The sequence below is a fragment of the Camellia sinensis genome, chromosome 2 (genome assembly GCF_055761805.1).
Source record: "Camellia sinensis isolate YWXY chromosome 2, ASM5576180v1, whole genome shotgun sequence".
NCBI lineage: Eukaryota > Viridiplantae > Streptophyta > Magnoliopsida > Ericales > Theaceae > Camellia > Camellia sinensis.
The window spans coordinates 102,893,768-102,965,856 of record NC_138962.1 but is presented as its reverse complement, the minus strand read 5'-3'; the positions used below and the strand labels follow the sequence as shown (position 1 = coordinate 102,965,856).

Sequence of the window (72,089 nt, the reverse complement as noted above, 5' to 3'; positions counted from 1 at the left end):
CATATAAAAGTGAGAACACAAATAAAGTGTGTTGAGTGAATTGTCTAGTAGTGGTGTAGGTCTGTGTATTCAACATAGACTCTAAGATACTAGTGTGGTGTGAATGTTGGTAAAGTTGGTGTTTGCTTGTGTATGACATGAGTGCTTAGTAGTGTGGGAACACAAATTGTGTATCAGGATTTATGTGTGCTATTGTGTGCAAGTCTCTTGTGTATTGGTGGATTTGTTAATTAAAAAAAGTTATTTGTTGATTCAAATTCAACAACAAACCACCAGTAAAGAATAAGCTAAACTCGCTCTCAAAAATGAATTAAAGATGAACAAGGTTTTTAAATTGAAATAAGAAGGCTTACTAGCAAGGGCTTGAATTTATTACAGTTGCAGCTAGCTTCTAATTAAAATGCATGCATGTGTGTGGAAACCATCATGTTCATTATTATTGCCTACTTAATAAGCAAATGAGGATTTCTTTCTCTCTCTCTGTTATTTTATTTTTTATTTTATTTTATTTTTTCAATAGGTAGGAGATTAACAAATATGAGAAATATTATATCACGCTGGACAATTAAAGTCCAACAATGCCCAAAATTCACCCTAAGCAATAGCCCAACAACCACTCGAAGAAATATTCAACAACTACAATTCCCTTTAATGGAGGAGAAATAGACACTCTCAAATGATATCAAACTCCTTTCCTTAAGAGTTGAATCCATAATTTCATACCACAAAGTGGTACTAGACAACTGTTGGGACAAAAGGCATGTGCAACTGAAAGATTAGAAATTGAACAACATAAGTGGTGCGAATATGAAAATGAAATTGTTGATTACCCCAACCAGCCGTTTAAAAAATTACTTGCACACCCATGGGTGTGCCCAAAAACTAGTGTTGTTTAAGAATCTATTGCTCTAACATTCATTTTGCCCTTAATATTGAGAAAATAAAAAGTAGATTTTAATAGCAACATTCATGTAATAACTATTTTTTGGAGAAAATTTCAATGAATAAAAAGCTTTTGTGGTCTTGATTTGAGTTTTAACTCCACAGCAGCGGCTGCCACAAGAAATGTTGATGACCAGGTAATGACTTAACACCATTACATGTTCAAAAATAAATAGTATGGATAGAACCAAAAATGTTTGTGACGACCCAACATTTTCAGCTTTGATGCTTTTTTTGAGAGCTGTTATTTTATTTTATTTTTGAAAATTCACATGAGTTGAGATTTAATGTTTATTATTGATTATTATATTTTGGATGTTTTTAAAAATCAAATGAGTTATATTTTTTTTGACATTGATATTTATTAGAGTGTAACTACTGATATTTTATTCTTCACAAATAAATATAATTCATCTGCAATATATTTAGTGTCTTTAAGATATCAATTCTAAATATACCCACATTGATGTGGCAAGTAGTTGTACCTTCTTATTTTTTAATAATCAAGTGTCCGAACATGAGAGCATAAACTTAACTACCAAGCATTTTCATAGGGTGACTCAAACTAATTTGTTGATTTATCAACAAATCAATAAATGATGTGTAATGACACACATCATTGCACGTAAATTTAATAGTGACATTTAGGTCTTGTTTGGGGATTACATATTTTAGTTGAAAAGTTAAAAAGTTATTATAAGTTATCACCTCACTCTCAATTTTTCTGTATATATTTTCTTAAAAAGCTAAAAAGTTATTAAAATAACCTGTTTAGTTTTTATTTTTTGTTGGCCTAAATGAGTAAAATATTGATGCTTTATTATTATTATTATTATTTTTAATTTTTCTTAAAACAATGTAGTTTTGGTCTTTGAACTTGAACAATATTTTCCTACGTAGTTTTGGAGAGTCTATAAAAAATAAAAAAAAAATTAGTGAAACATTCTTCTCTAATTTTTGATAGTAGGAGAGGTCCAATATATTTTTTCTTGTTAGTTAAGATCACTCAATAATATTATTAGAGAAATTTCAAGTCGTCATAAAAAAATTTCAACTTGTCACAAAGAAATTTAACTGAAATTTCTCTGTAAAATTTTTTTGTGAAGAACTGAAATTTCTCTATTTCAAAATTTTTTTGTAAAAATGTTAAGGGACCCCATCTACTATGAAAATGTTGCATGTCCTTTATTTTATAAAATCTTAATATGAAAAATCTTAAACTAAAATTCCAAAAAACAATTCCAAAGTATATCGCAAATGACTTAGGAATTTTACGTATTTATTTATGGATAATAAAATATAGATAGCTATACTCTAACAAATATCAATGTCAAAAACAATATAATTAGTTTCATTTGATTTTTTAAAAACACCAAAAATATAGCTGCACATTAAATCTCGATTCATGTGAATTTATAAAATAAAATAAAAGAGAAGATAAAAAAAAAGGGCATCAAAGTTGTATCGTTTTACCCGCATACCACAACTTGCTATACAACAGGTACCCCTTATACGAAGGGGACATAAAAAGGAGAAATGAAAGTGATAAACCAGATATAAATACCAGAGATGAAGACTAGGAGAGAGCAGAAAGCACCAGGCAAAGAGTTTTCCCATGTTTTTGGATAATCAAACAATTGGTTTTCTTGCTCTTTTTTATAGTCTCAAGGAGTCATTTTTAATCCATTTAAAAAAAAAAAAAAACTAGTAATTAAGGTAAATTACACTTTATACCCCTATACTTTGCACCAAATCACATTTTGGCCCCTATGTATGAAATTATGATAGTCAACCCCCTATATTTCTGGTCAAATCTCACTTTGGTCCCTATACATGAAATCGTGACAGTCAACCTCCTGCACTTTTACTCAAATCTCACTTTGATCTCTACACAAGTGTCAATGACTCTTTTCTATTACTTCATTTTTAAATTTTTAACAAAATTAGTCATGTGACAAAAAAGTGGCTACAAAATAAGGGTAAGAGAGGAGAATCATCTGTGTTTTTCACCAATACACTGTCTTACATGATAAACACATAAGAGTTATATAATACTATATATATATATAATTATATGGTAAAAATTAGGACGAAAATGCAAGAAAGTAGAGTTTTTGAAATAAATAAATAAAAAATACGACAAAGAAATCAAAGAGAAAGAAAAATGAATAGACAGAAGACTGTGTCACCATAAAAAATAGAGTTTTGTGATTCTAATTTATGCTAGTTCATTTTTTTAATTGTTCACAATCTGTGTTTTGTTTTAACTTAATACAGTCATATTTTGATGTAAATTTTGAAATAAAGTGTGTATTGGTAGAAAATGTAGATGATTTTCCTTTTTTATCCTCATGTCGTAGTCACATTCTTATCATATGACTAGATTCTATTAAAAATTTAAACAATTGAGTAACAAAAAGTGGACATTAGCATGTATGTAGAGACCAAAGCTAGATTTGACCAAAAGTACATGGGTTGATTATTACAATTTCATGTGTAGGAACCAAAGTATAATTTGACCAGAAGTGTAAGAGGTTGACTGTTATGATTTCATGTGTAGGGGCTAAAGTGAAATTTAGTGCAAAGTGTAATTTACCCTAAGTAATTATAATTGCTCTTAATTGCACTTTGGGTGCAAAGGTGGTCAACATATGTAAACCGTTTTAAAGCAAGTATTAATCGGTAGCAAATTTATCTTCAAAAAAATCTCAGTCATTCATTAATATGGGATTTACGTGGGCTTCACACTAATGAACTATTGAGATTAATTTGTGATAGGGCCACGTCAATGTTGGTGAGGTACAAAATAATTGCTCTCAAGGAAAAATTATTTCATACCTTATGTGACAATGTCACAAATCAATCTCAATCATTTATTGGTGTAGGATTCACGTGGACCCCACATCAATGCCTTTAGTGCATTGAATAATTGCCCTCAAAGAAAAATTATGAGTGATGCTAGACACCTCAAATAATCTATCAAACGTTTTACCAAACCTCTTACATGGGTGTGGGATCTACACACATGTGGGTTTGTGGGTCCCACATTTAGGGGTTGTTTGGGATGACCTAAATAAGTATACTTTTTGTCTTTTTACGAAAAGATGTGCAAAAAAATAGAGAGGTGATGTGATGGAAAAAAGATAAAAAGATAAAAAGATAAATTATATTGGAGTTGCCAAACTTGACCTTATGTGAGAGGTTTGATAAAACGTTAGATAAATTATTTGGGATACCTAGCATTTTCAAAAAATTATTCCATACCCCATAAAAAACAAAAATGCTAGAGACTCCCAAATATCTCACATGAATGTGGAACTCACATGGGACCCACATCGTATGTGAGACATTTGATACAAATTTTGATAGAATTTTTAGAATCCATAACATTACTCCATAAACAATTTCATAAATCAATCTCAACCATTTATTAATGTGGGGTCCACATGAATTCTAGAACAAATCAAGGCAGTCAAGATTTCAAAAATCTTAGGCACATAATCCAACATAGTCAAAACTTCAAAAATCTTTGGGGGGTTTGGGTAAGTAAACTTTATTATTGATTGAGATATAAAAAAAACTTTATTATTTGATTAAGTTGTTATTATATTTTTATGAATTTTGTAATTTAACCTACTAATCACTATCCTATCGTATAACCCAAAAAAAACCAAGTTACATTTTTATAAATTTTGTCAACCATTGCTTTTGGCACTTGTTATCAAATTTAAATTAGTTATACATTTTGCATAGAAATGTGTGTTTTTAAAATTTTACAATTATTTTAAATTATAGGGATAAATTCATTTTATTCTTTCATGGTTTGGAGTTGGAGCACTTTATCCTCTCATGGTTCAAATATACTTAGAAAATTTTCATATGATTTTGAACTGAAATGTCATCGTCAGTTTTTTATCCAAACCAACAGAAGATATATCATATACACAATTTGTTAGAGTGAGTTTGATTTTTTTTTTTAAATAAAGTAAAATTAATACAATAAAAGAATAATTTTATTCTCATTTTATACAAACCTTAAATTAGATTAATACGATAAATTAAAATAAAATAAATTAAAATTGATATAAAATATAAAATATAATTAAATAAAAACAAATAACAATTAAGAATTAAGAATTGATCTAAAATGTAATTAAATTAAAATTAGATTAAAAAGATAAAAATTACAATAAATGATTAAATATTTAGGATTAATTGTGATATAAAATATAATTTAATTAAAATTAAAATTAAAAGTTAAGAATTACAATAAATAATTAAGAATTTATAATTAATTTTTATTTAATTGAATTAATGTTAGATATTAAAAATTATGTGTATAAGAGAAAAAAAGAAAGGAAATAACAAAAAAAGTATACAATTTGAGAGGGTAATTCTATTTACACACCACTAATTCTCTCATTACACACTATTACTTAGTACAGACGTATAATAATTTTTAGGGTTTGAAAATATCTTAGTTCACATCTCAACTTTTCATTAATAACGCTAAGGTAACACACCACCTGTCTGTTTGAATACACACCACAACCCATACCTAAATATCTATATATTCAAAACACCAAAGACTTTCATCTTCAAAACACCATTGATCTCCCTCGTTAGAGTTGAAGATCTCCATCATTGGTAGAGGGTTTCGTCTCGTCGTTTTAGATATCCATCGTCACCATTGTTTTGTTGTTGGCTTGCCAATGCATTGTTGTCGTTTTAGATCTCCATCTTCGCCGGTGCTTCGCAGGTGCATTGTCAATATTGAACATTTATCGTTCTCACCCTTGATTCACACATTTAATTCTCACATTGGTATTTTTTTATATCTTCGTTTAACTGATTCAACTTTCATAGCAATTTCTATTTCGAGTTTGGCTCAACTTTGGTTGTCTGAACATAATATCATCGTAGAAAAAAAAATAAAATTGAACATATTGAATATGTTCAAAATATTTATGTTGAATAAAATAAATATGGTCATACTTTATACGCTGCACAATTTCAATTTGTTTAGACTTATTATGTTGAACATATATTAAATTTTATATGTTATTAATATTATTGTTTTTTTTTTTGTAAATATTGAATACATCTACTTTTTGTAAAAAAGAAAAGAAAATATACCAAAAATAAATTAAATTTAAGAAATGAAATTCTTAAGGAATTAAAATTTCAATTTTTTATGTATGAACATTTTTAATTTGGTCAACTTCAATAATTTGAACAAAATTGTTTGGTTGGAATAAAAATAATCAAACATTATGTAAAAGCTTAACTCTAATTATCCGAACACATGACAAACAAAGTCATATTCCCGACGATTATATGAATGAGATAAACAAAAAATCGAAAACCCAAGTATTAAGTTGACATTTTCATTGTTGTATTGTTCGAAATCAACAATCTCAGTGTCATCCATGGTGTGCAAATTGTCAAAACTAATTGATTTCAATATTTTTAAACCCTAAATCTTCAAAACCAATTGATTTCAATGTTCTTAAACCCTAAAACCAATTGATTTCAATATTCTTAAATTTTAATGTTCTCAAACCTTAAACCAATTGATTTCAATATGGATAAGGATAATGTTCTTAGGGAATCTATCCTTATCTCTTGAGGAGTTCAAAGTAAGCACTGAATAGGAGTCCATAGAAGTCAGGTTTCTATCGGGACAAGGATTGAGTTAACTATAAAAGAGAGCCCCTCCTGTGGGTCTAAGGTAGGCAATTTATATTTTGAACAGTGAAATTTGCACTATTAATTATCTTTGAGAGATATACTGACTTGATCGTCAGAGTGCCCCCGGGTGGACGAACCGCCGCCAGAATCTTCTCCTTCTATTGCAGGTCAGCCAAGTGTCCTCTATTCTGCCAGTGTTCTCCAGCTGAATACTAAGGTGGGCAGTGTGATCGAAAAATCACTCACACAGATTTCAAGATTTTTAAACCCTAAATCTTCAAAACCAATTGATTTCAATGTTCTTAAACCCTAAAACCAATTGATTTCAATATTCTTAAACACTAAATCGTCAAAACCAATTTATTTTGGATGTTTATATGTCTATATGTGATGATGTTGTGTGGAGAGTATTTTGTGTTTTTATATATGAAATCTTTAAATGGGTAGAACACACCCCTATGTTGTTTTCAATAGTGTGTAAATAGAAATTTTCCAATTTGAGAATATTACAATCATTTCAAATAACACACAAAAAGAAAGAAAGAAAAAGTACTCTTCTGGCCTTCATTACCTTCACTAAAAGGAATTAGTGTTCAAGAATAAAGAGAATAGCACTTAAATCCAATCTCAATTCAAAACCAGCATTTTTAAATCTTCTGGTCTATGTTGCAAGTCCATCTAACAACCTCTACACAGGAAAATTGTGAAAAATATGTTTCATGGTGCCATTGACACTTTTAATAAACACATCTCCATTGCATTTGTAATCAGTATCACTGCCTAAAGATCCAAGTCGAAAGTCCTTTTTTCAAGAATATGTTAGTAAAAATTATGCTCACTCCCAATCGATAGAAATTGAACAACAATTTAAACAAACAATTAAACAAAGAAACCAGATGACTGTGCTTTTGATTTAAATGCCTCAAAAGAACGAGGACTTATTTGGAACAAAATTACAGTCGACAAAGTAAACAAAATAAACAATAGGTAATTCCAGAATGAAACCACCAAAGTTCATAAAGGTTACAAGTTACAGAGAAAACTACTCCTAAATTAAAAGAACTACTTCTAGATATAAGCTAAGTTGTTGTGTTGTTGATGATCACCTTTCTGCCAAATCCTTGACTCTTATATCTTCTTCCTCTTTTCTTGGCCCATGATTGCAGGACTCCTTCTTACCTGCAACTGCAATTGCCAACTACCATGGTAACTGCCTCCTCACTTCTAAGTCTTCAAACTCCACCAAGCCTTCAAATCTTCCTGTCAAACCATCTCTTTTCCATGTTGCCACATGTCCCTTTACACTTTGAGCACCACATCGACAGGGTAAATCCTTCCATCTCGTACATATTCCTTTCTGAAAACAAGCCACTAAGTTCATGACTTAGCCTGATAACTGCTCTATCACTTGAATCATTCTATGCACGTGCTCAACCTTTACATGCCACATGTTCCTCTGATTGATGAAGGACTTTCACTTTGACTCTGCCATGTGTCATCATCTGATTGATACACCTGTCGACAAGAATTTCACAAAAATGGGTTCAAACAATGCCCCATTATTTAAGAAAAATAAATAATAATGATTTTTAACTTAAACAAATCCATTCCTTGGGCCAGATAAATAATATACTTATTTCGAACAAATCCAAACACTGGGCCCAACATAAGCTATAAAAGCTTAAACCTTCCAACTTCACCTCACTTCAATCTTCTCTCTCTCTTTCGAAACTCCCATATCAGAACACCAAACAATTTAGAACTCTAAACAATGGCTTTTGAAATCCACGAAAGAAGATGAAACCAATGATGAACGTCTTAGATTCCCCAAAACCATTAAGGAACTCTCCAGCTCTCTAATGCTGGAGTTAACTTTGATTCCAAGTACCACCACCGTAGCCAAAGCAACCCTGGGACCTACGTTTACAGCCTATTTCCCAGATGAACTAACTCCATACTACCCACTTGCTAATGGCGAAACTCTACTTCTAAACCAACCAAAATTCAATTGGGTAAATTGGGACAACAAGAAAAACCCTCTTAGATCATGGAGACAACTAGATTCTATCTGGCAAAGCTGAATCAAATGAATTAAAGCTCATGACTCAGATGTATGGAAACATCTAGGCATTAGTGAGGTAATTCATTCATTGACCCTCAAATTTGATATGAATAAGTGGTTAGTTGCTGTTGATGCCTGTTTCTGGTCATAATCTTGCAACTCAATGCTCCTAGGGTTTGGCATGATATCTCTAACCATCCTAGACGTAGCCTATTTAATTGGACTTCCCATTCTAGGATTAGAAATCAGTGCTTTACTAGAACCCTTACCAGTCACTTTCACCCTTAACACTGACATGAGTTACACTGAGTTTATTAAAAAATACAAAGGCAAAAGAAACACCCCTATCGATGACCAAAAAAGAGCTGCCTTTCACTTAGTTTGGCCTTGCTAATTCATTTTTTGTGTTCCTGGCTTCAAAATTACCAAGGAATACCTTTCATTGGCCTTATGCCTTCAAGATGGCCAAGCCATGGCTTTTGCTCCTTACTTACTTGCCACCCTTTATAAAAGCATGTTTTCTTTTGTTGATAAAAATATATCCTCCATCTGCGGTGGACCAAATTTTCTTTGTAGAAGTATAACTGGTGTCATAATAATTGTAAAATTGACCAGCAAGACAATTCAAGAGCAAAAGCTATAATAAACAGTCTCAAATTGTAATTTAGAATATAAATATTCATTTATTATTATTAAATTTGAAAAATAACAAAATTGCCATCATATTTGAAACTTACAAACACTATGAAATTTCCTAGCATGTTTTGCAAATTCTAAAAAATATGTCCAATTTATATTTCATTAATAAAAAAATTCAATAACCAAATTTAAATACCAAAATAATTATATTTTGAAAAGTTGGGGGTATTACAAAGGCAATTATGGTATAGGTAGTTATGCCTGTTGACATGAGTAGGATAAATGAGTGAAAAAGAGATAAAGAAAAGAATGGCCGAGCTAAGTGAAGCTGGGGCCTACCGAACTATTCCATGCATGAAGAAATGACTCCAAAATGCCATTTACCAAAGACACATTCCTTCTTCCAAGCTGTGGGATCGAGCAAAAGTTGTCTAGATCCAAGCAATACAAACACCTAGCAAAAGAATATGCATGCTATGATCATGCAAAGGAAACAAGGCATGGCCCACCAAGCACTTCTTTCAAGAGTGAGTAGAACTTACATAATTGATTAAGTTTTGGAAGATCAAAGTTTCTGGGCCCCACACCTATTCCACCAAATGTAACCCTGGATCAAATGCGTCAATTGAGTGCCATGCCGAGATGGAGGGCTGAGCTACGATATGTGACTGGGCCAAGTTAAAAAAAAAAAAAAAGGGCACTTAAATGCCTTAACTGAGCTGTCCCAATGTTGAACACCAAACCGAGCTAAAGCTAAGTTGTGCAAGACCGAAGTAATCGCAATCATGTTGCAACAAAAGGGATTAAGGGTCAATTGAAAGGGGAATTTCCACCAAGCAGTTTGGTGAACCGGGTAAAGTATCTAGCTCAGCCAGTTATAGTAATCCAAGTCATACTGAAGCAGACCGAATTAAGGGGCAATTGAAATGGGAGTTTTGTGCCGTGCTGCGATGGGTCAAGCTTGACCAAGTTATGATGGGCCAAGCTCGACCCACTCCTTTGTGTTCAATTGGGCCACTGAAGATGGACTGCCTTCTAGCCAAGCTCTCCGAGGTGTATTGCTGGATCTAGTTGAACTTGTTGAGATGTTCGGAACAAACAGTATTAGGCCTTGATGGAAGGCAAGGGCGGAGAGTACTCGCTTGGTTCAAACCGAGCTGATAGCTTGATTGTGTTTTGGGTTAGTGAGGGACAAATAGTGACCTGCCCAAGTTAATGCTGATTGTCCAGCTGTCTACCTATGACAAGTGCATGTGTGTAAGGAAATAAGAGAATAGAATCTCTATGTCCCAAGAACCTAGGGAGTGGTGCGACCTATGTGGAGAAGAGGGATATTGGCTTGTATAAAAGGCCAACACTTCAGTTTGGAAGGTAAGCAATCTTGACTCAGAAAACTCTCTCACTCTCTTATATTCTCCAAGGGTGCTAACTTGACCGTCGGAGGGGTTTTCCAATGAGACACCTGCTAGCTAACTCACTTATGTTGTGATTGTAGGAGAAACGACGCAATTGAAGTAAACAGTACATCAGAGGCAAGGAAGTGCGGAAGCATAGATTATTTACTCCCCGTACAGTGGGTATGGCAATTCAAGATTATCTAATTGGGTGGAGATGCTTTGTTCTCTGAAATAGTGCCTATGCAATTAGAATTTTCTAAATATTGCACATCTTTGCCGTTGCTTGGACAACTATCGTCACTTATAGACCATTACATTGAAGGAATGAGTGTAATAAAGTGCCTCGGTTGTGAGTTCTATGGGCAGCAATGTGGTGCCAAACCTTTCCCTTCTATAAAGAGACTGAGTTTGTGTATATGCTAAAATGGAAGGATTGGTCTGCTTTCAAAATCGAGGGAGTTCAGCCGTTTGGTCAACTTAGTGAGCTTTCCATCCTATCGTGTACGAGACTCAAAGGAAGATTACCCAATGGTCTTCCTTGTTTAAAATCTCTTAAAATTGATGATTGTCCCGAACTTGTTAGAAGATTACCTAATGATCTTTCTTGTAGTAAATCTCTTGAGATTAGTCGTTGTTCACAATTGTTGATTGATGCTTCGAGACTCGTTTTTCCATCACTTACGTCCTTGTTTATTAGTCATGTTATGCTCCCAAGCCTTCTAGCACTCTTAGAGATGAAGAACAGATTTGACTTTGGTTCCTTCACCTTGGATATTAGATTTGGTACAGTTCCCGATTCCTTTTACTATCCAAGTGTTGTTGATGAAGTGTTACCACATAATGCAACGTCTAAGAATTTGACTTCAATAACCGCTTTATACGTTTCTTAGGTTGAAAATTTGGTGTTCCTACTAACATGGTTTACTCAAGGTTTAATGGGACTCGAGAAATTGGACATTTGTAAAGAATTCGTGATGTCGTGGGAGAATAATGTGAGACTATAACAATGTCTCCCATACCTCTGGTAGGGGTGTAAATTTGGCCATGGGCCTCTGTCAAATTAGGGTTGAGTCGGGTCGACCCACAGGCCAAAAAAAATTAGGTCTAGGCCCAGAGAGTATACGGTCTAAGGGCGAGCCTGGATATATATATATATTTTCTATTTTTTTCGCCAAAATTTGATTATTTTCTTCAAAAATTGACATTAGGCCTCGGATGGCCTAGGTGGGCTAGGCTTAGCGAGTCGATTTGTTAAGACACTTGCTGGGCTTCAAAATAACGCCCTAGACCCAAGCTGGGCTCGATCCCGGGCCTAACTGGGTTGGACCGGGCCTACCCTGAGAGGCGGGCAGGGTTCGGACCGCCTACGAGCCATGGGCCATTTTTACACCCCTAACCTCCAACATTTGAAGATTTATGGATGTGACAAATTCATTTGCTTTTTTGAAGAAGAGCAAGAAAAAGAATAAGGAGAAGGTTGAAAAAAAGAGCAACATTGCATGACGAGACTCGAGTATTTACATAGGCGTTTGGTTTTGTTTTAGAATTGTGATTTCAATTAAAAAAATTTAAAACTCTTTTCAAAACTCATAACCAAACACACAATTTAATAACATATCAAACTCAATTAAAAACTATTTTCAAAACTCATAGCCAAATACACAACTCAAAATTCAAAACTAAACTATTTTAAAAACTATATTTAAAAAAAAATTCAAAAAAATTATTATTTTATTTTATTTTCTAAAATTATTTTTAGAATCAAGATTTGAATATAGAGTTGTATTTTGAGTTATAAGTTTTGAGTTGAGTTTTGAAAAGAGAAAATTTGTTTGGTTATGAGTTTTGAAAAAAGTTTTGAGTTGTATTTTGAGTTTTAAGTTGTATTTTGAATTTTTTTGGATTTATTTTTTAAAATATTTAAAATATTTCTTAATTTTATTTTTTTAGGATAAATATTTATTTATTTATTTCAATGTGCATCGTATTTCATACATTTGTGAGTTGTATTTTTTAAAACATTTTAAATAATTTTTTTAAATATTAAAAAAATTAAAAAAAATATTTTTTTATTTTAACTAATTTTTATTTTATTTTATTTTATGAATATATTTTTAAATATTTTAATTTTTTAGTTATGTGTTTAGCTACGATTTCAGTGTGAAGTTTTGAAAGTAGTGTGTAGTTATGAGTTATGTGTTTGGTTATGAGTTTTGAAAATAATTTTTAAATTGAGTTATGAGTTATATGTTTAGTTATGATTTGAGTGTGAAATTGTATGTTGAGTTTAAAATATTTAAAAAATTAAAATATTTACAAAATAAAATAAAATAAAATATTTAAAAAAAATTATATATTTAAAATAAAAAATAAAATTTTATTAAACATTTTTAAATATTTTTAAAAAATAAATTCAAAATTTTTTAAAATACAACTCAAAATTCAAAAACTCAAAATTTAAAATACAATTCAAAACTTTTTTCAAAATTGAAAATTGAAAATTGAAGAACTCTTTTCAAAATTTATAATTGAAAAACTTTCAAAATATTTTTCAAAACACTTTTTAAAATTTATAATCAAATAAATTTTTATTTTTCAAAATTCAACTCATAATTTTATATTTAAATTATAATTTCATTCTGTTTTTTATTTTACCTTTACCCTGCCGCTACTGCAAACATGCAGTCGTGGCTTTGAATACTACATTCTTTTTGTTGTTTAGCTTGTAAAAGTGTATTTTTCTATATTTTCTCAGTGTTGTGCGTAAAAATTTAGAAAAAGATTTGTGGACAATTTAAATAGCAAAACCCACTAACTATTGTTATTGCCTCTTTGTTATCCAGGGCTTTGTTGTTGTGGAAACATACTTTAGGATGTATTTATGCGCTCCAAATCCCGCACTAGATGAAAGTAGATCAGTGCTTCACAGCTGAAATGGACAATCCAGGAACTGGGATATACAAAACAGGCATCGTCGGAGCTCCCTGGCCAGGGTTGGCCGGAAAACCCTTCCGGCGTGGGAATGAGTGATCGGAGAAGATGAAGAACTCTCTCTAAGTATAGAGAGACAAGGAGAGAAAAAGTAATTAAGTTACAATGATCTCAGATGGAGTAAGTTCATGTGTCTTCCCTTCAATGTGAAGAGAGTATTGTTCGTGGTTGGCTGAGCGATGACATTTCCTGGGTGAGAGACCCACATATACAAAAAGGTGAATTTTTTGTTTCGGTTTTTCTTGCATTTTCTTTCTTGTTTATGTATATATCAATTTGTTGATCTCTTTGATTTTGCTTTGAAAAATCTGCATTGCGTGAAGAGTTGTGTTTGGTACTTGATAAGTTGTTTTGCACTCTGTTTGGCTGCTGAGAAAACAAAAAAAAAAAAGGATATAAATGGGATAAATTGATTTTCAATTATAGTCCAGACTTCGAATCTGAGAAAACAGAACAGGTTGTGTGACTTAGTTGAGTTGCGTCGTGCATTGGAATTTGCTATGATTTATATCGTATTTTTCTGGGATCATTCAGTTTTGTGGGTTTTGGTTCATCCCTTTTAGATCTGTTAGAACTATTAATCTGCACAATTATTCTATATTATCTATATAATCATGTAAACCACACACAGAAGCTTTGTTATGATTTTTGTGTACTTAAATACTTCTAATGGCTATGATCCTCAGATCTTAACTACTTAAAATATTTGTCATAATTAATTTAAATTTTAGTGCTTATTCGCTTAAAACAATCATGACAGTTACTTAAATTTGAAACATTAAGGATTTACAATGTTTTAAAAGAAAAGAAAGGAATATTTATTTGATCAAAGATATTTTAGTTATACAAAAAATTGTGACAAAGCTTCAAAAAGGGAGTTTCTAGTTGCACACAATTCTTTGTGTGAGCTCACATCATTTTTGTTGTTGGGATTTTAAACAAAAATCAATTGTTCGGATACCAACTACTGAACAGAGTTTTTGTTTGGAAGTTGAAATCTGAAAGACAAAATGGTCTGAACTAAGAATTTTTGTGGCCTGCTAATAGAAGCTCCCCCTTGAAAAGCTGTGTGCTTTATATAATTGTATAGATAATAGAATAGATAAGGATTAAATTATTTGAAACATATAGTCTATCATTCTAAACATGTCAATGTTTGCACTTTAGTTTTGAGACCAACTCGATATTCTTGAAATAAAGTCCAATTTTTTTTTTATATTTGGTCATGCGTTCTGTTGTAATTATTTCCTTATCTGTGTAGTCTCGGTTTTTGTCTATTAATGCAATATTTTTTTCTGATGAATTATCTACTCTATATTTTTAGTCTTAGATTTGTTTACTATATAGTTTTGTCTCTTAGCTAGTCATTGAAAGTTCCTAGCCTATGTTGGTTACTAAGGAGATTCAAAAGAAAATAACATAATTTTTTGTTTATGTTTTGGTACCTGACAATTAAATACACACATTTGAACTAGATCAAGTATTTGGCTCGGTGTCTATAGCTAAGAAGCAGAGATACAGTGATTTAAAAAAAATAGAGACAAAAACACGGCAAGGACACTACAATAAAATATATTTTTCATATATTTTTATTTGTTATGTAGGTTAATATTATATTCACGAACAATCAAAATTAATAAAAACTAACACTAATTCGATATTTTAAAAAACATATTACTTTTAAATTAACACTTATCATTATATATATATTTATTTTATTTTTATGGATGATCTATTAAGTATTTAAATATAAGCAAAAAACAATAAGCATTCAACATCTAACATCCATCAAAAGCACTAAAGAAAAAAGGGAAGAAAACTAGTTGGAGTGTCCCCATAGTGTCCCTCGCGTGTCCCCTAAACACAAATTAATTAAATAAAGGGATATACCATGTGGTGTGTCCCATACATGTCCTCGATGTGTTCTTGTGTCTGACACCTCTACAACACTTGTTGTGAAGTGTTGTGTCGGTGCTTCGTAGGTCTATAGGCCAGAGGCTTTTCTTTTCTTGGTTTGCAAAGAAGGAAACATACTAAGTGTTGGTGTAATTACCACCAAAACAAAATATAGGGAGAAAAAAAAATAGAGCCAGAAAACTATCACCATGAGAAGACACTAAATTGAACTTGATTTGGTTAACTCAGCCTACATCCACGGATCTTCGTCTTTGCCCACTATATTAAACCATGTGTTTATACATCATTCACTATTACACAAAGTATATCCAAATAAATTGATTTATTCAAAGTGAATTGAGGCATGGTAATCTCGCTTCCTTTCAATCCCTCTATGGTTGGTAAAACCTTCATAGCCACCCGGTGTAGCAGACCTTGCCATATGGCTTGTCTAGATTTGGATCCTTTATGGAGATTTCTATCTCCAGATTGTGTGGTGGTTTTCACCAAAGGGCACCACCTCACAAATGAGGTGATCTTTGTGGCTAGAGAGAGGAGCTACGTCCTCACAAGGAAGACATTTAGTGGAATGATGCCGTTTTCATTTAGAAGCTCTCAAATGGAAGACCTCTATAATAGCAGTGAGGTGGTCCTAGACCATTAGTGCAAAGAATTAATGCTTGGTAAAAGTAATGCCATTAATGGGATGACGGAAGTTAAAGCTACAAATGCAAGGATTTAAAAGCAATGGATGTCCAATATTGGATATGGTGATTGAAAGTCCCATGGATGTGAGACTTTGAGAAATTCTTTGACATGCTGAAACTCTTGGGGCTCAGCATATTTGTGTCATCCCATTAGCATCCTCTCTTCAGCAAGATGCAAAAATTATCTTGACTAGGCTTCAATCAAAAGAATCCTTAAAGGATTGGCTTGAATATTTCAAGTTTCAAACATCAAGAGATTCACCAAGTGATGCATGTAATGTGCTATTAGTAGTGGCCTCATTTATTGCCACGGTCACGTTCTAAGCAGGTGTGAACCCGCCAACTAGTATCTTAGAAAGAAACAAATACCCAACCAAGTACTTCAAGTGATAGAACTTTGATTGGACTGCCAACGAGCTTTGGTCTTGCTGTTGCCTCTGCAATTTTAGGATCTCATGACATTTGCGATCACATGTTTTGAGTTGATTCCCATGCACACACATTCCCATGCATAACCATAAAACATTGATCAGAGAAAATGGAAATGTGAGAGGAATGGTAAATCTGTGAAGAGCTTCTAGTGCATGAATCAAGTTAATATAGATTTAGATTTGAATATAGAGAGTGATATATATAGAGAGATGGAGAGATAAGAAGAAGAAGAAGAAAAAGAAGAAGAAGAGGGGGATTCTTTGGAGGGAGGGAGTGTGTGATTTGGGTGCACATTTGATTTCATTTGATAATTGAAAAAAAAAAAACACACACACACACAGAAGTTTGCTATTTTGAGCTCCTGACCGAAAACACTTGTGGAATGTGGCTTCTATCCGCTGCAAGATCACCTCATTCATGAGGTGGCGCCCTTTGTTGAAAACTTCTATACGATCTGGAGAGAGAAATCTTTATAGAGGCTCTAAATCCAGCTTGTCAAACCTAGGATATAACATCTCGACTAGTAGTCGTGTTGGCTCAGACTATCTCTACACATTAGGTTGAGCCCAAAGCACCACCGTGGAAACACCCTTACATGTCACATGAAATCTTTCTGTAAAAACGCAATACAGAATCTAGAAATAAAAATAGAGCCATATGAGAGACTCCTGTTTTGATCACACACACGGCCTTTTCCTTTGGCTTTGCAAAACAATGGGAAACTCCATTGATGACATTTATCTCAAAACACTACTTTACACCATGTATCCATTACACATCAGTCAACATTCATTTTCTTTTTCACTTGCTTCAGCACTTATTGAATTAAACACTATTATAACATTTCATATTTACTATTCATCTTTGACTATATAACACTGTTTCATTTATTGTTTTGTCAGTTACTTTTTGACTTAATTCCACAATGCTATTACTCATTCTAGTTGGCACTTACATATATTGAAGATACACAATTCAGATTACACAATTCATGGGTGAATACTTATCAAAGTGATGAATGTAGAAAATAATTTTAATAGTGAAATGTATAGTGCATATATTATGCACCAACACTAAGATTTCAAAATATTAGTTCTTCTCTGTAGTTCGTTGAACATTATTCTGATTTTTATTTTTGATCTCTTTTACTCTTTTAAGTGGTCTTAGTGATCTGACCAAAATGGCAGAGAAGTGTGCCACTGCAAAAGATATTACTGAAGTAAGCTGCGTTCATCCGGAATTTATTTATTTATTTTTTTTGGAGCCTAAGATTAAGGGATGCTGTTTATCATACTCATCTTGTTGTTTTGACATGTACAGTTGATAGGTAAAACACCATTGGTGTATCTCAACAATATCGTCGATGGTTGTGTTGCTCGTATTGCTGCCAAACTAGAGATGATGGAACCCTGCTCTAGCGTCAAAGACAGGTAGCTAGATATTTTTGTTCTTTTTTTTTAGTAATCTCAATCTCCATCGTAATTTTAGAATTATATGTATTATAGGACTTTGCTTATAGATTTTGATATGCTAAATCATGCCTGGCATGCAGGATTGGGTACAATATGATACAAGATGCAGAGGAGAAAGGCGTCATTAGGCCTGGTGAGGTTAGTCCAAATGTATCATCTTCTATCATATAGATATGTATTTGAATGTGATTTTATATTTTTGACCTCAAATGTTTTCTATGAAAATACAGGATTACTCTTCCTCTATTATGTATGTTCACTTCTTTCCATCTTAGTACCAATGTGGCTATCATTGCTATTTCACAAAACCATGGTTTCGAAAATGGGAAGTTCATTTGATTAATCGCATATAGGAATGTGCCTTTATATGAACTGTATTAAGTTGCTACAGATGAAGGGAATTATTAATTTATTGCAAACATGCCTGTACACTATGCTTGTTCCTTCTATAATGTTTATGGGAGCTTGACAAACTTTCCTTTGTTATTGTCTGCCCAAATGATGATTGCTGAAGAGTGTCTTCATTGAGCCTACCAGTGGTAATACTAGTATTGGCTTGGCTTTTATGGCGGTAGCTATGGGTTATAAACTAATCATTACCATGCCTGCTTCTATGAGTCTGGAAAGCAGAATTATTCTCTGAGCTTTTGGAGCTGAGTTGGCTCTTACAGATCCTGCTAGGGGCATGAAGGGGTGTGAGAACCCGAATATAAAAATTAAGTAAATAATTAAATAATAATAATATTACAATCCCAAATATTTTGGTGGTGAATTCTAAGGTGCAAATTAAATATTATTGGAGGATCTTTTAATTAATTTTAAACTTAAAATAAATTTATGGTGAAAGTATTTAATTTAGAGGCAAGATTTATTATAAAAAAATATATATAGCGAGAGAGGAGGGTGTGACTTGAACTCTAGACCACAAGGTTAATATATAAGACTCTTATCATTTGAGTTGCATATAACTTATATATATGTTTTGTATATTTATCTATTTATTTGACCTATGTGTGCCCACCACTAGTATAAAATAAAATAAACACAAACCCTACTCTATTATTTGTTCACCACATAGGAATCAAAGAACTTTTGGGTGTGTTGTGTTGTGTGTGATCATCAAAGGTTAGCCCTCCTAAGTTTTCTTCTCTTCTTTCTTTGTTCTTCATCCTTATTCTATAATTATTTTATTCATTCATGGAGAGGTTGTAGGTTTATGTATTTTGTATATATATATATGTATACACTGTTAAGAAATCTGAGGAGCTAAATTTATGTGTAAAGAATGGGTGTAATTCTTAGTTCAAAAATTCTGTACAGAATCGCAAACTTTAAAAATCAAGAAACCATATCAAACGGATGAATTTCGAACTGAAATTTCATATAAATTGAGGTATTCAAATCTGTCCAGGAAACCAGTCCGAAACAGTAAATTCGGGAGTGTTGTTCTCTTTGGGTATAAATCCAAAAATTATCAAATTAGTGTCATTAGAACCGGTTACGAGTCTAGTTTCGTATGTTTTTGGCCTTGCATTGATTGCTCGTGTATATTAAGAGAACCGTCAATTTCTTTAAAGTGCTGCAGAAAACAACCTGTTTGGATATAATAAATTGTAGATAATTATTTTGATAAGAAAATCAAGTGAAACCAATTGGGTTTGAAACTTAGGATATATTAGATCATATCTGCAGGTTATTGGAATTTTTCGAATAGCGTGGAGTGGGTTTTGTAATTTTCAAAGTTAGCGAATAGGTTGGGAAGGCTTGTTTGAAATTCTGTTTTATCTTAAAGTCACAATTAATTAAGTTATGACGGGAACCCATGTCTTGGGTGATTTTAAACCCTGAAGAACATGAACTTAGGTAATATTTAAGAGTAACGGTGAGTTGGGTTGGGCCGTGTTAGTGCGCTTTAGTTGAGGTTACTTAGTTCCTATTTTTTAGTATTTTTAAATTAATTGTGACGTGTAGTTCTTATACTTGGTTCAGGACACTAGTTGGACTTCTATACTCTATTCGAGGATTATATTATTTCGGTTTCAGGTGAGTAGTTTCATGCTACGTATTTTTATAAATGTTCCCCTACCCTGAACTGTTGGAAAATTAAATTGTTGTTTCAAGATTAAACTGTTTTGATAAATTATTATATTATCAATTGAATCAAATTATTTCTGAAACATGTGTGAACTTGGCATACTGTAGACTATTTGTTTTGGTCTCATGTTTATAATGATGAACCACCATGTTTTGCGAAACTGATGTGTATTGATTATTGGGACCATGTGTGTATTTAGTCCAGGGAAATTATTCCACTGTGTGTGGTGACTCTGGCCACTAGGGAACAGATCCAGGTGGGGCCGTGATGGCTCTAGTGCTCAACGATTGTAAGGAAAAGACCTTTAAAAACAACTAGGTGACCTTCAATCGGATCGTCTTTGAGAAAAGGCCCAGGTGCCACCCTGAGGATGACTCTTAGTTCGGTATTGGATCCAACGGGGCTTATAGCCTGAGAAATGTGTGGCAGATTATTTGTTTTTATTGGTACCCAGAAAATTATTGGTGTTCATGTTATAATCTGTTTTAAGTGGAAAATGTTGTTTATCATGTTCTTGCGAGACATGAGTATTTTAAGTGTTGAACTGTGGAACCTTCTTTTTGAAACAGATTGTATTTACCAAACTGTATGCCAATCTAGTTTCTGTGATATATATCTTATTTTGGAATTGAACCCTGTTTTCAAAACTGTATTTACTATCCATGTTGCTACTCACTGAGCTATCAGCTGACTTAGTTGTTTACCATTTCCAGGTGTTAGAAGGACTTAGAGTGGATTCATGGCGTAGCGGGGACTCAATTGCATGGACCTCTAGGGCATTCCTTTAGTTTAGAGTGTTATGTCAAGTTTGTGCATATTTATATTTATTCTTATCGAAGTTCATTTAGGATTATTTTTGATATGTGGGTTGTTTATATCCCATAAGTTTGGATGGTTTTTTATTACGGTTGATTTTGCCGTTTATAATTGTGACATGTCTGGATTGAGTTTTGGTTATTTATTATTGGACTATTGCTCAGTTGTTCAATGTGATTGGATTCGTGTTTAGGCTTACGTGTGCCTTGGGCTAAGTCCCTGTGGGCCACGGCCGGTCATGCCCGGATTTGGGGTGTGACAATTGTGGTATCAGAGCAATAGGTTTATCAAGTTACATACCTTGCATTTCATCATTTAGACGAGGTCCGAGTCCCTATAGTCCTTAGTAGTGTTTGGTTAAGTTAATTTTGTTTAAGCTTATGTTGAATCTTTCTTGATTTCATTTTGAAAGTTAAGAGTTGGTACCTAGATATTTAAACGGATTTTTGATTCTTTGTGAGCCTTTGATGTTTGTATTACCGTGTGTAATCCATTAGGAGAAACAGTAGTGTTGAGAGATGTCTGTAGATCTTGTCAGATAAAGATGGATGGTAGGATTTTTCTAGTGGATTTGATTTCTTTAGAGATGGAGGATTTTGATGTGATTTTGGAGGTGGATTTGTTGACGAAGCATCATGCTTCTATTGATTGTTTTAGAATGGGAGTAGTTTTTGCTATGCTGGGACAACTTGAGTTTTTCTTTCAGGGAGATAGGAAAGGGTCTTCTATTTGGTTTATTTTTTTACCTTCAGGCTAACTGAATGTTGAGAAAAGGGTGTCATGGTTACTTAGCTTGTGTGGTGAGTATCGAACTTCTACAATCAAAGTTAGAGGAGCTGCCTATAGTGAGTGAATGTGTTGATGTTTTTCTAGAGGATCTAGCTGGTCTTTCTTCAAACCGTGAGATTGAATTTTCCATTGACTTGGTCCCCAATACAACACCTATCTATAAAGCACCCCTATATAATGGCACAATTGGAGTTGAGGGAGTTACAAACTCAGTTACAAGAGTTGTTAGTGAAAGGTTTTATTAAGCCTAGTGTTTCACCTTAGGGAGCACCTGTGTTGTTTATGAAGAAGAATGATGGGTCTATGAGGTTGGGTATTGATTATAGAGAACCGAACAAAGTCACAGTGAAGAATATGTATCCTTTGCCATGTATTGATGACCTATTTGACCAATTGCAGGGAGCTTAGATATTCTCTAAGATGGACTTGAGGTCAGGCTATCACCAGTTGAAAGTAAGGGATGAGGATGCTCCTAAGACCGCTTTTAGAACCCGTTATAAGCATTTTGAGTTCTTGGTGATGCCTTTTGGTCTCACAAATGCAACAGCCGCATTCATGGATTTGATGAACAGAGTATTCAAACCCCAACTAAATAAATTTGTGGTAATGTTTATTGATGACATCCTAATTTATTCGAGTAAAGAGAAGCATGAGCAGTATTTTAGGGTAGTATTTTAGATCCTTAGGGAGAAGAGATTGTGTGCAAAATTTAAGAAGTGTGAATTCTGGTTGAGCAGTGTATCCTTTTTGGGTCATGTGGTGAGTAAAGATAGGGTATCTGTGGATAGCACAAAGGTGGTAGAAAATCGTTGCTTGGCCACGACTTACTTCTGTGACGGAGGTACGTAGCTTTTTAGGGCTTGCTGGTTATTACAGGCAGTTTGTGGAAGGATTCTCCCGTATTGCTTTGCCATTTACCAATCTCACTAGGAAAGGGGTAAAGTTTGAGTGGAATGATGATTGTGAGCGTAGCTTCCAAGAGTTTAAACAGAGATTGATATCAACGCCAATCCTTGCCTTACCTACAGATGGTGGTGATTTTGTGATTTATAGTGATGCTTCACGACAAGGTTTAGGATGTGTGCCCATGCAGCATAGGAAGGAGATTACTTATACGTCACAACAGTTGAAAGTACATGAGAGAAATTATCCTACGCACGACTTGGAGTTAGCAACAATGATTTTCGCTCTTAAGATCTGGTGACATTATTTGTATGGAGAGTCATGTGAGATTTGCACTGATCATAAGAGTTTGAAGTATATTTTCACACAGAAGGAACTAAATTTGAGGCAAAGAAGATGGCTTAAGTTACTAAAAGATTTCGATGTGAATGTTTTGTTTCATCCAGGGAAGGAAATGTGGTGGCGGATGCCTTGAGTAAGAAGGTCGCAATTGGAGATACAACTGCTTTGTGTATTAAGAGTTGTTTTGTGGAAGACATGAGCCGTTTGAGGTTTGAGGTTGTTATGCCTAGTGATAGGGCTTATTGTAGTCAATTGACAGTTCAGCCAACCTTGAGAGAACGGATTCGTTTAGCACAGGAGATTGACCCCCAGTGTGAGCGTATTAAGGGAGAGATGGCAGAGGGTAAGAATGTAGACTTTGTGGTTAGTGATGACGGGTTGCTTAGATTCCGTAGCCGAATTTGTGTTTCTGTTGGTGGTGATTTGAGGAAGGAAATTATGGTAGAGGCACATAGTTCTAGTTATAGTTATAGCATTCATCTTGGAAGTACTAAGATGTATCAGGATCTTTATGAATGTAACGCCCTCAAAAATATACCCATTATATATATCATTGACATGCATTATTTAAAGAAAACACTTTAATAATTCATTATAATATCCATCAGAGTCTTACTAAACAAAAGCATTACACGTAACATCAAAGTAATTGCCCTACCGGCTTACATCTTTCCAAGCCCACACTTGGACACAAAGTATGAGTTCTAACCCAAATATAAATAAAGCCCTAGGCTTGAGTGTTTACATGTACTAACAATGAAAAACAAATAACTAAAAATAGTCTTCAAAATCCAAGTCCTTCCAAGCTAAGTCCTTGGAGGTAGCTTATCACCTGAACCTGAAAATGATGTTCCCATAAAGAGTGAGCCACAGCCCAGTAGAAATATACTAAACCACATATAAGCAATGAATAAAGCAATAGCATTCAACAGATGGTCAACCAAGATAATCAATTACTTCATTTTACAGTCTCATGACACTATTGTCTAAGACACGTTTTACTTTCCAATTTTATCAACATGGCTCAAAACCTGGCCAAACTTACAACAGTGAATTACATATATCATATTCACATCCTTCCAATATCAACAAACAAATGAGACTCAAGCTCAAATCAAAACACTTCATACTTCCAGATTGATACACATTTTAGTGATGTATCAATAAAACACTTCTATATAAATAAGCACACATTAAAGTGATGCTAATGGAGTCCATCCCCTATCTCCTCCCAAACAAAATCCGGTTTAGAGGTCCATCCCCCATCTTCCCCTAAACCGTGGAGTACATCCCCTATCTCCTCCCACACAAAACAATATATGCAAGTGCAATGCTCAATCAATACGCGTATTTTCTGTATCAATGCAATAGTCAGAATTAATGACTTAACCAATGTGATTAGTTTCAGTTATTCCTAATCCACATGCAATGTCTACAACAATCACGACTATCCTCCACCGATAGCCCAAAACAGTTATTTCTAAACTGAAAATAACTATGTCAACAATTCAATAGACAAATGATTCAAATTATCCAACTACGCCATTTAATCAATGAATTCCCCAATTCCATGAATTTAACCATCTTTTCCCAATTCCATGAATTAATTATACAACTTAATTTAATAATACAACTAGGGTCTTTCCCAAAATTTACCAAAGTATCCCAACATATCTAAATACCAAAACTTAGAACAAAACCTATAAAATGGAGTAGGAAATCCCTACCTCGAAGAAAAAAACCCAAATGGTGAAGACAGAGATGAGTGCCCAAATACTAATGTGCTCCAAATCGCCAAATGTTCAGATTAAATGAAAGCCCTCGACTCCCTCTATATTTTTAATAAAGCAACTAGGGTAGAAACACCCTCTAAATAGATCAAATCTAAGAAAGAAGGTGAGTAGGGAGAGAGAGAAGTCGGACTTAGGGTTTGGAATCAAAAGAAGATGAAAAAGACTGATCAAAACCCGCTGCTGTGTATATAAACTGGACAGGCTCGCTCGAGCGAAGACTTGGTCGCTCGAGCGACCAAACACAGAGAAGCTACGCTCGAGCCAAGGAAGCCTTGCTCGAGCCAACAACCCAAAAGCTCGCTCGAGCGAAATAAAACTCGATCGAGCGAAGAACTCAAACCCTCAGGTCTGTAACCAGACACACGCTCGAGCGAAGAAACTATCGCTCGAGCGAAGAACGAACTAACTCGCTCGTGTGAAGAAAATCTCACTCGAGCCAAGAATGCACAGCTACAGGTCCAAAATCAGACACAACCTCTCGCTCGAGCTACCAAACCCCGGCTCGAGCGAAGAACCAAAAATAACAGCTCGCTCGAGCGACAAACTCCTCGCTCGAGCGAAAATCCAAAATTCTGGACAACAACACTTGGTTTCTAAACCCAACCAACCTGAAACAAACCTGCCCAACACATTCTATAAGTCCAAATGAGAAAATAAGGGACAACAACAACAATTATACAATGACAGAATCTACGGAACCTAATTCCGGATACAATAATCAAATGGGAGAAGACCGGGGTCGCTATAATGAACATTTTTGGTGGAATGGTATAAAGGGAAATATTGCAGAATTTGTGGCTCAGTGTTTGGTGTGTCAACAAGTTAAAGCAGAATATTAGAAACCTGTGGGGAAACTACAAACCTTACCTATACCAGAGTGGAAGTGGGATCATGATACCATGGACTTTGTGTGTGGTTACCTTGTACTAGTAGTAATCACGATGCAGTTTGGGTTGTTGTTGATAGATTAACCAAGTCAGCACATTTTATTGCAGTTCGGATGAACTATTCTCTAGCTCGATTTACACAGTTGTATGTGAAGGAGATTGTTAGATTGCATGGTGCACCTGTGTCAATAGTGTCAGATCGGGACCCTCGTTTTGTGTCTAAGTTTTGGGGTGCGTTACAGTCAGTTATGGGTACTTGGTTAAATTTTAGTTCAGCTTATCACCCTTAGACAGATGGCGTATCGGAGAGGACTATTCAAATCCTTGAGGATATGTTGAGGGCTTATGCTTTGGAGTGGAGAGGTAATTGGGATGACTATTTGCCGCTCATGGAGTTTGCGTATAATAATAGTTATCATTCTAGTTTGGGAGTAACTCCTTATGAGGCTTTGTATGTGAGGAAGTGTAGGTCTCCTTTGTGCTGGTATGAGGTTGGTAGGGACTTGATTTGGTGGAGGATGCTACACGGAAAATTATCACCATCAGAGAGAGATTAGTGACTGCTCAGAGTAGACAAAAAAAGTTATGCTGATCATCGTAGGAGAGATTTAGAGTTTCATGTGGGGGATATGGTATTCTTGAAAGTATCACCATGGAAAGGAGTGATCAGGTTTGGAAAAAAAAAGGAAAGTCGAGTCCTAGATACATTAGTCCATTTGAGGTATTGGAGAAGGTTGGTGAGGTTGCGTACCGTGTTGCTCTACCCCCTAGGTTGGCAGGAGTGCATAATGTGTTTCACGTGTCTATGCTGAGGAAATATGTGCACAGTCCGTCACATGTGATAGATTATGAGCCGCTTCAGATTAGAGAGGATTTTTCGTATGAGGAGATGCCTGTTCAGATTTTGTATTCGGGAGAGAAAATGTTGCGTACAAAGACCATTAAATTGGTTAAGGTACTGTGGCGTAATCATCTAGTTGAAGAGGCGACTTGGGAATGCGAGGACGAGATGCGCAAGAAGTACCCACATCTATTCTCATGATTTACTCAGGTTAGTTTCGAGGACGAAACTTTTTTTTTAGGAGGGGAGAATGTGAGAACCCGAATATAAAAATTAAGTAAATAATTAAATAATAATAATATTACAATCCCAAATATTTTGGTGGTGAATTCTAAGGTGCAAATTAAATATTATTGGAGGATCTTTTAATTAATTTTAAACTTAAAATAAATTTATGGTGAAAGTATTTAATTTAGAGGCAAGATTTATTATAAAAAAATATATATAGCGAGAGAGGAGGGTGTGACTTGAACTCTAGACCACAAGGTTAATATATAAGACTCTTACCATTTGAGTTGCATATAACTTATATATATGTTTTGTATATTTATCTATTTATCTGACCTATGTGTGCCCACCACTAGTATAAAATAAAATAAACACATACCCTACTCTATTATTTGTTCACCACATAGGGCAACAACACAGCAGCCACGGGAGAGGGTTTGAGAGAAAGAAAAAACGAAGAAGATGTTGCAATCAAAGAACTTTTGGGTGTGTTGTGTTGTGTGTGATCATCAAAGGTTAGCCCTCCTAAGTTTTCTTCTCTTCTTTCTTTGTTCTTCATCCTTATTCTATAATTATTTTATTCATTCATGGAGAGGTTGTAGGTTTATGTATTTTGTATATATATATGTATACGCTGTTAAGAAATCTGAGGAGCAAAATTTATGTGTAAAGAATGGGTGTAATTCTTAGTTCAAAAATTCTGTACAGAATTGCAAACTTTAAAAATCAAGAAACCATATCAAACGGATGAATATTGAACTGAAATTTTTACAGTAGATCAATTACATATTGAATTGCATATCTGAATTTTTTCATAATTTTTGGGAGTCAAAATCCATATAAATTGAGGTATTCAAATCTGTCCAGGAAACCAGTCCAAAACAGTAAATTCGGGAGTGTTGTTCTCTTTGGGTATAAATCCAAAAATTATCAAATTAGTGTCATTAGAATCGGTTACGAGTCTAGTTTCGTATGTTTTTGGCCTTGCATTGATTGCTCATGTATATTAAGAGAACCGTCAATTTCTGTAAAGTGCTGCAGAAAACAACCTGTTTGGATATAATAAATTGTAGATAATTATTTTGATAAGAAAATCAAGTGAAACCAATTGGGTTTGAAACTTAGGATATATTAGATCATATCTGGAGGTTATTGGAATTTTTCGAATAGCGTGGAGTGGGTTTTGTAATTTTCAAAGTTAGCGAATAGGTTGGGAAGGCTTGTTTGAAATTCTGTTTTATCTTAAAGTCACAATTAATTAAGTTATGACGGGAACCCATGTCTTGGGTGATTTTAAACCTTGAAGAACATGAGCTTAGGTAATATTTAAGAGTAACGGTGAGTTGGGTTGGGCCGTGTTAGTGCGCTTTAGTTGAGGTTACTTAGTTCCTATTTTTTAGTATTTTTAAATTAGTTGTGACGTGTAGTTCTTATACTTGGTTCAGGACACTAGTTGGACTTCTATACTCTATTCGAGGATTATATTATTTCGGTTTCAGGTGAGTAGTTTCATGCTACGTATTTTTATAAATGTTCCCCTACCCTGAACTGTTGGAAAATTAAATTGTTGTTTCAAGATTAAACTGTTTTGATAAATTATTATATTATCAATTGAATCAAATTATTTCTGAAACATGTGTGAACTTGGCATACTGTAGACTATTTGTTTTGGTCTCATGTTTATAATGATGAACCACCATGTTTTGCGAAACTGATGTGTATTGATTATTGGGACCATGTGTGTATTTAGTCCAGGGAAATTATTCCACTGTGTGTGGTGACTCTGGCCACTAGGGAACAGATCCAGGTGGGGCCGTGATGGCTCTAGTGCTCAACGATTGTAAGGAAAAGACCTTTAAAAACAACTAGGTGACCTTCAATCGGATCGTCTTTGAGAAAAGGCCCAGGTGCCACCCTGAGGATGACTCTTAGTTCGGTATTGGATCCAACGGGGCTTATAGCCTGAGAAATGTGTGGCAGATTATTTGTTTTTATTGGTACCCAGAAAATTATTGGTGTTCATGTTATAATCTGTTTTAAGTGGAAAATGTTGTTTATCATGTTCTTGCGAGACATGAGTATTTTAAGTGTTGAACTGTGGAACCTTCTTTTTGAAACAGATTGTATTTACCAAACTGTATGCCAATCTAGTTTCTGTGATATATATCTTATTTTGGAATTGAACCCTGTTTTCAAAACTGTATTTACTATCCATGTTGCTACTCACTGAGCTATCAGCTGACTTAGTTGTTTACCATTTCCAGGTGTTAGAAGGACTTAGAGTGGATTCATGGCGTAGCGGGGACTCAATTGCATGGACCTCTAGGGCATTCCTTTAGTTTAGAGTGTTATGTCAAGTTTGTGCATATTTATATTTATTCTTATCGAAGTTCATTTAGGATTATTTTTGATATGTGGGTTGTTTATATCCCATAAGTTTGGATGGTTTTTGATTACGGTTGATTTTGCCGTTTATAATTGTGACATGTCTGGATTGAGTTTTGGTTATTTATTATTGGACTATTGCTCAGTTGTTCAATGTGATTGGATTCGTGTTTAGGCTTACGTGTGCCTTGGGCTAAGTCCCTGTGGGCCACGGCCGGTCATGCCCGGATTTGGGGTGTGACAATTGTGGTATCAGAGCAATAGGTTTATCAAGTTACATACCTTGCATTTCATCATTTAGACGAGGTCCGAGTCCCTATAGTCCTTAGTAGTGTTTGGTTAAGTTAATTTTGTTTAAGCTTATGTTGAATCTTTCTTGATTTCATTTTGAAAGTTAAGAGTTGGTACCTAGATATTTAAACGGATTTTTGATTCTTTGTGAGCCTTTGATGTTTGTATTACCGTGTGTAATCCATTAGGAGAAACAGTAGTGTTGAGAGATGTCTGTAGATCTTGTCAGATAAAGATGGATGGTAGGATTTTTCTAGTGGATTTGATTTCTTTAGAGATGGAGGATTTTGATGTGATTTTGGAGGTGGATTTGTTGACGAAGCATCATGCTTCTATTGATTGTTTTAGAATGGGAGTAGTTTTTGCTATGCTGGGACAACTTGAGTTTTTCTTTCAGGGAGATAGGAAAGGGTCTTCTATTTGGTTTATTTTTTTACCTTCAGGCTAACTGAATGTTGAGAAAAGGGTGTCATGGTTACTTAGCTTGTGTGGTGAGTATCGAACTTCTACAATCAAAGTTAGAGGAGCTGCCTATAGTGAGTGAATGTGTTGATGTTTTTCTAGAGGATCTAGCTGGTCTTTCTTCAAACCGTGAGATTGAATTTTCCATTGACTTGGTCCCCAATACAACACCTATCTATAAAGCACCCCTATATAATGGCACAATTGGAGTTGAGGGAGTTACAAACTCAGTTACAAGAGTTGTTAGTGAAAGGTTTTATTAAGCCTAGTGTTTCACCTTAGGGAGCACCTGTGTTGTTTATGAAGAAGAATGATGGGTCTATGAGGTTGGGTATTGATTATAGAGAACCGAACAAAGTCACAGTGAAGAATATGTATCCTTTGCCATGTATTGATGACCTATTTGACCAATTGCAGGGAGCTTAGATATTCACTAAGATGGACTTGAGGTCAGGCTATCACCAGTTGAAAGTAAGGGATGAGGATGCTCCTAAGACCGCTTTTAGAACCCGTTATAAGCATTTTGAGTTCTTGGTGATGCCTTTTGGTCTCACAAATGCAACAGCCGCATTCATGGATTTGATGAACAGAGTATTCAAACCCCAACTAAATAAATTTGTGGTAATGTTTACTGATGACATCCTAATTTATTCGAGTAAAGAGAAGCATGAGCAGTATTTTAGGGTAGTATTTTAGATCCCTAGGGAGAAGAGATTGTGTGCAAAATTTAAGAAGTGTGAATTCTGGTTGAGCAGTGTATCCTTTTTGGGTCATGTGGTGAGTAAAGATAGGGTATCTGTGGATAGCACAAAGGTGGTAGAAAATCGTTGATTGGCCACGACTTACTTCTGTGACGGAGGTACGTAGCTTTTTAGGGCTTGCTGGTTATTACAGGCAGTTTGTGGAAGGATTCTCCCGTATTGCTTTGCCATTTACCAATCTCACTAGGAAAGGGGTAAAGTTTGAGTGGAATGATGATTGTGAGCGTAGCTTCCAAGAGTTTAAACAGAGATTGACATCAACGCCAATCCTTGCCTTACCTACAGATGGTGGTGATTTTGTGATTTATAGTGATGCTTCACGACAAGGTTTAGGATGTGTGCCCATGCAGCATAGGAAGGAGATTACTTATACGTCACAACAGTTGAAAGTACATGAGAGAAATTATCCTACGCACGACTTGGAGTTAGCAACAATGATTTTCGCTCTTAAGATCTGGCGACATTATTTATATGGAGAGTCATGTGAGATTTACACTGATCATAAGAGTTTGAAGTATATTTTCACACAGAAGGAACTAAATTTGAGGCAAAGAAGATGGCTTAAGTTACTAAAAGATTTCGATGTGAATGTTTTGTTTCATCCAGGGAAGGAAATGTGGTGGCGGATGCCTTGAGTAAGAAGGTCGCAATTGGAGATACAGCTGCTTTGTGTATTAAGAGTTGTTTTGTGGAAGACATGAGACGTTTGAGGTTTGAGGTTGTTATGCCTGGTGATAGGGCTTATTGTAGTCAATTGACAGTTCAGCCAACCTTGAGAGAACGGATTCGTTTAGCACAGGAGCTTGACCCCCAGTGTGAGCGTATTAAAGGAGAGATGGCAGAGGGTAAGAATGTAGACTTTGTGGTTAGTGATGACGGGTTGCTTAGATTCCGTAGCCGAATTTGTGTTTCTATTGGTGGTGATTTGAGGAAGGAAATTATGGTAGAGGCACATAGTTCTAGTTATAGTTATAGCATTCATCTTGGAAGTACTAAGATGTATCAGGATCTTTATGAACATTTTTGGTGGAATGGTATAAAGGGAGATATTGCAGAATTTGTGGCTCAGTGTTTGGTGTGTCAACAAGTTAAAGCAGAATATTAGAAACCTGCGGGGAAACTACAACCCTTACCTATACCAGAGTGGAAGTGGGATCATGATACCATGGACTTTTTGTGTGGTTACCTTGTACTAGTAGTAATCACGATGCAGTTTGGGTTGTTGTTGATAGATTAACCAAGTCAGCACATTTTATTGCAGTTCGGATGAACTATTCTCTAGCTCGATTTACACAGTTGTATGTGAAGGAGATTGTTAGATTGCATGGTGCACCTGTGTCAATAGTGTCAGATCGGGACCCTCGTTTTGTGTCTAAGTTTTGGGGTGCGTTACAGTCAGTTATGGGTACTTGGTTAAATTTTAGTTCAGCTTATCACCCTTAGACAGATGGCGTATCGGAGAGGACTATTCAAATCCTTGAGGATATGTTGAGGGCTTATGCTTTGGAGTGGAGAGGTAATTGGGATGACTATTTGCCGCTCATGGAGTTTGCGTATAATAATAGTTATCATTCTAGTTTGGGAGTAACTCCTTATGAGGCTTTGTATGTGAGGAAGTGTAGGTCTCCTTTGTGCTGGTATGAGGTTGGTAGGGACTTGATTTGGTGGAGGATGCTACACGGAAAATTATCACCATCAGAGAGAGATTAGTGACTGCTCAGAGTAGACAAAAAAAGTTATGCTGATCATCGTAGGAGAGATTTAGAGTTTCATGTGGGGGATATGGTATTCTTGAAAGTATCACCATGGAAAGGAGTGATCAGGTTTGGAAAAAAAAAGGAAAGTCGAGTCCTAGATACATTAGTCCATTTGAGGTATTGGAGAAGGTTGGTGAGGTTGCGTACCGTGTTGCTCTACCCCCTAGGTTGGCAGGAGTGCATAATGTGTTTCACGTGTCTATGCTGAGGAAATATGTGCACAGTCCGTCACATGTGATAGATTATGAGCCGCTTCAGATTAGAGAGGATTTTTCGTATGAGGAGATGCCTGTTCAGATTTTGTATTCGGGAGAGAAAATGTTGCGTACAAAGACCATTAAATTGGTTAAGGTACTGTGGCGTAATCATCTAGTTGAAGAGGCGACTTGGGAATGCGAGGACGAGATGCGCAAGAAGTACCCACATCTATTCTCATGATTTACTCAGGTTAGTTTCGAGGACGAAACTTTTTTTTTAGGAGGGGAGAATGTGAGAACCCGAATATAAAAATTAAGTAAATAATTAAATAATAATAATATTACAATCCCAAATATTTTGGTGGTGAATTCTAAGGTGCAAATTAAATATTATTGGAGGATCTTTTAATTAATTTTAAACTTAAAATAAATTTATGGTGAAAGTATTTAATTTAGAGGCAAGATTTATTATAAAAATATATATATAGCGAGAGAGGAGGGTGTGACTTGAACTCTAGACCACAAGGTTAATATATAAGACTCTTACCATTTGAGTTGCATATAACTTATATATATGTTTTGTATATTTATCTATTTATTTGACCTATGTGTGCCCACCACTAGTATAAAATAAAATAAACACATACCCTACTCTATTATTTGTTCACCACATAGGGCAACAACACAGCAGCCACGGGAGAGGGTTTGAGAGAAAGAAAAAACGAAGAAGATGTTGCAATCAAAGAACTTTTGGGTGTGTTGTGTTGTGTGTGATCATCAAAGGTTAGCCCTCCTACGTTTTCTTCTCTTCTTTCTTTGTTCTTCATCCTTATTCTATAATTATTTTATTCATTCATGGAGAGGTTGTAGGTTTATGTATTTTGTATATATATATATATATATGTATACACTGTTAAGAAATCTGAGGAGCTAAATTTATGTGTAAAGAATGGGTGTAATTCTTAGTTCAAAAATTATGTACAGAATCGCAAACTTTAAAAATCAAGAAACCATATCAAACGGATGAATTTTGAACTGAAATTTTTACAGTAGATCAATTACATATTGAATTGCATATCTGAATTTTTTCATAATTTTTGGGAGTCAAAATCCATATAAATTGAGGTATTCAAATCTGTCCAGGAAACCAGTCCGAAACAGTAAATTCGGGAGTGTTGTTCTCTTTGGGTATAAATCCAAAAATTATCAAATTAGTGTCATTAGAACCGGTTACGAGTCTAGTTTCGTATGTTTTTGGCCTTGCATTGATTGCTCGTGTATATTAAGAGAACCGTCAATTTCTTTAAAGTGCTGCAGAAAACAACCTGTTTGGATATAATAAATTGTAGATAATTATTTTGATAAGCAAATCAAGTGAAACCAATTGGGTTTGAAACTTAGGATATATTAGATCATATCTGGAGGTTATTGGAATTTTTCGAATAGCGTGGAGTGGGTTTTGTAATTTTCAAAGTTAGCGAATAGGTTGGGAAGGCTTGTTTGAAATTCTGTTTTATCTTAAAGTCACAATTAATTAAGTTATGACGGGAACCCATGTCTTGGGTGATTTTAAACCTTGAAGAACATGAGCTTAGGTAATATTTAAGAGTAACGGTGAGTTGGGTTGGGCCGTGTTAGTGCGCTTTAGTTGAGGTTACTTAGTTCCTATTTTTTAGTATTTTTAAATTAGTTGTGACGTGTAGTTCTTATACTTGGTTCAGGACACTAGTTGGACTTCTATACTCTATTCGAGGATTATATTATTTCGGTTTCAGGTGAGTAGTTTCATGCTACGTATTTTTATAAATGTTCCCCTACCCTGAACTGTTGGAAAATTAAATTGTTGTTTCAAGATTAAACTGTTTTGATAAATTATTATATTATCAATTGAATCAAATTATTTCTGAAACATGTGTGAACTTGGCATACTGTAGACTATTTGTTTTGGTCTCATGTTTATAATGATGAACCACCATGTTTTGCGAAACTGATGTGTATTGATTATTGGGACCTTGTGTGTATTTAGTCCAGGGAAATTATTCCACTGTGTGTGGTGACTCTGGCCACTAGGGAACAGATCCAGGTGGGGTCGTGATGGCTCTAGTGCTCAACGATTGTAAGGAAAAGACCTTTAAAAACAACTAGGTGACCTTCAATCGGATCGTCTTTGAGAAAAGGCCCAGGTGCCACCCTGAGGATGACTCTTAGTTCGGTATTGGATCCAACGGGGCTTATAGCCTGAGAAATGTGTGGCAGATTATTTGTTTTTATTGGTACCCAGAAAATTATTGGTGTTCATGTTATAATCTGTTTTAAGTGGAAAATGTTGTTTATCATGTTCTTGCGAGACATGAGTATTTTAAGTGTTGAACTGTGGAACCTTCTTTTTGAAACAGATTGTATTTACCAAACTGTATGCCAATCTAGTTTCTGTGATATATATCTTATTTTGGAATTGAACCCTGTTTTCAAAACTGTATTTACTATCCATGTTGCTACTCACTGAGCTATCAGCTGACTTAGTTGTTTACCATTTCCAGGTGTTAGAAGGACTTAGAGTGGATTCATGGCGTAGCGGGGACTCAATTGCATGGACCTCTAGGGCATTCCTTTAGTTTAGAGTGTTATGTCAAGTTTGTGCATATTTATATTTATTCTTATCGAAGTTCATTTAGGATTATTTTTGATATGTGGGTTGTTTATATCCCATAAGTTTGGATGGTTTTTGATTACGGTTGATTTTGCCGTTTATAATTGTGACATGTCTGGATTGAGTTTTGGTTATTTATTATTGGACTATTGCTCAGTTGTTCAATGTGATTGGATTCGTGTTTAGGCTTACGTGTGCCTTGGGCTAAGTCCCTGTGGGCCACGGCCGGTCATGCCCGGATTTGGGGTGTGACAAATGGGCAGTTCAAAAGGCGGAAGAAATAAAGGAAAAGACCCCCAATTCCTACATTCTTCAGCAATTTGAGAACCCTGCCAACCCAAAGGTATTATGGCACCAGTACTTTTGAGTTTCTGTATTATCACTTATCAGCATATGTTGGTAGTTGATTGGATAGATTAATTATTTGATCGATATCATTTGTTTAGGTCCATTATGAGATTGTTAGAATAGGAAATAATATTGCATATATTTTATTCCTATTTGATTTTATTTTTCCTTGATTGGTGTAATGGGCTGGCCCATAATTTATGCCTGATGGCACTCCTGTAATTACGCTTTATTACCAATATAAAAGGGGGTGAGGTCTCACTCATTCCCTAACTCTTTCCCTTCTCTAAAATCTTCATGGTATTAAAGTCACCTCTACCCTAGCAACCCTAATCCAGCCATACCCAGCCATAACCTAATCCTTCCATACCCTCTCACACCGACAGTCAATACCAGCCCTACCCAGCCCTCTGAAACCCCTTGCCCAGGCCCTTGGCACTCCAGAACAATCCTCATAGGCTCCCCGACAGCCTATTAGGGTTAGTCGGCAATCTTCTCTATTCAATGGTCAGAATTATTTAGCGTGGTCGCAGAGTTTGACTATTTTTTTGAAGAGCACAGGGAAGATAGGGTATGTTGAGGGTAGAATACAGGCACCTAGCACTATGGGCCCTAGTTATTGTCACACCCCAAATCTAGGTATGACCGGCCGTGGCCCACAGGGACTCAGCCCAAGGCACACGTAAGCCTAACCACTAATCCATAATCACATTGAGCAACTATACAAAAGTCCAGTAATAAATAACCAAACTCAATCCAGCGACATGCCACAAGTATAAACGGAAAAACCAACCGTAATCAAAACCATCCAAACTTATGGGATATAAACAACCCACATATCAAAATAATCCTAAATGAATCTCAATAAAAATAAAAAGAAATATGTACAAATTTGACATAACAATCTAAAACAAAATAAATGAATGTCCTAGAGGTCCATGCAATCGAGTCCCCGCTATGCCATGAGTCCACTCTAAGTCCTTCTAACACCTGGAAGTGATAAAAACTAAGTCAGCTGATAGCTCAGTGAGTAGCAACATGGATAGTAAATACAGTTTTGAAAACAGGGTTCAATTCCAAAATAAGATATATATCACAGAAACTAGATTGGCATACCGTTTGGTAAATACAATCTGTTTCAAAAAGAAGGTTCCACAATTCAACACTTAAAATACTCATGTCTCGCAAGAACATGATAAACGACATTTTCCACTTAAAACAGATTATAACATGAACACCAATAATTTTCTGGGTACCAAGAAAAACAAATAATCTGCCACACATTTCTCAGGCTATAAGCCCTGTTGGATCCAATACCGAACTAAGAGTCATCCTCAGGGTGGCACCTGGGCCTTTTCTCAAAGACGATCCGATTGAAGGTCACCTAGTTGTTTTTAAAGGTCTTTTCCTTACAATCGTTGAGCACTAGAGTCATCACGACCCAACCCGGATCTGTTCCCTAGTGGCCAGAGTCACCACACACAGTGGAATAATTTCCCTGGACTAAATACACACATGGTCCCAATAATCAAGGCACATCAGTTTTCGCAAAACATGGTGGTTCATCATTATAAACATGAGACCAAAACAAATAGTTTACAGTATGCCAAGTTCACACATGTTTCAGAAATAATTTGATTCGATTGATAATATAATAATTTATCAAAACAGTTTAGTCTTGAAGCAACAATTTAATTTTCCAACAGTTCAGGGAAGGGGAACATTTATAAAAATACGTAGCATGAAACTACTCACCTGGAAACGAAATAATATAATCCTTGAATCGAATAGAGTGTAGAAGTCCAACTAGTGGCCTGAACCAAGTATAAAAACTACACGTCACAACTAATTTAAAAATACTAAAAAAAATAGGAACTAAGTAACCTCAAATTAAAGCGCACCAACACGGCTCAACCCAACTCACCGTTACTCTAAAATATTACCTAAGTTCATATTCTTCAAGGTCTAAAATCACCCAAGACATAGATTCCGATCGAAACTTAACTAAAAATGACTTGGAGATGAAACAGTGTTTTAAACAAGTTTTCCCAATCTATTCGCTAACTTTGAAAATTACAAAACCCACTCCACGCTATTCAAAAAATTCCAATAACCTCCAGATATGATCTAATGCATCCTAAGTTTCAAACCCAATTAGTTTTACTTGATTTGCTTATCAAAATAATTATCTACAATTTATTATATCCAAACAGGTTGTTTTCTGCAGCACTTTACAGAAATTGACGGTTCTCTTAATATACACGAGCAATCAATGCAAGGCCAAAAACGTACGAAACTAGACTCGTAACCGGTTCTAATGACACTAATTTGATAATTTTTTGATTTATACCCAAAGAGAACAACACTCCCGAATTTACTGTTTCGGACTAGTTTCCTGGACAGATTTGAATACCTCAATTTATGTGGATTTTGACTCCCAAAAATTATGAAAAAATTCAGATATGCAATTCAATATGTAATTAATCTACTGTAAAAATTTCAGATTAAAATTCATTGGTTTGGTATGGTTTCTTGATTTTTAAAGTCTATGATTCTGCACAGAATTTTTCCTTGAATAATACCCAATCTTTATGCATGAATGTGTTGAACCTTAAACATTATATCTAGACCTATACCAAACAAGGGCACCAGTCCACTGCCAACAAAACACACAAAAATAATGTCACATCTCTTCCACAATGAGACTCACGCAACCACACAGCACCTCTTCTTCCATCATTATTTCCCATAACCCAAGTTTGATATACTAAACTTCCCTTCACACCAGCCCATAAATTAATATATACCTGAACGATCAAACCATGCATTTCACGAACTCAACTATAGAAGATCAAAAATAATAATAGAAGTGAGAATAAACAATTAAATTACCCACAAAGTATTGGTTACATAGAAGTCCTCTCCCTCCTTGTTTGCCACAAACTTCTTCGTCTCTCTCTCCCTCAATGACTCACGGCTGCTAAGCCTAAAGTGGCTGTTGTTGCGTTGATATAAAAAAAAATTTATATCTCACCATTAGGGTTTTATCCACCTAATATAAATTTCCAAAATGACCCCTTACTAACTAGTTTATTATTATTATTATTATTATTATTATTATTATTATTATTATTATTATCAAAAGTCTTAAAAAAAATTGTGAACTTCCATAAAAATTTATTTATACTTTAAAAATTAATTAAAGGTCCCCCAAATATTTAATTTGCACTTTAGGATTCACCATCAAAATATTTGAGATTGTAATATTATTATTTAATTATTTACTTAATTTTTATATTCGGGTTCTCACATTCTCCCCTCCTAAAAAAAAGTTTCGTCCTCGAAACTAACTTGAGTAAATCATGAGAATAGATGTAGATACTTCTCGCGCATCTCGCCCTCGCGTTCCCAAGTCACCTCTTCAACTAGATGATTACGCCACAGTACCTTAACCAATTTAATGACCTTTGTATGCAACCTTTTCTCTTTCGAATCCAAAATCTGAATAGGTATCTCCTCATACGAAAAATTCTCTCTAATCTGAAGCGGCTCATAATCTATCACATGCGACAGACTGTGCACATATTTCCTCAGCATAGACACGTGAAACACATTATGCACTCCTGCCAACGTAGGGGGTAAAACAACACGGTACACAACCTCACTAACCTTCTCTAATACCTCAAATGGTCCAATGTATCTAGAACTTAACTTTCATTTATTTCCAACCCTGATGACTCCTTTCCATGGTGATACTTTCAAGAATACCATATCCCCCACATGAAACTCTAAGTCTCTCCTACGATGATCAGCATAACTTTTTTTTGTCTACTCTGAGCTGTCAATAATCTCTCTCTGATGGTGATAATTTTCTGTGTAGCTTCCTCCACCAAATCAGGTCCCAACATTTGCCTTTCACCAACCTCATACCAACACAAAGGAGACCTACACTTCCTTCCATACCAAGCCTCATAAGGGGCTACTCCCAAACTAGAATGATAACTATTATTATGTGCAAACTCCATAAGCGGCAAATAATCATTCCAATTACCTCTCCACTCCAAAGCATAAGCCCTCAACATATCCTCAAGGGTTTGAATAGTCCTCTTTGATTGCCCATCTGTCTGAGGGTGATAAGCTGAACTAAAATTTAACCGAGTACCCATAGTTGATTGTAAGGCACCCCAAAACTTAGACACAAAACGAGGGTCCTGATCTTACACTATTGACACAGGTGCGCCATGCAATCTAACAATCTCCTTCACATACAACTGTGCAAATCGAGCTAGAGAATAGTTCATCCATACTGCAATAAAATGTGATGACTTGGTTAATCTATCAACAACTACCCAAACTGCATTGTGATTACTCCTAGTACGAGGTAATCCGCACACGAAATCCATGGTAATATGATCTCACTTCCACTCTAGTATAAGTAAGGGTTGTAGTTTTCCCGTAGGTTTCTGATGTTCTACTTTAACCTGTTGACACACCAAACATGAGACACAAATTCTGCAATATCTCCCTTTATACCATTCCACCAAAAATGTTCATGAAGATCCCGATACATCTTAGTGCTTCCAGGATGAATGTTGTAACTAGAACTATGTGCCTCTATCATAATCTCCTTCCTCAAATCACCACTAGCAGGAATACAAATTCGGCTACGGAATCTAAGCAACCCATCATCACTAACCACAAGGTCTACATGCTTACCCTCTGCCATCTCTCCTTAAATACACTCAAACTGGGGGTCAATCTCCTGAGCTAAACAAATCCGTTCTCTCAAGGTCGGCTGAACTTTCAATTGACTACAATAAGCCCTATCACCAGGCGTAACAACCTCAAGCCTTAAACGTCTCATGTCTTCCACCAAACAACTCTCAATAGACAAAGTTGCTACATCTCCAACTGCGACCTTCCTACTCAAGGCATCTGCAGCCACATTTGCCTTTCCCGAATGATATAAAATATTCCCATCATAATCTTTTAGTAACTTAAGCCATCTTCTTTGCCTCAAATTTAGTTCCTTCTGTGTGAAAATATACTTCAAACTCTTATGATCGGTGTAAATCTCACATGACTCTCCATACAAATAATGTCGCAAAATCTTAAGAGCAAAAACCATTACTGCTAACTCCAAGTCATGCGTAGGATAATTTCTCTCATCTACTTTCAACTATCATGACGCGTAAGTAATCACCTGCCCATGCTGCACAAGCACACATCCTAAACCCTATCGTGAAACATCACTATAAATCACAAAACCACCTCCATCTGCCGATAAGGCAAGGATTGGAGTTGATGTTAATCTCTGTTTAAACTCTTGGAAGCTACACTCACAATCATCATTCCACTCAAACTTTACCTCTTTCCTAGTGAGATTTATAAATGGCAAAGCAATACGGGAGAATCCTTCCACAAACTGTCTATAATATCCAACAAGCCCTAGAAAGCTACGTACATTTGTCACAGAAGTAGGTCGTGGCCAATCAATAATTGCTATCACCTTCGTGCTATCCATAGATACCCCATCTTTACTCACTACATGGCTCAAAAAGGATACACTGCTCAACTAGAATTTACACTTCTTAAATTTTGCATACAATCTCTTCTCCCTAAGGATCTGCAGTACTACCCTCAATTGCTGCTCATGCTCCTCCTTACTCGATTAAATCAGGATGTCATCAATAAACACTACCACAAATTTTATTCAGTTGGGGTTTAAATACTCTGTTCATTAAATCCATGAATGTAGCTGGTGCATTTGTGAGACCAAAAGGCATCACCAAGAACTCATAATGCTTATAATGGGTTCTAAAAGTGGTCTTAGGAACATCCTCATCCCTTACTTTCAACTGGTGATAGCTTGACCTCAAGTCCATCTTAGAGAATATCTAAGCTCCCTGCAATTGGTCAAATAGGTCATCAATACATGGCAAAGGACACTTATTTCTCATTGTGACTCTGTTTGGTTCCCCACAATCAATACACAATCTCATAGACCCATCATTCTTCTTCACAAATAACACAGGTGCTCCCCAAGGTGACATGCTAGGCCTAATAAAACCTTTGTCTAACAACTCCTATAACTGAGTTTGTAACTCCCTCAACTCCAACGGCGCCATTCTATAGGGAACTTTAGAAATAAGTGTTGTGTCAGGGACCAAGTTAATGGAAAATTCTACCTCACGATCTAGAGGAAGTCTAGGTAGATCCTTTAGAAAAACATCAACACAATCACTCACTGCAGGCAACTCCTCTAACTTCCATTATGGCAGTTCAATACTCACCACACAAGCTAGGTAACCATGATACCTTTTTCTCAACATTCAGTTAGCCTAAAGGGAAGAAGTAAAACAGATAGAAGACCCTTTCTTATCTCCCTAAAAGAAAAACTCAAGTTGTCCCAACATAGCAAAAACTACCATCTTTCTAAAACAATCAACAGAGGTATGATGCTTGGTCAACCAATCCATCCCCGAAATCACATAAAAATCCTTCATCTCTAAAGAAATCAAATCCACTGGAAAAATTCTACCATCCATCTCTATCTCACAAGATCTACAATCATCCCCTAACACCACTGTTTCTCCCAATATTACGATTCCACCTAATGGAGTAGACAAGGTAATACAAACATCAAAGGCTCACCAGGAATAGACAATCAGTGTAGATATCTAGGTGCCAACTCTTAACCTTCAAAATGAAATCAAGAACGATTCAACACAAGCTTAAACAAAACTAACTTAACCAAACACTACTAAGGACTATAGGGACTCGGACCTCGTCTAAATGATGAAATGCAAGGTATGTAACTTGATAAATCTATAGCTCTGATACCATAATTGTCACACCCCAAATCCAGGTATGACCGGCCGTGGCCCACAGGGACTCAGCCCAAGGCACACGTAAGCCTAACCACTATACAAAAGTCCAGTAATAAATAACCAAACTCAATCCAGCGACATGCCACAAGTATAAACGGAAAAACCAACCGTAATCAAAACCATCCAAACTTATGGGATATAAATAACCCACATATCAAAATAATCCTAAATGAATCTCAATAAAAATAAAAAGAAATATGTACAAATTTGACATAACAATCTAAAACAAAATAAATGAATGTCCTAGAGGTCCATGCAATCGAGTCCCCGCTATGCCATGAGTCCACTCTAAGTCCTTCTAACACCTGGAAGTGATAAAAACTAAGTCAGCTGATAGCTCAGTGAGTAGCAACATGGATAGTAAATACAGTTTTGAAAACAGGGTTCAATTCCAAAATAAGATATATATCACAGAAACTAGATTGGCATACAGTTTGGTAAATACAATCTGTTTCAAAAAGAAGGTTCCACAATTCAACACTTAAAATACTCATGTCTCGCAAGAACATGATAAACGACATTTTCCACTTAAAACAGATTATAACATGAACACCAATAATTTTCTGGGTACCAAAAAAAACAAATAATCTGCCACACATTTCTCAGGCTATAAGCCCCGTTGGATCCAATACCGAACTAAGAGTCATCCTCAGGGTGGCACCTGGGCCTTTTCTCAAAGACGATCCGATTGAAGGTCACCTAGTTGTTTTTAAAGGTCTTTTCCTTACAATCGTTGAGCACTAGAGTCATCACGGCCCAACCCGGATCTGTTCCCTAGTGGCTAGAGTCACCACACATAGTGGAATAATTTTCCTGGACTAATTACACACATGATCCCAATAATCAAGGCACATCAGTTTTCGCAAAACATGGTGGTTCATCATTATAAACATGAGACCAAAACAAATAGTCTACAGTATGCCAAGTTCACACATGTTTCAGAAATAATTTGATTCGATTGATAATATAATAATTTATCAAAACAGTTTAGTCTTGAAGCAACAATTTAATTTTCCAACAGTTCAGGGTAGGGGAACATTTATAAAAATACGTAGCATGAAACTACTCTCCTGGAAACGAAATAATATAATCCTTGAATCGAATAGAGTGTAGAAGTCCAACTAGTGGCCTGAACCAAGTATAAAAACTACACGTCACAACTAATTTAAAAATACTAAAAAAAATAGGAACTAAGTAACCTCAAACTAAAGCGCACCAACACGGCTCAACCCAACTCACCGTTACTCTAAAATATTACCTAAGTTCATATTCTTCAAGGTCTAAAATCACCCAAGACATAGATTCCGATCGAAACTTAACTAAAAATGACTTGGAGATGAAACAGTGTTTTAAACAAGTTTTCCCAATCTATTCGCTAACTTTGAAAATTACAAAACCCACTCCACGCTATTCAAAAAATTCCAATAACCTCCAGATATGATCTAATGCATCCTAAGTTTCAAACCCAATTGGTTTTACTTGATTTGCTTATCAAAATAATTATCTACAATTTATTATATCCAAACAGGTTGTTTTCTGCAGCACTTTACAGAAATTGACGGTTCTCTTAATATACACGAGCAATCAATGCAAGGCCAAAAACGTACGAAACTAGACTCGTAACCGGTTCTAATGACACTAATTTGATAATTTTTTGATTTATACCCAAAGAGAACAACACTCCCGAATTTACTGTTTCGGACTAGTTTCCTGGACAGATTTGAATACCTCAATTTATGTGGATTTTGACTCCCAAAAATTATGAAAAAATTCAGATATGCAATTCAATATGTAATTAATCTACTGTAAAAATTTCAGATTAAAATTCATTGGTTTGGTATGGTTTCTTGATTTTTAAAGTCTATGATTCTGCACAGAATTTTTCCTTGAATAATACCCAATCTTTATGCATGAATGTGTTGAACCTTAAACATTATATCTAGACCTATACCAAACAAGGGCACCAGTCCACTGCCAACAAAACACACAAAAATAATGTCACATCTCTTCCACAATGAGACTCACGCAACCACACAGCACCTCTTCTTCCATCATTATTTCCCATAACCCAAGTTTGATATACTAAACTTCCCTTCACACCAGCCCATAAATTAATATATACCTGAACGATCAAACCATGCATTTCACGAACTCAACTATAGAAGATCAAAAATAATAATAGAAGTGAGAATAAACAATTAAATTACCCACAAAGTATTGGTTACATAGAAGTCCTCTCCCTCCTTGTTTGCCACAAACTTCTTCGTCTCTCTCTCCCTCAATGACTCACGGCTGCTAAGCCTAAAGTGGCTGCTGTTGCGTTGATATAAAAAAAAATTTATATCTCACCATTAGGGTTTTATCCACCTAATATAAATTTCCAAAATGACCCCTTACTAACTAGTTTATTATTATTATTATTATTATTATTATTATTATTATTATTATTATTATTATTATTATTATTATTATTATTATTATTATTATTATTATCAAAAGTCTTAAAAAAAATTGTGAACTTCCATAAAAATTTATTTATACTTTAAAAATTAATTAAAGATCCCCCAAATATTTAATTTGCACTTTAGGATTCACCATCAAAATATTTGAGATTGTAATATTATTATTTAATTATTTACTTAATTTTTATATTCGGGTTCTCACAGTTATGATCAGTGGGAAATCACCAATTCTCTTATCATGGGTTGGTTGATCCACTCTATGGTCCTTGAGATTGGAGAGGGTTGTTTGGCTATGGACACTGCAGAGGATATCCGGGAGGTTGTAGCTACCACTTACTCCCGCAAAGGGAACTTCTCATAAACTTTTGAGTTACGTTGCTCCATTGAAAGGTTGGTACAGGGTGAGATGACTGTTCTCCAGTATTTTACCTTCCTTAGCAATGGGTGGAAGCGACTTCATCATCTTCAGGATTATAAACCTGTCTACCCCATGGATTCTGCTGGTTACCGGAAGTTTGTAGAACAGGTGCGAGTCTTCAAGTTCTTAGAATCCCTAAGTGTGGAGTATGATCCAGTTCGGAGTAGAGTACTTGGTATGGATATGCTTCATTCTCTCTAGGAAGCCTTTGCTTATGTGCAGAATGAGGAGAATCGCCGTTCCGCGATTCTTGCTTCTCCCACTACTGATCATTTTACCTTGGTTTTTGCAGCCCCCGAGATGAAGAGCGTATGACTTGTGGTTCTCATCCTTTCTTTGAGAAGGATACTCTTTTTTGTGACTACTGCTGTAGACCTTGACACACACGTGAGACTTGCTGGAAGCTGCATGAGACTCCATCCGATGGCTGAGGAGATCGTCTTGGTTCTCGAGGGGGTAGGTCGAGCCAGTCTAGAGGCCGAGGTACCAATGCTCGGGCACATCTTTCTAAAACGGCTGAGCACCATTTTCAGCTCCTGTTGTCTCACCGGCTGTTAATGTTTCTGGGTTGTCTGCCTCAGAGTTTGAGATTGCTTTTCGCCACTTGTTAGACCGTCGAGCCTCTACTATTGTCTTCGGTGCATCATCTTCTTCCTTTGCCAACTCACGTAATTTGGCTTCCTTTACAAGTGCATTGCTATCTCATAAGACTGTTCTTTGGATTATTGATTTGGGTGCTTCCGATCATATGTCTGGTTCCTCTAATTTGTTCTCAGAGTATACAGCCTCCTCAGGTCAGGAAAAAGTGTGTATTGCTAACAGTACTATTTCATCTGTGTCAGGGAAAGATTTAATTCATGCCACCTCTTCCCTTCCTTTATCCTATGTATTCCATGTTCTCAATTTTAGTGTTAATCTTTTATTTTTGAGTCGTATTACTTGTGATTTGAATTGTAGCGTGACATTTTTTTCCTGATCATTGTCTTTTTTAGGACCTTATCACGAGAAAGAGGATTGGTAGTGGTAGAGAGGACCATGGTCTCAACATTCTGGATCAGACTGACAAGCTGGCTCATTCATCTATTTAGTTACCATCCACCAAGGAAGACCTTTGGGTGTGGTATCGTCGCTTAAGACATCCCTCATTTTTACTACTTAAGCATCTTTTTCTTCTGTTTTTGAGAAAAATAATGTGTCTGATTTTTAGTGAGTCATGTCAACGTGGAAAACAACACAGCTTTTTTTGCGTCTTTTGCTCCTATTAATAATAGTTCAGTTCCATTTTCTTTGATTCATTCCGATGTATGGGGTCCCTCACATTTTGTGTCATTAAAGGGAAAAAAAATGGTTTGTTACTTTCATAGATGACTGTTCTAGGGCCACTTAGGCACATCTGATGAAAGACAAGAGTGAGGTGTTTTCTGTGTTTCAAAACTTTCATAGAATGATTTGCACTCAGTTTGGGGCGGTTGTAAAAATTCTATATTCTGATGATGTGGGGGAATATATTGACTCTGGTCTTACTAGTTATTTTGCTACTCATGGTATTATTCACCAAACTTCATGCACTAATACCCCTTAACAAAATGGTGTTGCAGAATGGAAAAATCGCCATCTCATTGATGTGGTCCGTTGTCTATCCATTGAAATGTGTGTCCCTTGCTCATATTGGGGGGAAAACGGTTCTCACTGTAGCTTATTTGATTAATTGTCTTTCCACTCAAGTCCTTCAAAAACAAATACCTCTTTAGGTTTTGTTTGGATCCACCTCTTCTGGGTTCTACATTCTCCCCTATGTCCTTTGGATTTGTTTATTTTGTCCGTAATCATTCACTCACGCGTGGTAAATCGGATCCTAGGTCTTTTAAGTGTGTTTTCCTGAGTTATTCTGCCACCCAAAAGGGCTATAAGTGTTATTATCATCCACCTTGCAAATGGTTTGTCTCCATGGATGTCACTTTCTTTGAGTCTCTGTCTTACTTTCAGACCTCCCCAGTGTCACAGTCATCCCTTCAAAGGAAGCCTTGGTGTGAAGAGATTCCTATTCCACTACCACCAGTGGTTGAAAAGATAGAGGATGTTGAGCTAGCAATTGTTGTGGAAAAGAAAGTAGGAAAAGTTTATGCCAGGGGCAAAGATAGACAGAAAGTCACCTGGATGCAAGAGACTACTTTTAATCCTCTGTTGCCAACTTCGGATGAGTGTCAAGGGTCATTTCCCTCTCCTGAGAGTCTAGGTAATTCTGATCCTAATGTTACTATTCCTGAGTTTTCAGATCTTGATGTTCCTATTGCTAATAGGAAGGGGGTTAGGTCATGTACTTAGCATCCTATTTCTAATCATGTCTCATATTCTAATCTGTCTCCCTCATATAAAGCCTTTCTTTTTAAGATTTTGTCTGTAAGTTTGCCTAACAATTTCTAGGATGCTCTCTCTATTCCTGAGTGGAAACATGCCATGATGGAGGAAATGAGAGCTCTTAGCAGGAATAGCACTTGGGAGTTAGTGGAGTTACCTAGTTGCGAAAATCCAGTTGGTTGTAAGTGGGTGTATACTGTAAAACACAAAGCAGATGGTTCCATAGAATGGTACAAAGCAAGACTGGTTGCTAAGGCTTCACTCAGACTTATGGGGTAGATTATCAAGATACATTTGCACCAGTTGCTAAGATGAACTCTATGAAAATACTGCTCTCCTTTGCAGCAAAATTTGATTGGCCACTTCATCAGTTTGATGTGAAGAATGCCTTCCTTAATGGAGATTTAGAAGAAGTCTATATAGATATTTCTCCTAGGTTCGAAGATGCTAGGTCCAAGGGTAAAGTGTGCAGGCTCCGGAAGTCACTTTATAGACTAAAGCAATCTCTTAGGATTTGATTTGAAAGGTTTGCTCAAGCTATGTTGAAATATGGGTTCAAGCAGAGTTAGGCTGATCATACCTTATTTGTCAAACACTCATCACTTGGTAAAACTACAGCCTTAATTGTTTATGTTGATGATATTGTTCTGACAGGGGATGATGTTGAAGAAATTCTGAGGTTGAAGGAGTACCTTGCCAAGGAGTCTGAAATCAAGGACTTGGGCACTTTGAAGTAGTTTCTGGGTATTGAAGTAGCTAGGTTCAAGGATGGTATCTTCATATGCCAGACGAAGTATGTACTTGACTTGCTAAAGGAGACTGGGATGCGTAGAAGTAGATCATGTGACACACCTCTAGAATCGGATCAGAAGCTAAGTGAGGATCAAGGGGGAGAGCTAATGGACAGGGGGAGATACCAGAGATTAGTAGGGAAGCTTATATACTTATCCCACTTGCGCCCAGACATTGCTATTGCAGTACGTATAATTAGCCAGTTTATGCATGCTCCTAAAACTACTTACTTAGAGGCAGTTATGAGGATTTTGAGATACCTGAAATCTTCTCCTGGAAAGGGTCTCTATTTCTCAAAACATGGTCATCTTAGTGTGGAGGCTTTTATTGATGCAGATTGGGTTGGATCTGTCACTGATAGACGATCAACTTTTGGGTATCTCACATTTGTTGGAGGTAACCTGGTCACTTGGCGTAGTAAGAAACAAAATGTGGTTACTAGATCTAGTGCCGAGGTAGAATTCAGGGCTATGGCTTAGGGTGTATGCGAGTTGTTGTGGATTAGATTATTGTTGAGAGACTTGGGGATTCATCAAATTGATTCCATGAGGTTGTACTGTGATAGCAAGGCGGCTATCAACATAGCTCATAATCTGGTTCAGCATGACAGAACCAAGCATGTGGAGATTGATAGGCACTTCATCAAGGAAAAGCTCACTAGTGGCATCACATGCACTCCATTTGTCACTAGTGGCATCACATGCACTCTATTTGTGAAGATTGGTGATCAACTGGCGGATGTTCTTACCAAAGGAATAGGGAATAAACCATTTCATGACATTCTCATCAAGCTGGGCATGAGAAATATCTTCGCACTAGCTTGAGAGGGAGTGTTAGAATAGGAAATAATATTGCATATATTTTATTCTTATTTGATTTTATTTTCCCTTGATTGATGTAATGAGCTGGCCCATAATTTATGCGTAATAGCACTCTTGTAATTATGCATTATTATCAATATAAAAGGGGATGAGGTCTCACTCATTCCCTAACTCTTTCTCTTCTCTAAAATCTTCAGAGACCACTGGACCAGAGATTTGGAAAGGCTCGGGTGGGAAAGTTGATGCCTCTGTTTCTGGGATAGGCACAAGTGGTACAATTACAAGTGTTGGGAGGTACCTTAAAGAGCAAAACCCTGAGATTAAGGTTAATCTTTTTCATTCTCTTATTTTATTGGAAAAGTAAAGTTTAATGAACTCCTCTCTCTCTCGTCAATCTGTGTTCTTTTTCTTGTATTGCTGTTGGTGCCCTTCTTTATTCATATACAGCTATATGGTGTAGAATCAGTTGAAAACGCAGTTTTAAATGGAGGAAAACCTGGTGAGTTGTGCTTTCCAACATGTCTCCCCATTTTCTATCCTGGTTTGGTGTCAACAATATTCTTGTATTTCTGGTGCATTCTTTCTTCTTTTAGATATTTTGTTGGCTTTGACAAGTTGGAATATATGATTTGGAATGAACTTGTGTTTGGCAATCATCATTAGGCATGGTTATTACATGTGATTTTGGGAAACAGGCTAGGATTTTGGACATGATAATGTCTAACATCTGGGCACGTAGACACAACTGTGTATTTGGTTGTGGATTTACTATGATGAACTTATTTGTTTGTGACTTTGTTTCTGTACACAGAAGAATGATGGAAAACAAAGTTATTACTATGTAACAAGATTGACAAATTGATGAGGCAACGAAGACCTGGTGTACTCTGCTGCTCTGCTAGATAGGTGGACTGGTTCACCTAAGCAGTCTAATTGTTTCAGCAGAGCGTACTTGTCTGTTGGGGGCTTTTCCCCTGCTTCTATTGCGGGGGATTTGGGTGATTAAACTGTTGTCAGAAGTAGTCCTATGATATGCTATGGAATATGTCAACGCAAACATTAGTAATGTTGAATAATGTTTAAAGCTTCATCATAATATACATTTTAAATTAAAAGCATTCACCTAATTAGGTGTGAACCTTAAACTTCGACATTTGACCGACTCAAATTTGAAGAATTAGAATAATCAGATGTACAACTTACAATGTAATATCAAGGGAACGAACTTGGAAGTACATTTATAATCAGATGTACAATTATCGAGGGAACGAACTTGGAAGTGCAACTTACAATGTAATATATATATATATTTTTTCTTTTTGCTTAAAATGATTTATCGTTGTTTATATGTTTTGAGGTTTTTTCATTGGCTAGTGTAGGTCGGCTCCCATAGATCAAGGGCTTACCAATTATTGATTGACCAAACTTTCATGATTCTTCGGTGATGATCATAATAAATTGACCAATTAATTGAAAAAAAAGAGTGAATAGATATCAAACTATTTCAAATGGCTTGTCTTACAAACAAATGCCATTTTTCATTACTTGAGAGAGTGATAAGCAGTGGTTGTTTTGTGTATGAATTTTGTTCGTGCTTCTATATATAACGAAGACTTTCAATACTTGTGTTGAGGATCATTACTGCTTCAAAAATAAAGTTATCCTTTTTTAAAGTTCAAGTTGCCTAATGATTCGCTTTGTGTGGCAGATGACAAAACATGCTTGGTGTAGCTTGTTCAGTACTGATAGTAACCTTGTGACAAAATCTTTAGGCTCTCTTGTTAAATACTAAACTTATGACACGTTCCTTAGGCTTGACCTAGTTTCAGATTGTCTGTTGCATCTCAACATGTCTAAAATGTATCTAATGACCAGTGATGTCAATGATATGTAAACTATAAAATGTTTGTCTGTTATTTTCTAGCACGATAAGATTTTCACAATTTTCTTTTTCTAAATGTTTAACAGCACTTTTGATGCTATCAAGCTTTATTGGCTTTTTTCATTAGCAAACTCTAATAAATTTTCATGCCAAAATTTCTCTTTCTCTCTCTCTCTCTCTCTCTCTCTCTCTCTCTCACTCACACACACACACACACACACACACACACAGATACTCCTGCCGTGAAGGGGAGGCTTTAGTGCTCATCTTTGAATGTAGAAAAGGGACTAATTTTCTATTTTTAATATTGTTGGGAATGTTTTGTATGTTAGACTTGTATCAAAACCATCAATCAACATGCTTTGTAACTAGCCATTGGTCGATGTCATGTGAATATCCTATGACCATTTTTTATACAAAAAATTGTATGCCGAGTGTCACGAATGACCTGGTATGAATATTTTCTTTAACATGTTCTGTAAAAGATTGAATTTTCTCATTTGTTGGATAAAAGCAAAGATTGGCTGCTAATCATTCTAGTCTTCTAATGTTGATTTTCTTGTATGTAAGTGTAGTGCTTTATCAAAAGGCTGGGGCTGGATCTATTCCTAGTTCACCCCTCCGTACACCTTGGATTAATCAAGCAGCACATCTTTCCTTGGGCAAACTTCACTTTATCCTCCCTGTGGTTTGGGCTATGTACTGTTTCCCCCTAACATTTGGAAATGACGACATAACTACCTTGTCGTTTGTAGATTGAATTGCACCATTAGGCCAGTTAACGATTTAATGAAAAATACTAAAATATCTCTATATTTTCGTCATTTGTTTGGAAGGCAAAGTGCACTTTAACCCCCTATGCTCTATTTCATATGCGGTTTACTCCCTTAACATTTGAAAATGACCGCATAACCCCCTTATGGTTTATGGACTGAAGTGCACCATTAGGTCCGTTGATGATTTAATGAAAAAGACTAAAATGCTCCTATATTTTCGTCATTTGTTTAGAAGGCAAAGTGCACTTTAACCCCTATGCTTTATTCTATGTGTGATTTATGCCCTTGAAATTTGAAAATGAGCATATAATCCCTTTATGTCTGCCAAGTTGGATGGAATGTTTAACAGTACACTTTAGTTCACAAACCATGTGTGGGTCATGTAATTATTTCCAAATGTTGGGGGGGTAAACTGCACATGGCCCAAACCACGGGGTAAAGTGAAGTTTGCCCTTTCCTTTATATTGCTCTCTACATGCTACACCTGCATGTTTTTAAACACAAGTTCTTAAGAATTGTGCTTGCAACAATGAAACAAACAATGCCTAAAAGAGTTTCAGCTATGAGAATATTTATGCCAAAAGCAGCACAGTCAGAGATTTTAGAGAATTTGCTTCCTTATTATGGTTTATATTTGGATGGATTTAATGTACAATATGTGATGTCATTTTGCCAATATACTGTTTGTGGTTGTTAACAGGGACTAAGAAAACCTTAAACATGGGTTTTCTTGCATGCAATTTGATATGCATTGTTGAAAATTCAATGTGGATATTACTGTCTCGTATTCTTGTGCTTGGTTATGAGTTTGGAAATATTGTTGAGTAAAATTTTACAGCATGAAAAAGAAAATCCATACTTCGTTGATGACATCAAATTCACTGTTGATATATCCATATTCACTTTAATAATTTGAGCTGCAATTTTATTTTATTTTTTATTTTTTGTTGACATCAACATTTGAAACCATGTATGAGAAAATCTAACCAACTTATTGCATGTGCAGTAGCCATTTATCTACTTTTCTGGTGGCCATCATGGCATTACCTAATACTTGGAATTTCTATAATTGCAAATTTTTGTTAATCTTTTAGCTTTCAAGAAGAGCAATATCTTTTTTTATTTGAACTTGACATATTACATGTTGTAATGTTTTAGGCCCTCATAAAATTCAAGGAATTGGTGCTAGTTTCATCCCTGGGGTAATAGATGTCGCTTTAGTTGATGAAGTTGTTCAAGTAAGCCTCAAAATCTTTCTAACAAGGCAGTCTCATTCATTCAGTAAACATGTGGATGAATCTAATCATGCATCACGCTTTGTGTATCATGAAGAAAAGTAAAGCAAAAAAATAAAGAAAGAAATGATAAAGATGAAGAGAATTGATTGGTGGTTATGTGCTTCATTTTATCTGCAGCTTGGCATTTATATAGTCCACAAAGTGTATAAACCATCACAAATCAGGTTGTCAGGGTAATCCTGTGAGAATATTGCCTATATTCGGTTTCTCCTTTTTCCTTTTAGGCTTAGGAATTAGAGTTCTATATAAGTTCTATATAAGTGATGTATTCTTTTAGGCTTAGGAATTAGAGTTCTATATAAGTGATGTATTCTTTGTTTTATTGATTCAGTCTAATATACAATTTCATTCAAAAAACTTACATGGTATCAGAGCCTGGTTCGAAACCCTAGTAGCCATTGTTGAAGCTTTTCTATTTTGTTGAACTCTCTGGTTCAACCTTGTGAATACGTGCGACTCATGTTATTTGAGATTGGGTTCGGTTCATCTGGTCTTGGTTCAAGTCGACCCATTTGGTTCGTCTGGTCTCTGTTCAAGTCGATCGTGGTTGATCTCCCCTCTTACCAGACTTGCGATCACGGTTTGCTCTTGTTCCTCTCGATCGATTGACTCCATCAGGTTCAGTCTCTCATGATTTGGCTTCGCAAGGTGGTTCTCTCTGTCACGAAGGTCTCTCTCTCTTTCTCTCGCGACCTTTGTCTGACTCTGGCTTCTTCTTCTTGACTTCTCTCTTTGCTACTGGTTTTGGGTATTTACACTTGAAGCCCTAATTTGTTTTATTTATAATTTGACCCATAACATTCTATAAACTTTGTTTTATTACAATGTCAGACACTAAAATCCAAGCCATCAAATGCAAACTCACCGGTGGCAATTATGCCTATCGGGTCAGTATTATGAAGAATTTTCTTCTTAGTCAGAAAAAATAGGGCTATGTTTCTGGTTCTGTTCCTCGTCTATCGAACCCGAAGGCAAAAGGATATCTGATTTTCTGTGATACTTGCGCCCAAGTTCTGACTTGGTTTCATAATTCTGTGGATGACCGTATTGGAATGATGTTTTCTAAGTACAGTACTGCCGAAGAGGGTGGGATAATTTACTAGGTGTTTATCAGCAATCCAACTTTGCCAAGCGGTATGAGTTGGAAATAGCTATGCAGAGTGCTCGTTAGCGAGATCAGACTATTTAGGACTTCTATATTGAGATGATAGGTCTTTGGGGTCAGTTAGCTCTAATAGAACCACTTAGTCTCAAGATACTAGACGCATATATTGAGTTTCGGGAGCAAGGTCATTTAGTGCAGTTCTTAACGGCTCTCTTCCCTCAGTATGAGGCTATTCGAGGTGACATCCTTCACCGGTCTCTTCTTCCCTCTATGGATGCTATTGTTCATGGGTTCCTCTCCGAAGAAACCCGTCTTAAGACGACCAATCAGACTCTGCTTCCCTCTGTCTTCTTGGCTCCTACTAAGCCTCCTTTATTATTGACTCCACCACCTCATTCACTTCAGGCCATTGCGAAACCCAAGAAAGGATCATTAGGTCCAGATGAGTGTGCTTTCTGCCATCAGAGGGGTCATTGGAAGAACAACTATCATAAGAAGGGACGTCAACCTGCTCCGTCTTCTCAGAAACAGTTCCGCGGTCCTACCCCTGGTCCTTTCCGACCTTCTACCGCTTATACTACATCGGACCCGAAGGCAAAAGGATATCTGACTTTCTGTGATACTTGCGCCCAAGTTCTGACTTGGTTTCATAATTCTGTGGATGACCGTGTTGGAATGATGTTTTCTAAGTACAGTACTGCCGAGGAGGGTGGGATAATTTACTAGGTGTTTATCAGCAATCCAACTTTGCCAAGCGGTATGAGTTGGAAACAGCTATGCAGAGTGCTCGTTAGCGAGATCAGACTATTTAGAACTTCTATATTGAGATGACAGGTCTTTGGGGTCAGTTAGCTCTAATAGAACCACTTAGTCTCAAGATACTAGACGCATATATTGAGTTTCGGGAGCAGGGTCATTTAGTGCAGTTCTTAACGGCTCTCTTCCCTCAGTATGAGGCTATTCGAGGTGACATCCTTCACCGATCTCTTCTTCCCTCTATGGATGCTATTGTTCGTGGGTTCCTCTCCGAAGAAACCCGTCTTAAGACGACCAATCAGACTCTACTTCCCTCTGTCTTCTTGGCTCCTACTAAGCCTCCTTTATTATTGACTCCACCACCTCATTCGCTTCAGGCCACTGCGAAACCCAAGAAAGGATCATTAGGTCCAAATGAGTGTGCTTTCTGCCATCAGAGGGGTCATTGGAAGAACAACTATCATAAGAAGGGACGTCAACCTGCTCCGTCTTCTCAGAAACAGTTCCGCGGTCCTACTCCTGGTCCTTTCCGACCTTCTACCGCTTATACTACATCTGCTCCGGCTCCTGATCTTGACTTGGCTTCCTTGAGTGCTCAGATTGCACAACTTCAGTATATCCTATCCACCTCTTAGCCATACCCATTTGCCTCCGCTCTTACCTCTCTTAATTTAGGTTTGCTTGGATCCTCTTCAGGTATCCCTTCTTTTGTCTGGCTTTTTGATTCTGGTACCTCTCATCATATGACTCCTCACATTTCCTTACTTCAAAACTGTATTCCCCCATCCATTCCTATTACTATTAATACTGCTAATGGGTTTGGTATGTCTATTCTGTCTATTGGGTCTGTCTTACCCTTTGCCATGTCTGCTGTTACTATTCCTTTTGTTCTTTATGTCCCTCAACTATCTGTTAGTTTATTATCTATCAGTCAATTTGATGCTTCTGGTTTTGATGTTATCTTTTCCTCTTCTGTCTGTTGTGTGCAGGATCGGGTGTCCAAGAAGCAGATTGGGACTGGCCGTAGAGTTGGAGATCTCTATGTGGTGGAGCTTGCATCTCCCTTCATCCGCCTTTCCAGCTGCACTTTGTTCGTTTTAGTTAGATTATCAGTTGAGTCAGTTTCACTTATGGCATTTTCGCCTCGGTTATTTATTTGTTGATCGCTTACGGTCTTTAGCTCCGTCAGGGTTATTGGGTAAAGTTTCTCCTAGTCAAATTGATGAATATCGGGGGTGTACACTTGCCAAAACGTCAGCTTTACCATTTAATAAAAGTACGTCTATTTCTGTTTCTCCATTTTCTCTTATGCATACTGATGTCTGGGGACCTTCTCTTATAGCGACCCCGGTCTTTTCCCATTTGATTATAGTATCCGAACTTAGGTTCCGGTTATTCTGTCATTGAATAATTGTTGTTGTCGTCCTTTATTTTCTCATTTGGAGTTATAGGATGTGTTGGGCAGGTTTGTTTCAGGTTGGGTGGGTTCGTAAACCAAGTGTTGCTGTCCAGTTTTTGGGTTGGTCGCTCGAGCCAGGGTTTGGTCGCTCGAGCAAGGTTTGTATTTTGTGTCTTCTGGCTCGATCCAGATTTTCTTCGCTCGAGCGAGCGATTGCGTCTGGTATAGACCTGAGGGCAGTGCATTTTCGCTCGAGCGAGATTTTCTTCGCTCGAGCGAGAGAGGTGTATGTTTTCGAGTTCCTTGCTCGAGCGAGCATTCTGTCGCTCGAGCGTGCTCCAGGGTTGCAGACCTGAAGCATTACATTCTTGGCTCGAGCGAGCTTTTCTTCCCTCGAGCGGGGTTCCCTTGTGTCTGGTCGCTCGAGCGACCATGTATTCGCTCGAGCGAGCCTGTCCAGTTTATATACGCAGCAGCGGGTTTTGATCAGTCTTTTTCATCTTCTTTTTTATTCCAAACCCTAGGTCCGACTTCTCTCTCTCCCTACTCACCTTCTCTGTTAGATTTGATCTATTTAGAGTGTGTTTCTACCCTAGTTGCTTTATTAAAAAGATAGAGGGAGTCGAGGGCTTTCATTTAATCTGAACATTTGGCGATTTGGAGCACATTGGTATTTGGGTATTCATCTCTGTCTTCTCCATTTGGGTTGTTTTCTTCGAGGTAGGGATTTCCTACTCCATTTTATAGGTTTTGTTCTAAGTTTTGGTATATTGATATGTTGGTGTTACTTTGATAATCTTGGAAAAAACCCTAGTTGTATTAATTAATTAATTTGTATAATTAATTTAAGGGAATTGGGGAATTTGGTTAAATTCATGAAATTGAGGAATTCATTGATTAAATGGTGTAGTTGGATAATTTAAATCACTCGCCTATTGAATTGTTGATATATTTATTTCCAAATCTAGAAATAACTGTTTTGGGCTATCGGTGGAGGATAGTCGTGATTGTTGTAGACATTGCATGTGGATTAGGGATAACTGAAACTAATCACATTGGTTGAGTCATTCATTTTGACTGCTGAATTAATACAGACAATATGTGTATTGATTGTGTGTTATATGTTATGTGTTTACATACATTGTTTTGTGTGGGAGGAGATAGGGGATGTACTCCACGGTTTAGGGGAAGATAGGGGATGGACCTCTAAACCGGATTTTGTTTGGGAGGAGATAGGGGATGGACTTCATTAGCATCACTTTTATGTGTGCTTAATTATATTGAAGTGTTTTTATTGATACAACACTAAAATGTGTATCATACTGGAAGTATGAAGTGTTTTGATTTGAGCTTGAGTCTCATTTGTTTGTTGACATTGGAAGGATGTGAATTTGATATATATATAGTTCACTGTTGTAAGTTTGGCCAGGTTCTGTATAGCGACCCCGGTTTTTTCCTATTTGATTATTGTATCCGGACTTAGGTTCCGTAGATTCTGTCATTGTATAATTGTTGTTGTTGTTGTTGTTGTTGTTGTTGTTGTTGTTGTTATCCCTTATTTTCTCATTTGGAATTATAGGATGTGTTGGGCAGGTTTGTTTCAGGTTGGTTGGGTTTAGAAACCAAGTGTTGCTGTCCAGGTTTTTGGTTCTTCGCTCGAGCGTGGAGTTGGTCGCTCGAGCGAGAGGTGGCGTCCAGTATGGACCTATAGCTTTGCATTCTTGGCTCGAGCGAGCTTTTCTTCGCTCAAGCGAGTTAGTCCGTCCTTCGCTCGAGCGGTAGTTCCTTCGCTCGAGCGTGAGTCTGGTTACAGACCTGAGGGTTTGGGTTCTTCGCTCGATCGAGTTTTCTTTCGCTCAAGCGAGCTTTTGGGTTGTTGGCTCGAGCAAGGCTCCCTTGGCTCGAGCGTGGTTTTTCTGTGTCTGGTCGCTCGAGCGACCAAGTCTTCGCTCGAGCGAGCCTGTCAGGTTTAAATAGGCAGCAACGTGTTTCAGATCAGTTTTTCATTCCCTTTCAGATTCCAAAACCCTAGGTACGAGTTCTCTCTCCCTCTACACACTTTCTCTCTTGGGATTGATCTATTTAGAGTGAGTTTCTACCTTAGATCCTTTATTAAAAAGATAGAGTGGGTCGAGGGCTTCCATTTAATCTGAATTGTTTGTAGTTTGGAGCACTTTGGAGTTTGGGCATTCATCTCCATCTTCTCTTTTGGGGTTATTTCTTCGAGGTACGGATTTCCTACTCCATTTTATAGGTTTTGTTCTAAGTTTTGGTATTTTGATATGTTGGGGATACTTTGGTAAATTTTGGGAAAAACCCTAGTTGTATTATTAAATTAATTTGTATAATTAATTCATGGAATCGGGAAAAGATGGTTAAATTCATGGAATTGGGGAATTCATTGATTAAATGGCGTAGTTTGATAATTTGAATCATTTGTCTATTGAATTGTTGACATAGTTATTCTCAGTTTAGAAATAACTGTTTTGGGCTATCGGTGGAGGATAGTCGTGATTGTTGTAGACATTGCATGTGGATTAGGAATAACTGAAACTAATCACATTGATTAAGTCATTAATTTTGACTATTGCATTGATACAGAAAATACGTGTATTGATTGAGCTTTGCATTTGCATACATTGTTTTGTGTGGGAGGAGATAGGGGATGTACTCCACGGTTTAGGGGAAGATAGGGGATGGACCTCTAAACCGGATTTTGTTTGGGAGGAGATAGGGGATGGACTCCATTAGCATCACTTTTATGTGTGCTTATCTATATAGAAGTGTTTTATTGATACAACACTAAAATGTGTATCAATCTGGAAGTATGAAGTGTTTTGATTTGAGCTTGAGTCTCATTTGTTTATTGATATTGGAAGGATGTGAACATGATATATGTAATTCACTGTTGTAAGTTTGGCCAGGTTCTGAGCCATGTTGATAAAATTGGAAAGTAAAACGTATCTTAGACAATAGTGTCATGAGACTGTAAAATGAAGTAATTGATTATCTTGGTTAACCATCTGTTGAATGCTATTGCTTTATTCATTGCTTATATGTGGTTTAGTATATTTCTACTGGGCTGTGGCTCACCCTTTATGGGAATATCATTTTCAGGTTCAGGTGATAAGCTACCTCCAAGGACTTAGCTTGGGAGGGTTTGGTTTCTGGATTTTGAAGAAGACTTTCTTTAGTTAATTGTCTTTATTTATTAGTACATGTAAACAATCAAGTCTAGGGCTTTTCTTGTATTGAGTTAGAACTCATATTTTTGTATCCAAGTGTTGGCTTGGAAAGATGTAAGCCTGTAGGGCATTTTATTCGATGTTACATGTAATGCTTTTATTTAGTAATACTCTGATGAATGAATTAATAAATTGTTTTCTTTGAATAATGCATGTTAATGATATATATATAATGGGTTAATTTTGAGGGCATTACATTCTGAGTCATATTGATAATGTTGGAAAGTAAAACGTGTCTTAGACATTAATGTCATGAAACCGTATAATGATGTAATTGATTATCTTGGTTAACCATCTATTGAATGCTATTGCTTTAATCAATGCTTATATTTGGTTTAGTATATTTCTGCTGGGCTGTGGCTCACCCTTTATGGGAACATCATTTTCAGGTCCAGGTGATAAGCTACCTCCAAGGACTTAGCTTGGAAGGATTTGGACTTTGAAGACTATCTTTAGTTATTTGTTTTTATTTGATAAACTATCAAGCCTAGGGCTTTATTTGTATTTGAGTTAGAACTCATACTTTTGTGTCCAAGTGTTGGCTTGGAAAGATGTAAGCCAGTAGGGCATTTAATTTGATGTTTCATGTAATGTTTTATTTGGTAATACTCTGATGAATGAATTAATAAAGTGTTTTCTTTAAATAGTGCATGCCAATGATTTATGTTTAATGGGTTTATGTTGAGGGCGTTACATCTCTAGTTCTTACTAAAGGGGGTTCTACATACTATGTGTCTTTTGTTGATGATTGCACCCACTATATTTAGGTTTATCTTATGACTCATAAATTTGATTTCTACCAAATATATTGTAACTTTCAGTCTATGATCACTACATAATTTGGGTCTACCATTAAATTGTTACGGTCTGACTTAGGTGGGGAGTATTTTAAAACCGAGTTCTGTGAGTATTTGGCTAATTTAGGTACTATTCACCAAACTTCCTGTACTGACACACCTGCCCAAAATAGTCGTGTTGAGTGTAAATACCGTCATCTCCTTGAGACAGTTAGATCTCTCCTTTCCACCTCTGTTCCGGCTCCCTTTTGGGGGGAGGCCGTTCTTACAGCTGCTTTTCTTCTCAATTGTATGCCTACCCCTTACTCTTTGGTCGTTCTCCTTATGAGGCTCTATTTTCCCAACTCCCTAATTACTCTCCTTCGTGTTTTTGGGTTTGCATGTTTTGTCCTTCTTCCGGAAAGATAGGACAAAACTTAGTGTCCGATGTGTCTTTTTGGGATGCAGTCTTACTCAGAAAGGCTATCGCTGTTACGATCCTGTTTCCCGCCACCTTTATGTCTCTCCCTATGTTGCCTTCCTAGAGTGTCTAGCTTACTTTCAGCTTCCTCCTCTCATTGTTCCGGTTTCTAAAGAAGATTTGGTTCACATTGATCCATTTCCTTCTGAGGTCCCCCTTGATAAGTACATCTTTATTGTTCCTCATGAACTTGTTCCTTCTTCTCTACCTACTACACCTTCTGCTGAGTCCCTCTCCACTGTACCCCATTAGTCTGTTCCATCCTCTTCACCTCCTCTCTCGCTTACTCAATTCTCCTCTTCTGTTGTTAGTCTATTCTTGTTGCAAGGCTCTCTTTCCACCAGTTGTCTCTGCCTTTGCTGCTGATTTTCCTGCTTCTGACGACCCTAATTTGGCTAATCATAAGTATCCCCTTCGCGTCTGTAAACAGGTAATCAAACTTGGTTTTGCTAAAACCTATTTTTCTCCTTCATATTGTACGTTTTTTTTTTTCTGCTATTCACTCTTTTTCAGAACCTCAGTCTTACAAGGAGGCCTATTAGGATCTTAATTGGATTCAAGCTATGAAGGATGAGTTTCCTGTATTATAAAAGACTAGTACTTGGGAATTGGTTCCTCTGCTTGTTGGCAAGAATCTGATTGGTTGTAAATGGGTCTATAAAGTTGAGACTCATTATGATGGTTCTCTTGAGCGCTATAAAGCTCGCCTAGTTGCCAAAAGTTTCTCACAAGAATATGGTATTGATTATGAGGAGACTTTTGCTCCTGTTGCCAAGATGACTATTGTCCGTGCTTTGATCTCTGTTGCTGCTGTTCGTCATTGGCCTTTTTATCAGATGAATGTTAAGAATGTTTTTCTTAACGGCCATCTCACTGAGGAGGTTTACATGCGTCCTCCCCCTGGCCTTCACCATTCCTCAGGTCAGGTTTGTTGTCTTTTGCGTGCTCTGGATGGTTTGAAGCAATCTCCTCGTGCTTGGTATGATCGCTTTCAGACTGCTGTTACTAAGCTTCGGTTTCATCCTTGTGGCCATGACGTTGCATTGTTTTTCTTCCACACCTCTGCTGGTTTTGTTGTCTTATTATTATATGTGGATCATATGATCACCACTGGCTCAGACTCTTCTGCTATCTCTAAGGTCAAGCAGCAAGCAGCATCTCTTCTGCACTTTCGAAATGAAGGATCTGGGACTATTGTGATATTTTCTTGGTATTGAGATGGCTTCTTCTCCCAAGGGCTACTTTCTGTCCTAGGCCAAGTATGCCAACGCAGTTATTCATCGTGCCGGTCTTACTGACACTAAGCTTTCTGAAACCCCCATTGAGCTTAATGCGAAGCTTAACACTACTGATGTTGTTCCTCTGGACGATCCTACGTTATATCGTGAGTTTGTGGGTTGTTTAGTTTATCTGATAGTTACTCGCCCTGATCTTGCTTATGTTGTCCATGTGATTAGTCAATTTGTTTCTGCTCCTCGTTCTACACATTGGGCTGCTTTGATTCGGATTCTTCGCTATCTTCACAGTACTATCTTCAGGGTTTGCTATTATCATCTACTTCTTCCTTAGACTTGGTGGCCTATGCTGATGTTGATTGGGTTGGTGATGTTAATGATCGCAAATCCACTTCTGGTTTCTGTATGTTTCTTGGCGATTCCCTGATTTCTTGGAAAAGTAAGAAACAAACTGTTGTTTCCCGTTCTACTCCCGAAGCTGAGTATCGTGCTATGGCTCATTCTACTGTTGAAATTGTCTAGCTTCGTAGTCTTTTATCTGATTTGGTCGTCCCTCAGTCTTCTCCGACCTCTCTCTATTGTGACAACCGCAATGCTATTCAAATTGCTCATAAGACTCTCTTCCATGAACGAACAAAGCACATTGAGATTAATTGTCACTTCGTCCGTTAGCATCTGCAGTCTGGCTTTATCTCACTTCATTTTGTCTCTTCGACTTTGCAACTTGCTGACTTTCACCAAGACTCACATCACTGCTCGGTTTCTGTTTCTTCTTGACAAACTCTCAGTGTTTTCTGCTAACACACCTTGAGTTTGAGTGAGGGTGTAAGAATATTCCCTATATTCGATTTCTCCTTTTTCCTTTTAGGCTTAGGAATTAGAGTTCTATATGAGTTCTATATAAGTGATGTATACTTTCAGGCTTAGGAATTAGAGTTCTATATAAGTGATGTATTCTTTGTTTTATTGATTCAGTCTAATATATAGTTTCATTCAAAAAAATTACAAACCCTGTTAAAGTTCAGCTGGCATAGGGAATAAATAGCCTAAAACAAGTAGTAGGATTCTTGAAATAGGTTTATTCATCAAAAAAAAAAAAGATTCTTGAAATTGGCAATACTCCTGGTTTGTTCAGTCAACGTGCATGGAACAAAGGTGAATTCATAACTTATCCCGTGTATGTCAGGATTTCTTGTGACCGTTGACTAGGGTGAGTGAGAAGTCCAAGACCTGTTATCAAATAAAACAGTTTACATTGTACATTAGAACAGATTAAAAAAAAAAAATCTACCTTTTGACATGTGCTATGATTTGCTAAAGTAGTTATTTTTCCAGTGTTTTAATGGAGCATGTTTACTTGTATAAGAAAGCTTATGTAATTGTTATTACTCTTCCATCATTTATTGCTGCTTTTCATATTCAAAGGCCAATCTCTGATAATTATTGCTGAGTTATTTATGTTTGAACTTTGCAGATATCAAGTGAGGAAGCTATTGAAACTGCCTAGCTTCTTGCATTGAAAGAAGGTTTGCTGGTAAGAACATAATTTTTCATATTATTCAACTGTGGGTCTTACAGGCATTTTTATATCGCTTTCCTCTGTAAAAATTACTGAACTCTTAAGTTCATGTCTTAGGTTTTTTTTTTTTAATATTTTTAGTTCACAAGTTTGATGGTGCTTATGGTAACATGTATTGTAGGTAGGAATATCATCTGATGCTGCTGCGGCTGCTGCAATTAAGATAGCTAAGAGGCCAGAAAATGCTGGAAAACTCTTTGTTGTAAGTTTGATTTTCTGCATTCAAGTTCAGCTTTGCTATTTTGTTCCGTCATTTGTGTATATTTTGTTCTCAATTGGGCAAATTTTAATGTACTAGAAGATATTGCATAGTAATTTGGCTGAACACAACATTGGACAAATCTCAGAATTTTAACCACCTACAAATATTCTATTGTTTGTTTTTGACAGGTGGTGTTCCCTAGCTTTGGAGAGCGTTATCTGTCATCTGTGCTGTTTGACTCCTTGAAGTGTCAGTCAGAGAATATGACTTTTGAGCCCTGAGATTTTTCCTAGCTTCAGAAAGGTGATAATATGTCAAGTTTGTAAGGTTGCAATGCAGTTTTGATCTGGGCGCTTTTGCTTTGGTTCTTCATGCTTTTTAAATAAATCTTGTGAATATTACTAGTTTAGCTGATGTTTGTGTCTGCAAGAGGGCATGTTGGCTAGATTTTGGTCTCACCTCTATAATTTGAAATAAAACAAAAGTTTGATGCTTAGAATATGCTCAGAATAACCTTTTTTCCCTAATATATTTAGTTAGTAAGAAATGATAGTTGAATTGCTAGTATATTATTATTTGCTTGGGCATAAAGCATATTGAAATGGTCAATGCTATTTTGATAAAAGGAAATTTAGCTTGACAACTGGTAGTGCAATCAAAGATAGAGAGGCATTCCCTTCATTTTCTGAATTTAGCACTACTTGCTCCCTAATTGTGCCTTCGCATTAAGAGAACTGATATTTTGCACAAAATTGCCAAAAGCTCCTGAGAGGAGCTATGTTTATGTTTGGATTGGATCATGAATTTATTATTAAGGGAAAGAAAAATGGAAATATACATAGGATAAATTACATTTTCTCCCCCATAGAGTATGATTCTTTTCTCACTTTGGTCCTTGAAAAAAGATTCTTTTACTTTGATCTCTAAATTGTCAAATTCTCTCCATTTTTAGTCCAAATTCTAAAAATGGTGCCATAAGAACTTGAACTTTCCTTTGCTCTCCTATTCTCTTCCCTCCTCTATACACCTTATCACCCCAATCCACAACTGACCACCTCGCCCCTCCTAACCTACTACCTGATCTCTTCCACTAGCCTCAACGCTTCAACTTGCAGCCTCTTTACTTGAATGATGCATACCCGTTTTCATTGTCGTGCACCTATATGAAGTTGATTTTCGAGATTAGTAGGATATAGGGGTGGGGATGGTTTTGATATTATGTTGGGTTTGGTTTTATGGACCAAAATGAGAAAACTTAGTATGTTTAATGACCAAAATGGGAAAACTTAATATGTTTAATGACAAAAATGAGAACATAATTTGTTAGGGATGGAATTGAAAATTTTGAAAATTTTAAATTGTGATAATTAGAACAAAGTGAGAAACAATAAATAATTTCAGGTTAGTATGAGAAATAACTCATGCTCACACAGTTCTGCTGAAGAGTTTTCAACTTTCTTAGATTTGTTGCCCTTTTTTCCCCTCTTCGGGAGATTGACATGTAAGAATATTCAACATTTATGCAAATCCATTTGAGCACAACTCATAAATATAGAACTAAGTTTGGATAGGGGCCGCGCGAATGCAGGCCCCCACTGCCACAAATGATGAGGTAGGCTTTGCCACTTGGACAGACCTTAGGCGAGCGCCCCTCCTAAGTGCAATGGAGGTCACTACCCTAGGCCATGGGCCTCATTGATCACCCATTTGACCCCGTCCAGGTAAATATGTTTTAGTGATCCTTATCTATTGCCTCACAATTGCCTCTGCTGCTTCATGTTTGTTCAATGTTGGAATGACAGCAACGTCTTGACATGGAGGTTGTGCCTTGCAAACTTCTAAACAACGTGCAATGAAATGTTGGTTTTATAGTTTTTGAGATGATTAATCATCAAACAGATTCCAATTCCATCTACTAGATAGTTTTATTTGCAAATTTGCAAAATTCCCTCTACTAACTATGCCTGTGGTTGGGAGCAATAGTTGAAGCAAAATAGGCCTTCCAACAACATGGCTCCTTTGGGTGACTACGACCCTGCTCGGTTGTTTGGAAAAGTATAAGAAAATAAAAGAAATAAAAAAATCTTATGACTGTTGCATTAGTAAGAAACTTATGAAACTCAAATTTTTAATTTTCTTAATGAAATAAGTTTTTATTCAAAATGTATATATCTCACAAAAAATTGAGAATTTTGTCACGGGAATCTCAACATATGTTACTTTCAACCACAAAATATATGTTTTCACACACATCCACTGAAAAACTGGACAACTAAATTTTACTATAGCTTATTGGCAAAATTCATCTATCAATGAACAAATACATATGAGAAATTAAGTTTTCTTATCTGTTACTGTGATGTATATCTTTTTCGTGAAAATACTTTCCCATCAAAACTCTTGACAAGTGTGATAAGTGAACGGAGCCTACTGTTGTGAAAAACAAAACTTTATTAATAATGTTGTTTTCATTATATTTTGTCCATTGATAATTAAAATAGCAAAACATAATAGAAACCCCATATAGAATAATGTCTTGCATGACAGTTAGTAGGCTTTCCCTAGGAGGTTATTAATGATCAAATAAGAAGTTTTTTTTTCTATCTTGAAAAACTCCCTCAAAACTTGTCGTGTAGTGTGACATACATTGTGCGATCCTTTTTCAATCCCAATGTATACTAATGAAGTAATGATTGTCATGCCTAAGCACAAAGAGCCAATTTAAATGCCAATTTTTTATTATGGATCTTTTCTCTCCCCGTCTCAAATTATATATAAGTCATAATCAATAGATCATGTAAGAATATTAAGACATAATGCTTAAGGTATAATTAAACGCTATGTTGATGTAATGTCTCAAAATTTTGAAATATCAAGAGAAATTAAATAAATAAAATAACTTATTAAGTTAAAAACTTAACATTTTAATTAGAAATTGTAACTCTCATACATGACCAAAGGTTCAAACAACCCTAAATAATAAAAAAAAAAAAACTTAAAATGTCCAAATACAACATTAAATGAAAAAACAAAGTTCTTAATTGTTAATACATAAGATTATAAAATTTATTTGGCTCTAGTCATGATTTCAAGTCAGCCAAAGTTCTATGCTAGCATCAATCCCATTTTCAACTTCCATTCTTTTTTTTTGGGTCAAAATTTGGCATAAAATGCAAGGGTAACAAAAATATATGCCATGAGCTTTTTAGCACAGAAAGAAAATACAACAAACTTACTTTCTTTTTACAAAAAAAATAACGAGATTATAAGTATAATATAACAATAAATTGGAAACATATAACTTACAAATATTAAAATAATTTCAACAATTTTAATAAATTAGATGACACTCGAAATCTCACCAAAAATATTTAACTTACCAACCACTAAGCTATGGCCATAGTTAATTTGAAACCCCCTTGAGTTAAATAATTAAGTGTTACAAACTGTGACTACCAAGGACGGTCATGCCCAAAGTTACATATCCAAGTAGTGGCTTTCGTGATTTGCCCTAAGAGAACAGTTTATTGGGGGTACGTATCCTTCCTGTGTGCCATCCGCACATCTACCCTTGTTCCAAAACCGAATATTGATAAGGGTTCAAATACGTCCCGTACCATCTTAGGGTTTTGGACAAAAATTACATAAAATCAGGACTCATTCTAAACAACCGATATTTATTGTCAACCGTTAATTTCGTACACCCCGTTGATCATTTTAGTTAATTTTCATAATAATTACTAATAATTACAAATTTAGGTCACCATTAATGTTATACCATTTTACTATAATTTTCAAGAGAAAATATTAACATTTATGTTCTACAATAATCAATCAATGTACATGGTATTATAAACAGTTAAATCAAGTCGTCAAGTGAAATAATAATTTTAAATACTAAAATAAATCACAACATTACACATGCATGAATTACTAATTTACAATATTCAATTAAGTAAATTAGAACAACACTTATTTTTAATTCTAATAAATAACTGAAATGGTAATCTTGATTCTTTTAATATTCTGCCCAAAATTTTCAGAACTTAAATTTCGTAGTTAAAATTACAAATAAATTATTTAGACAATTCTAAAATTCATGTAATTTTTAGGAATGTTTAACAAACATATTATGTTATTTTTCAAAAATAATTTCTTGAAAATAAATTATAAATAATTCAATAAAATTACAAAAAGTTACATGACACAGATTCATCACATTTTCTTAAAATAATTCCATACTGAAATTTAAAAATCAAATCCATAATATAAAAATTGAGGACAAAACTATACTTCTCAAATTTAATTTTTAACTCAGAAAATACCAGATTTGATCTAATACAGGATTTTTAGTGATTTTTCAAACATGAAGCATAATTTGTCTAAAAATCCAAATTGAATTAAAGTTCCATATAAATTCGTACAAAAATAGAACAATTGGATGATCAAGACATCATTCTTAACAACTTTGTAGAAGAAACCATATTGAAATTTTGAGTATAAAATTGTCTAAATATTCATACAAACTTTTGACAGATTTAAGAATCATATGATCAAATCAAATAAAATCTTAAATCATCTATTAAATATCACAAGTTGCACAAGCAAGCCTAAATTCAAGATTATATCATGATTTTAATATTACCAATATATAAATAATTTTCAAACATCTAATATATATTTCACAAATTCACATGTAATTACAAACAAAGCTCTATCAAGATTTTTTTAAGGCTTATTAGTATTTGAATATAATCTGAAATTGAAGAAAAAGAATGAGAAGGTTTTGAGGGTTTTCTTACTTAGCAATGAAGTTGAAATGAGGTGGTGAAATAGTAGGAAGATTCTAACCTTTCTCCTTCTCATCTTCTTCTCTCCCAACTCTTAACTTTGCTATCAAAAGAAATTTTTTTTTTCCTAAAGCTCTGAATTTTTTTCTTTTAAATCTTAGCTTTCACTCTGTCCGATAAGTTAAGAATTAGAATCTGCATAAATAGACTCATAAAACATATCTAACCCCTTGCTCTTCTCATAATTGTGATTGATATCAAGTCTCTCAAAAATCAAGAGCATAACCTATCCTACAGGCTTGCCATGCAAAGGCACAAGTGGTGGGGTGACTCACCCTCAATAGCCACCTAATGCAATTATTATTATTTTTGTAATAATAAATTTGTATAAATGTGTATGTATTTTAGTTTCTTAAAAATCAATTAGATGAAGTTTTCAACTAAGATATTTAGTTATGTTGTGTTTGGTTGGAGAATTTGAGGAGGAATTTGGAAAGGAAAATGGAAAAGGTAGGTGAAATGTAAATTTCACACATTTTTTCACTCTCCCTTTCCAAATCCCTCCCCAAATCCCCTAACCAAACACAACATAAGGGTAATTATTGAGTTACAAAAATAGTTACAAAACGAAAATCATCGAATACCCACAAAATTATTATTCTCAACAATATTTTTGTTAGTGACTAAATTGGGATAGTTTCTAATTAATTTATACATTTATTAAATATGTTTTAGATAAAATTAATTTATTATTCATATATTGAAAATAATTAAATACGGGTTCTCACAATTGGAACAGGGAGGAACCTAGGCATTTTCAATTGAGGATCCTGTGCCCCAATTACCTCTCTCCAATCGTCGGTCCAAATGCTGGACAGATGATTAAGTTTAGGTGTTCAAATAAAATTATTAGATAACAAAACAACTCTTCTCTTTTATTCATACTACTTCCCAGTGGAGTTGTTAATGAAAATAGTGGTTCATAACAATAGAACTGATGAAACAAGGAAAGGTGGAACTGCTTTGGTGAAATAAGGCCTTTTGATATTGAAAATTGGCCAAAATTTGCAAATAATTCTTGTCACTTTAAATGGTTTTGTTGGAAGAGTGATGATAGACAGCACTAGAGTTGAAACTCTAATGCCAACTCTAGTGATGTGGCAATACATTAAAAAAAATAAAAAAAATTCAACATCACAAGCCAAAACATCAAAGCATAAGGTGAGGCCCATCTCTAGAGCTCCTCATTTTGAGATCTCTGTTAGGTTTTATTCTTGGCAACCCCGTTTGACAAAACTCCTTTCAGTTGTATTTTTTTCGCACTTTTATTTCAGTGAAGCTATGAGTGTTTAGATGCGAATCCAACCCGAATCAAGCCTTTCAGAGAAGTTTGTGATGCTAATGCTTTCAAGATTGCCACTTTGCTGATTATGACGGGGATCGAGCTGCCCGGTCAGCTCGCGGGGGTCGAGGGGGCAGCGCCCCTTGGCGGGTCCGGGGCAGCGCCACGGCGGGGTCGAGGGGCAGCCCCCCGAAGCAAAATGCAAAAATGCATTCCAAGTTGCCTGTCCGCTCGAGCGGACATACCCGCGCTCGAGCGGAGAATCCCTGGTTCCAGCAGTTTTGGTCGCCTGTAAAAATACTGAGACATGTGATTTCGCGCTCGAGCGGGCTTTCTGGCGCTCGAGCGGACCTCTGTTATATCACGCGCATATTTTACTGAAGCCGCTCGAGCGGGCTGTTGGGCGCTCGAGCGGAGATCGCGGGACAGATTCTATAAATTCGCGTGTTGGGTCAGATTTTAGTATTACTACTCCAGATCTTCTTTTTGGGTTCTAGGGTTTATATCTGGGGATACTTTGTGAGGTTTTTTTGATGTTTTTATTGATGGTTTAAAGAGAGTACATCAAAGGTTGTGTTTTGTTATACAAAAGAGAGAGTTGTTCTTTGGTGGATTCTGAAGAATTCGAGCCTGAAGCTTTGGTGGATTCTGGGGTGGCTCATCGTAAAGACAATTCCGAGGTGAAGACGGGTTGGAAGAGGCACATAGAGGTTGGTTCAATTAGGCGTGGATTCGCTAGGTAATTGAGAGTATACCTGTGTAATTCCTTTAAATCTTCTTAGTGGATTGTTCTTGTGGCTGTTGCCCGTGGTTTTTTTATCACAATTGGAGGTGTCCAATTGTGGTTTTTCCACGTAAAATCGTTGTGTCTCTTTGTCTTGATTGTTTGATTGTTTGATTGGGATTGTTATATTCTGCGTAAAATTGATACATAATCACAAATCAACATCTAGGGGATTTCTAGATTTTTCAATCTCAAACATTTTTGTTGTTGGAAATTGGGTTGGGTTTAGACCTAGGTCTGGGAGTCAATAGTAGCATGACCCATGCATGACTCACGAGGAGATCCATAAAATTTGAATGATTCACCTTATTTAGATGATGAGAAAAGAAACCCAACAACCCCATCCCATCAGAGATAGAGATATCATTCCTTCATTGCAAATTCAAGTTCATTATTGAAAACACGTGATTCATTCGCCTAATGACGTGTGTGATTATATATCTCTCTAATATATATCATTCTACTGTTGGGAGTTTGAGAATAAGACGAATGCCCATGGCTTATTAATTTGCCAACAGGTTTAGAAATAAAATTAGAATTATTATTTTAGAAGGGGGTGAAATTCAAAACTCTGACCATCAAGACTACAAAAGGCATAAGAGATTAACCCCCAGTTGTGCTAGAAATCAACCACAACAAAAATTTGGAGCAATTTTCAGGTTAGGGGCCGCGCGAACGCAGGCCCCCACTACCACAAATTATGACGTAGGCTCCACCACTTGGGTAGACCTTAGGCGAGCACCCCTCCAAAGTGCAATGGAGGTCACTAACCTAGGCCATGGGTCTTGTTGATCAACCATTGACCCCATCCAGGTAAGTATGTTTTATGTTGCTACCTGCTCCTCATCTATACACTCATGCTAGCCTCTTTTCTCTCGTGTTTGTTCGATGTGGGATTTCATGCAAATCTCAACTAATTTATGC

General features: G+C 36.0%; 1 protein-coding gene and 2 non-coding genes across 9 annotated transcripts; 1 reads left to right on the top strand and 2 right to left on the bottom strand.

The window, feature by feature from the left end:
• The first annotated feature begins 13,435 nt into the window (after positions 1 to 13,435).
• On the top strand, positions 13,436 to 64,745 carry LOC145820242 (cysteine synthase-like). 7 transcript variants are annotated; one of them, XR_014361431.1, is made up of 8 exons: positions 13,575 to 13,940; positions 17,916 to 17,976; positions 18,078 to 18,187; positions 18,310 to 18,367; positions 53,332 to 53,411; positions 63,943 to 64,002; positions 64,169 to 64,249; positions 64,438 to 64,745. XR_014361431.1 is itself a non-coding variant. In XM_082915324.1 (6 exons), the coding sequence occupies exons 2-5, from the start codon at positions 17,938 to 17,940 to the stop codon at positions 53,377 to 53,379; spliced, it is 255 nt and encodes an 84-aa protein (XP_082771450.1). In that variant the 5' UTR covers positions 13,575 to 13,940; positions 17,916 to 17,937; the 3' UTR covers positions 53,380 to 53,411; positions 56,322 to 56,444. The 7 variants fall into 7 exon arrangements, 4 of the variants coding, with proteins under 4 accessions (XP_082771450.1, XP_082771449.1, XP_082771448.1 ...); XR_014361433.1 differs by lacking the exon at positions 17,916 to 17,976 and having other exon boundaries at positions 13,436 to 13,940; XR_014361432.1 differs by lacking the exon at positions 64,169 to 64,249.
• A 1,071-nt stretch (positions 64,746 to 65,816) lies between these two features.
• On the bottom strand, positions 65,817 to 65,978 carry LOC114263725 (U1 spliceosomal RNA). Its single transcript, XR_003629693.2, has one exon. It is a non-coding gene; the product is annotated as a U1 spliceosomal RNA (small nuclear RNA).
• Positions 65,979 to 71,825: 5,847 nt separating this feature from the next.
• LOC114301447 (U1 spliceosomal RNA) lies at positions 71,826 to 71,986 on the bottom strand. The gene has a single exon (XR_003643042.2). It is a non-coding gene; the product is annotated as a U1 spliceosomal RNA (small nuclear RNA).
• Between the last annotated feature and the right edge of the window lie 103 nt (positions 71,987 to 72,089).

Bases quoted from the DNA above. Each gene is read 5' to 3' on its own strand.
- LOC145820242 (XM_082915323.1), top strand. From the start codon at position 17,938: ATGGCAGAGAAGTGTGCCACTGCAAAAGATATTACTGAA. The intron at 17,977-18,077 runs GTAAGCTGCGTT...TGACATGTACAG, and splicing joins CTGCAAAAGATATTACTGAA to TTGATAGGTAAAACACCATT. The intron at 18,188-18,309 runs GTAGCTAGATAT...CCTGGCATGCAG, and splicing joins TGCTCTAGCGTCAAAGACAG to GATTGGGTACAATATGATAC.